The 71,569-nt window shown below is 47.2% G+C and overlaps 1 protein-coding gene across 3 annotated transcripts; it reads right to left on the reverse strand.

Annotated features, from left to right (window-relative positions):
• Positions 1–30,234: 30,234 nt before the first annotated feature.
• On the reverse strand, positions 30,235–60,394 carry XPNPEP1 (X-prolyl aminopeptidase 1). 3 transcript variants are annotated; one of them, XM_083844431.1, is made up of 20 exons: positions 60,240–60,394; positions 57,139–57,269; positions 51,637–51,700; positions 50,072–50,176; positions 49,663–49,755; positions 48,952–49,095; positions 48,478–48,573; positions 46,152–46,233; positions 44,988–45,198; positions 41,321–41,410; positions 40,140–40,190; positions 38,972–39,030; positions 38,229–38,306; positions 37,629–37,700; positions 35,763–35,823; positions 34,853–34,922; positions 33,526–33,699; positions 32,608–32,684; positions 31,819–31,917; positions 30,235–30,796 (listed from the first exon to the last, which is right to left on the reverse strand). In XM_083844431.1, the coding sequence occupies exons 2-20, from the start codon at positions 57,253–57,255 to the stop codon at positions 30,668–30,670; spliced, it is 1,872 nt and encodes a 623-aa protein (XP_083700557.1). In that variant the 5' UTR covers positions 57,256–57,269; positions 60,240–60,394; the 3' UTR covers positions 30,235–30,667. The 3 variants fall into 3 exon arrangements, with proteins under 3 accessions (XP_083700557.1, XP_083700559.1, XP_083700558.1); XM_083844433.1 differs by lacking the exon at positions 60,240–60,394 and adding an exon at positions 59,937–60,206; XM_083844432.1 differs by lacking the exons at positions 57,139–57,269; positions 60,240–60,394 and adding an exon at positions 54,964–55,031.
• Between the last annotated feature and the right edge of the window lie 11,175 nt (positions 60,395–71,569).

Raw genomic sequence — 71,569 nt, forward strand, 5'->3', positions numbered from 1 at the left:
TAACAAGAGTATGCGGCAATCAACTAAATGGACCGAGTGAGAGCCAGGAGGAAGATAGTGTGGGAGAATTTTAAGTGAATTGGTATGTTCGTAAAAAATGACATATTAATGGTCCAAAAGACTCAAGGTCCCTGTTCATTCAAGAAAAACATAGAAGCAGAGGAGCAGTTTAAGCTCCAGGAGGAGCTTAAGGTGTCCCAGGACTGCAGAGCTTGTGCAGTCACCAAGGCACAAACCCCACTCATCCTCCCGTTCTCCGCAGGTGCTGGGCTAAGCACAGACATTTCTCAAGACTGGAAGCTGTGGCCTGCTTCTCCCTCCTCACAGAAGTCTCCAAGGGAAGAAGATGCACCAGTAGACATTTAGACAGTATTCTAAATAGTAGGGGTAATGGGTAGATATTTCCCAGGCCAGCAGGACTAACTTCACAGCAGTGGTGCTGCCATGGGAGCCCCAGTCCTTTCCCTTCACGCAGCAGCACAGGGCTCCTTCTGGCGACGGAAGGAGTAGTGGGTGGTTCTGCACCCCTACCTCTTCCTCAGGCCCCAGATACTGTCAAGGTGAACCTTGGAAACACAGGATTCAACACCTGTTGAGAGGGCAGCTCATTCCCAGTAGTCCCTCAATAGCCCAGCATTAGTATAGGAATAACGGAGCCGTCCTTTGTCCTTTTTTATCCCCTTTCACGTCTGTCCAGTTCTGTTTTTACCATTTCAGATGGAATTTAGTTTTGTCTTTCATGCCTCAGACATCTGTGCCCAGGGAAAGGCAGGAATTGGCCAGCTTGCATCACTACTGCTCAGCCAGAGCCTGGTCTGAGCCAGTCCCTGCCCACTTCGCCTCCTTGTCCTTTGTGGACCAGCTGCAAACCCAAATCCAGCATGCAGATGGGGTGGATAACAGAGGAGTCTGAATCTGAGTATGCCCAAAGCCCAGCCTGTGACGGTGTAGGCACAGGCACTCACAAGCCTGAAGCCAGGGACTTCCAAGACTGCAGAACACATCCCCGGGGGAGAGAGGTTGCTTGGAAAACCCATTTTCTTGCTGCTCAGCCCTGCTCTGCCCTTCTTGTAGGGCAACACGTTCCTGCTCCAACAGCAGAGGGAGAGAGCCACCAGAGCAGCATGCGTCTACAGCTTGCACAGGAGACTAGCAGATAGCTGCAACCACAGTCCCCAGCACTTCTCACACACCACCGGGAGCTCTGACATTAAAAAAAAAGCTCTTGTTTTGTGGAAATGTAGCTGCCTAGAGGGGAAAGATGCCACTGAAGCATTGTGAGGGGCAGACGGTCAATAAAGCACCGTATCCTAGCAAGAGTGTAGGATGTGTTCGTACATTGATAAGCTCGATATTACCACTGTGCAGAGGCGCTGGACTGGGCAGGTTCTTATTGTTATTTTTTTCCTCTGACTGCTTTTCAGGCTCACTGGGATAAATGACGAAGGCCACCACTTAGATCTGTTTAGAAACACGTGTACCTACAAGAAGTGAAGCCAGTCTCTGCAAGAAGGTCACGCTGTCAGACAGCAGCCAACAGCCGTACCCGCAGAACAGCCATCCAGCTCTCTGCAGGCAGCAGAGCGGTGGCAGCAAAGCGAGGTCACTACGGCTTGCTCCTTAACCCACAGCAAAAACAGCCAGCGACCGAGGCAAGAAGACCGGAGGAGGCAGAAAGGGAAACGTTTCATTTCCCCATCCCCACCCCCATGTAATCCCATGGAGCTTAGAATCAATTTGCCCCGACTTCCACAAGCGTGGAAGGAGAATCGGAAATCCTATATCTATTTATTACAGTCCTGAAAGGGAAGAAATCAAGCAGATGGTAAAGCAGCAGCATTTTTTTCTTCCTTTCACTAGCCCTAGAGTTACTGGGACATGCATACAAGGAAGCCCCCAGAGACCACCCCCAGTCCTGCAGTTGACTTCCCCACTGAGCAGATTGCTTAGCTGCATTTACACTGCCTGACCCAGTTTTCATCTCCCTGTTGAAGAGGCAACAAAACCAAGAGCAGCCCAGATGCACTCAGAAAGTCTTTGGACTGTGAACCACGTTAAAAGGAAACTCGCAGAAAAGAGACTTCACTTTGCCCAGCGTACAAAAGGGGCTGGTATCGTATTGACCACCAGTGACTTAATCTCGCCCTGCCTTCCTCCCTACGCCACATTTTACCCTCACTAACAAGACTACAACCACACGTGCCTGTTCTAGAGCTACTGTAACTTCGTGCTTGGTGTAGGTCAAGGCAAGCTCTGTGTGAGGGAACATGGTTTGCACTTCTAGTTGGGAAGTATGCTGAACCTGGAGATGTTCACCTGCAAGAACCACAGAGCTGTCTGCCAAAAGGTGGAGTCACCCAAAAGATAAGATTTCAGTATTGGAAACCTGGAAATACCACCTCTTCGCACACATCACAACCTTCGCTGTGACCAAAGATCCAGCCCCCAGGCCCTCGGCTCACAGCCGCTTTCCCACCTATTTGTAAAAGCCCTACCAACCTACACAAACCTAAACCAAATGCACTCCAGAGCCCTTCCCCACATCAAACTTTGTTTCTGGTCTGATCATGGGAGGGACTGCTCCCAGAGTTCTGCCTAATGAATGTCATAATACAGCCTTACGATTAATTTTTCATCCAAATGAGAATTAATGGACTTGGGCTTCAAATGAGAAACAGTTTCCAGTTCTCTCAGGAGGAGAGCTCCGCTTCCCATGTGTGTGTGTACACGTGTGCACATGTGCTAGCACGGGCATGTGACAGATCGCATTTTGCCTATTTGCAGCTGAAGCATATACACAGCTGGCAGTTTCCCACTCTAATAAATTCTTTCCCTCTATCTGGTGTGTGTTAACAAAACATGGCATAGTGTCTTATTTTCCCTTGAATTTTTTAAAAGTGAGAGCTGTAGAGTTATTTAATGTCCCTATTTACCACATTTTTATTGAATACAGAAATCAATAACAAACTACTGGTCAATAAAGAGCTGTTTATTGAAGACAAAATCTTCTTGCAGGTGCTATAAAGGAAAAAATAGAGGAATAATTAATAAGTGTTTGACAGTGGCCACCGGGCTGTAACTAATAAGGGGAATGTATCATCTGTTAGGAGAAAGTTTTCATTTCACAGCTGCCTGGAAGACCTGGGGACATTTTTCTGGCTGCATGCAAGAGCAGGGCATAGGTGGTTACCTCCTCAGATGGATGTTTTAGCCAAGCAAAGAACACTTCTTTGCATATCTTAGAAACTGGTTATTGCTTGTGCAGAATTGCTGTCTCCAGTGAGTCAAAAAGTCAGTTTTGTATTCCTACAGAGAAAGATTGAGATCCTAATGCCTTCGTCATCGTGTGGCTGCACCCATTGCTTCATCAGTGTTTAGATCTGCCTCACTGGCATAGATCTTCTAGTCTTTACTGTGCAGCTAGAAAGCAGATGCTAACTGCAGCCCATGCTTCAGTGGTGTTAGTACCACCCAGCAGAGCAGGCTGACATACGCCCAGCCCAATTTATTACAGGAGTGATTTTATTCTGCCCACACTGAGCTGGAGAAGACATTGGTCACCCCCAATAAGTTGGCTTCAGCACATGGGAATAAAGCAAAAGGGAGAGGAAGAAAAATATCACAACAGATACACGGCAAAATATTGCAGAGCTATATTTTTCAGGTGCCCCTCAGGTGCCTCAGCTGTTAGATTTTACTGCTCCATCAGTGAAGACAAGGATATCTATATTATCTATACATCCATCCTCATGAACTACTAAGCACTACAAAAGCACTTTGAGGGAGAAGGCATTTGAAATGCCCAAGAAATGAAATTTAGAGTAGAAAAAAAGACAAAGCCACAAAGAAATGAGGTGGTTGCCTGTATAGGGTACATGTCTGCAGAATACCTGCCTTTGAGTTGCTGCTTGCTGCTGCTGCTGTTTTTACAGAAGTGAGTGTGAACAAAGAACTGAGCTGTTTAGGTACAAGAAATAATTAAGCCTGTAATCAGTTATACGTCTCCAGATGGAGGCTCATTAGTTTTCCAGGCAACATGCATTAAAATTCTGACAAGTTCATGGCAAAGTCCAAACAATTCACACACCTCCCTAGCATGTCTCTGGCCTGTAAGGTTCTCTTTTAACCCTCACAGTTGTAACGTGTTAGTTAAAGGTAATGAGGAGAATGCTCCAGCATTGAACCCAATCCATACACGGTGGTGATGTCAAGGCATCAGGATGTAAACCGGCTGGCGTTTGGTATATTTAGGGTTTAATCTATATGTAAATTTCCTGAACATACTTAAGTAAAAAATAATTCACAAAAATTTACGTTTACAAAGTTGGGTGTGATTCTTTATGTCTTTAACTAATGTTCTCACATCTGTACTGTGGTATTTCAGAGCACAGAGCTGATAGATTGTTTGAACAGGACCAGGAGTGAACATTTCCTTTTCTAAGAACAACAGACACCTGAGAGATTTTGGTACATGAGCAACAGGCAGCAGTAAGACACAGAAGACGTCTACTGAGTAAGACTCTTGTTAGTTAGGCATCTCCTGAACTGATGCAGGAAAAATACAAGGACAGCACTGACATATAGCTTAACTTTTAAATGATGTGGCCTGCTGAACCTTTTCAGTGTGCCTGCCCCATCCCCAGCTGGTGATTAATACTAGGTGGACAGTCCACTGCATCCCATATGTTACATGTGAAGGCTGGGTCACTTGGTAGTAATTATTCTGGATGCTGGGACTGACTCCCAAGATGCTGTTGAGCTATAAATTAAAACCACTAGGCATTTCCCAGCTGCTGCTAAACATCATGTGGACTGCACATATTAGAGTTGGAATTTTACTATCACATGACACAGGTGAAATGAGCCATGACCTGCAGAGACCTTAAATCTTTTTCCATATGTTCAACGGTGAAATGTGAGCAGTCAGAAACAACTTCCCATATGGCTGTGAGAAACAACACTACAATTCAGACCACAGTTGGTCTCCTTACTCCCTCAGTTTCAAGTCTCTACCAGAGGCCAGCAGCAGATGCTTAAGGAAAGAGTAAGAATTGGGCATACCAGCGATTGTTCCTGAGACTGGACGCTCATTTCTTTTAAGCAGTGGCTGAGTAAATTCTCCTTGAGTTGGCACAAAATTGTTTGGGTTTTGTTGGACTGGTTCTTCCCTCTCTAAGTGTGAGTGCTTCAAGTAAATGAGGTTGAAGTCTCTAGGCCAACCCAAGCCATGAGATGGTTCAACTCGTTTGATGCACACCTTTGCAGACAGGCAAGGGACCAGCTGGCTGTGCAGTAAACACCTTCCAGCCTCCGAGGGGTCGCCCAGCACCCAGCTAACTGGTGAGGTTTTTCACCCTGCCCTAGTGGAAGGAGTTGGGCAGTAGATCCTAATTCCCATATGTATGCTTCCCACCTACATGCGGTAGGCCTTTCCCCAAAGTCTGACTTTGCTTCCATATTCAGATGTTTCCCTATGTGGGGAAAGGACATACCTGTGCAGCATGTGCTGTGTGCAACATCCCAAACCCGGGATCCACTCCACACACGCATGCATGAGTTGAGACCTCCAGAAGATTTGGCGAGGCTGGGTATAAACAAAAGCTATTTGTATCATAGACATCATTTTAAGGCCAGAAAGGGGCTTTAAACAAGGACATAGGTCACTACCTCCCCTAGTTCCTCCCGCATAGAGAACAATAACTCTCTAAAACAGTTGGCTCTGACTGAAAGACTTCAAGCAATGGAGATTCATCATTCCATTAACTCTCACAATTTCTCATTTCCATGACAGCAAAACAGTAGTTTTCATGCAAGCTGAGAAACAGGCATGTCGAAAAGAAATGCTCATACATATAGAAGGAATGAATCACGAACGCTTGCACTTAGTACCCATTTAAATTTCTCACACTAATGTGCAGGTTATAAACAAGAGACCTAACAATTTTGAGACTTTTACCTAGATGCACAAATCTTCTCTTTAATATTAAAACCTCTATAACACATGAAATTCAAAAACATATATTTTTGCATATAACCAAGCCATTTGTATTCGGATAGTTTAATTGTCTAGTTCAGTAGGAGCCACATTTGTTAGCTGTATGTAATTTTCAGACTATTTTATTCTTATTATGTTTGTATAAAGACTGAAAGAAATGGATTAAATGCACTTTGATGGCTTTATCTTAAAAAGTAGGAATATTTACATGCAATATCTGATAAAAAATTTACCAGTTAGTAACACTGAATTGGGAAATTTTAAACATAATTTCAAGATAAAATACACAAAGAGTATATGTAGTTAAGACCAAACCTGTTGCAAGCACAATCAATAAAAATATTCATTAAAAACCTTGGCTGTTCAGAGTTAATCGTTCTCTTAGAAGGCTCTCAAACACCTTAAGGGGAAGACAATACACAATGAAGACATTTAATTAACCTTAACTCTGACCCCCACAGCAAGAGCTTACACGTATCTTGCAATCATTATTTCTTTCGTACCTGCTATGTACCTGTGGGAGCACACTTTCTCATCACAATGATCTTTCTGTGCTTTTCTAAATTTCTCTAAATCAAGCATAAGGGACACTTAATGAAATCACATAAGGAAGCAGAGGGAATGGGATAAGTTTAAAGATAAACATAGATGGAGATCATCTCCTCTGCCGGGGTGGGAAAATCTTCAAGATATGAGAAGATAATCTGTAGCAATGCAAATATAGCTGTTCCTCTCCCCTGGATGTACTGCAACAGGAGATCAATGGACAGAGGGGAAGAGTTACGGGCAGAGAAAACCTTCATTTCACACACAAGAAATTACATGATTCTGGGAATGAGTAAGGCTGCCAGGCCACACTCCTGCCTTGATTCCCTCTTTGTAATAAATAATAATCAGGGCTTTCCCATGGACACCCAAAAAGCAAGCTCTACTGAGGTAAGATGAAGGAAGGAAGAGACTAGGTCAAGCTCCTTCTTGGAAAACTTCCCAGATTTATGTTAAAACTCTTTGTAATCTCTCCCCTACTGACACCGTATCTGTGATGAGAACCTCAGACTGAGGGTTGTTAGAGATTTATTCACTAAAAGCTTTTCAACTCACTTTCTAAATGCACAGCAAATTCACACGAGTGTCAAGAACTCCTGAAAAAATACAACTTGGAAGAAAGCAAAGGCTGAAGATTTTAAAAGGTGAATGAGAAATGGCTCATTTACGCTCAGAATATCTCAATGTTCATGGGAGTCTATGAGAACACATAGGTTTAAAGGAAAGAGAGAGGAACCCCACACTTCAGAAAAATTCCTGCTATGGGGGATGTAGCGAAAATGTCATTCCCTTGTCCTCACAAAGGAATACTCACAAAGGAAGACAGAGTGCTCTTAAAAAGGCAAATCTGCTGAAGACATGGGCTGACATGCAATAAGACTTCAGCTGTACCGAAGGAGAAAAAAAAAAAAACTGTTGAAAGGTGTATTTGGAAGCTTTTTGGAGAAGAGGAGTACTATCTCTTCTGTGCCATAACAAAATAGCCTTCCTAAGACACCACAGTTATGGGAAATAGTGACATAAAAGGAATGCAGATCATTTAGGAGAGTAAAATTTGGTGTAATATGGATTATTTTCCCTTGACTTGCAAAAGCAGCATACATTTACTGTACTAGACAGTAACTGAGAAACTGGCCCAACCCTCAAGTCAATGAAGAGGCTGCCACTGACTTCATTTGACTATAAATCCAGTCCCAAGGAAGATAAGTGAAACGTATGTACTTTCTACTACCAATGAATGATGGAACTGAGGAGAGCTATTTTTCAGCCATGTCCACATTGTTTGAATTCAGCCAAAACTGCAATTCGTGGCTGAAGGCGATCGCCTCTGCAGCACAGCCTCTGCAGAGGCAAGACATGGATCTTTTAAACAGCACAGTACAACAGCACAATCCGCTTCAGAGATGAGAGCAGCTCGAGAGCTCACTCATTGGCAAAGAGCATGTACCATTATCTCTTTGACACACACACACCCCAGCCCATGACAGCCCAAAAATGTATGGATATATTTTAACATCTAGAAATCTCAGAACAAACATGAGTGCTTGGATAACCTCTGCCAGGCTGCCGAGGACCTGGAATTCAGCCTCAGCAGAGATTATGTGGTTCCTTCAATCACAAGCCCCACTGCCCTGGAAGATGCTAAGACGAAGTCAGCTCAACCCTGTTTCATTTATGAGAGCTGATGTGATAATAGGCCAAGGCCTTACAACCTGAGGGCAGTTGTCCTTTGCATCCATATATGAAGCAAAACAGCTGAACTCATTACTTGCTGGAGCGGACAGCATCTGTTATATCATGTCATCGTGCAGACTGTCGAAATAAATGACTTGGAAAGATCAATACTGGTAAAAAATACCAGGGGAAAGGCAGACAGATGGCTTAGACAGGAAAAGTTGAACACTTCATCCAGGCTCTGGTTTGTGCTCATAGTAGTTTGGTTGTTTCCTTAGACCTGACTTTTCAAAGACCTGCAGACCTGCCTGCATAGAGAGTGGAGGTGAGCTTAGAAATCATGAAGAACTAGCCCAGACCTTGTCTGTGAGAGCTCTAATATTGCTTCTATTGTTTCATCGGCAGAAACTGAACCCTACATTTAGCTCCATTACCCAGTCTTTGACTGTGCTTGCTAAGAGTAAGTCTGTCAGCACATCACAGCAGTAAGTTTGGTTCCTTTCTTTGAACCACAGACAGGAGGGCCAGGCAACAACCTTGGCCTGATTCACCTCCTCTTGAACAGCCATCCAGGTATCCTGGCTGTGAGACCCAACGCAGTGACTCCAAAGACTTTTTAATTGAACTGCAGGAGCATCTATCTGTCAGCAGGTACGAATGACTTTCTGATAAACACTCTCCCCCCACCCTTTGAAATCCATACACTGCTGAAAGGCTCGTCACTGAGCTCACTCCTCTATTGAATATTATTGGAAAAGAGTAGGAGACATTTTGCTCTCGCAGCTTTTGCATTGAGCTCAACTGCTAGTTCAATGCTACCATGAACTTTCACCTTCTTGCATCCAATTTTTGCCATCCAAAGCAGGAAAAGCATGAGAGAAAAAAAAATGTCATCATACAAGAAAATTAGCATCCAGCAGCCCAATAACCCCTTCACTGCAGCCCATGCAGGGTGTTATAATTAAAGCCATAAAATATTCAGAATTGATTTTTGCATTTGGAAGATGCTTACAACCTAACTAACGATGGCTGCTGCTGTGAACCTGGGAGAAGAATTCTCCCCCAAAAAGCTGGTCTTGCTAGAAAACCTGCAGGCCTCATCCTGCCTCTGCCAGAGGGGAGGAAGGCCAGATAACCCAGGCAGCAAATACATCCTGTTCCTACCCAGCCCCAGTCCATGTCCCAGGCAGTCACAGCTCAACTCTTTGAGACTGGAGCCAGGCTGTTCTCCTGCAGAAACCTCCTTGAGTGCATTTGTGCAGACACCCAGACGTGCACCCAAGCCTGGTGCCATGTCCTGGAGCTGTGCTGTGATGGTGCACAGCAGGAACCAGCCCCTGCTGACCTGCCCTGCCATGACCGAGCCCACCAGCAAAGCAAGGGGCACCCAGACACCTGCAGTTCAGTGAACAGTGCCCAAAGACTCATGGTTCTCACGGAATCGGTCCTGGCTCCCAGGAGGCTGATGATTTACCCATGCACCTTGTGGAACCATGAAGTTTGCTATCTCCTCCCCCCAGTCAACATCAGCGGCACTTTGAACCAACTGCCTGTGATTTCTTGGAGACAGAAAGACTGCCCTGACCTGGGATTTTGCTTTGGTGGTCTTGTTTCTGTTTGATAAGTGTGAAAGCCTTCTCCAGTCTGTCACGTTCTGTTTAAAAGCAGCAAAATTTCCTAATTTAGAAAGTTTAATAAGCATGAGAAGTCAAGATGAAAAACCTTTTAAGCAGAGTTAATTTGCAATAATATTTTAAGCTCTACAATAAGCAGAAAGCATCCCGTCTTCCTCAAGAAGAGATAGCTACACTTTTATTGCATTCTTTCTCCTCCGTGTTCCCCCCCTGCTCCAGCCACCGCAGTGGGAGTTGTGCAAGTTGTCACCACCATGCTGCAGGGCAGAGGGATGAAGCCAGTGTTTTCCTTGCAAAGCCACAGCAGGTACTTACTCGTGTGCACTGGCCTGCTTATGCAGAGAAGGGTGGGAGCTGCTGCAGCCGGCGGTGCTCCAGTCACAAAGAAAATGCAATCTCTTTTGAAACGTTTTGGTGGGAGATCTCCGGGCTGATGCCTCCTGCCAAGTCTCCATCCGCCTCAGCACAAGAAGGATGGCAAGAAGCCCTACAGCCAGGACCAGCTCTGCTTCCCTAAGCCTGCTGCAGAGCAGCAAGTATCCGAGCCTATTTCACGGAACAAAACCCATTACCAAAACCCTGGACATAAGTGTCAGCAGCTGCAAGAGTTTACTTTAAAAACCAGCAGTTCCTCCTGATACATTTCATGGTGAGAAGCAGGAATTCTTTTCCATGTGTAGCAAAGAGGGCAAATACAGCCTGAGGCCCACCCTGCAGCCAGCTGTGAGTTAGAACAAAGCTGTTACCATAATTCAGCTAACATTTGCTACTTGTCCTTTCCAAAAAAATCACCGTCTTGTAGAGAACTTCGGATGAGTCCCCTTGATTTACAGCTAAAGTCATTAGGAGCTGTAAGAAATAATAATGACCTAGGAGATGTCTTGCTTCTGAGCGCCAAAAACAATCTGAATAAAAAATTCATTGATCAATATTCTCCCATCATTTCTCACCAATTAAGCCTGTAAGTTAGTGTACCTGAAAAGATACGCCACAGCAAAGACTTTATGGGCTTAGCCTTGGCCGTTCACCTGTGAAAAATAAAATCTGTGTAATTTTTATGTGATAATAATTATGTAACTTATTTTTGGAAGTAAATAATTCTGCAAGGATGAGATGCACTACACAGAAGAGTGGGCTGTGCCCGTGTTTTGCCTGCTGATAAGGGCCTATTCTGCTGTCCCTTTGAATGCCTGCAGCACCAGCATTAACCTCTGCAAACATCTTGATAGGGAAATGAAAAGAGACCTCCCAGCAAAGCTAAATTCTTCTGCCAGCTGACATTTGTTTCCTTTTATCTATACATTTGTCTAATTAAGAAGATATAGTGCTGTTTTAATTTTCATATAAACTCTTAGCTTCAATGGGTATGCATTCTGCAAACCAAACAAGGATTTATTAAGATAATAAGGCAAGCACTTCATAAAAATTTAAATGCCTGCTACGAGCGTCTTTTTTGTGGAATTAAGAGGCCAAGAAAATCTCTTAAACTGGGGGAGGCATCTGCGGTAGTCAAACAGCCTTGACAAGCCCATGCCCAAGCACAGGCATGCAGTCCCTGCGTTCAGGGGTGGCTTCCTATATCTGAGGCCAGCCACTGCCCACGACACTGAGACTTCAGCAGGATTGTAGCTGTGTGCCAGCCTTGCACCTTTTCAAGCTCAGGGGTGCACTGGTTCAAATTAATTGATTCATTTACAAGGACCTCGGCGCGGGGGGAAGCATATTAGTTTCCTTTGCTTGTGCTGCATCGTCTGTTTATAACAACGTAGTTAATCAAAGAAAGAGGAGATGAAGATCTTTTTTCGCCAGTGTGGCAGGAAAGACTGTGAAGCTTTAATTGACCCCTCGAGAGACAAAGCGAAAAGCTTGTGGAATGAGCTGAATTTTTAACACAAGGGCACATTTGCTTTTCAGTTCTGCTCTGGAGACTAAAAGAAAGGGTCATGCTCCCTGGTCCCAGCTGTCCTGGGTGCAGCTGCTGCGCCACCTCCTTACCTGAACCATTTCAGAAGCAGTGCAGGTATTAATACCTCAGAGTATTAATATTAAAAGAGCTCACAATAATCCCTTAAACCCCGTAATTGAAAAAAATGGTCACTGCTGACTAATGATTTTAGAGGCTGGGGTTTAATGAATTGAGTTCTGCTAAGATGCCTGGGGATTTTTAAGTGATTGGTAGCTCTGCCTGACTTGTCTGGGCCATATACAAAGGTGTTCCCGAAATATATGTGACCTGGGGCAGCCAGACAAAACCTAGCCAGGTCCTGTAAGACCAAGACTGCAAGGGACCAGGGATGCTGTCCCAGATGCCCCATCCTACCTCCACTCCCAATACACGCAGCCAGCGAAGTGGATTTAGCAGGCATCGCAATGCAGAAAGCTCACAGCTGGGTGGATGAGGAAGGACATCATCCCTTGTGATTGAAGGAAAATGTTCAGTCTGGCTTTCTGTTGAAAGAGGGTTCATCTGTTGAGGGAGATTTCATAAAATTACTCCCAAGCCCCTGCATTAGTCATGAGATACCAGCATCCATATACAGCCTTTAGGAAGGTGAAGAAGGGGGAAAATATTCCCAGACTTACTCAAGTGTGACCAAATACTCGCCTAGTGGCGAGGTTTGCTCAGGTTCACTAGGATTTGTTTCTAATACTGCAGTGTGGGCTGTGTCCCCTTTCTCTCCTCCCTCCCTGTAAACCTGAAGCACAGCAGCAGCAGTTTCCTTAGTGGACCTGGCAGGCAGAAGGTTGCTGCAGTTCCCAGCCAACAACCAGTGCCTTAGCATGTGGTGTTTCCTGGAGCAGAGAAGCCTACTGCTCGTGAACACTCTGATGATTAATTCCTCTATCCAAAACAAAGCATATGATCAGCTTGCAACCTGTGGGCACTCCCCAGATGTGGACATGTGTGTGGTAGCAATGAAGAAAAGCTTTCTAGGTAGAGGCAATAGTTTTTGTTACAGAAACTAAAAGCTATTACTTCTCCCAACAAAACTCATTTTGCCCTTGTTATACCGCTGCAGCTCCAACAATGGTATCATAAATAACGAACACACCCAACCATGTGGCAAGAAAATCTAAGCAACACTTTATCTGCTACTCATTTATCTTAAAATATTCTAGTCAGATTTCCTCTCTAGTGCAGCAAACATGTTTTCCTTCTACTTCTCAAACAACTATGACATTCCCGACCACAATGCAAGAAAGTTCTCTACAAGCTCCCAGCATTATGCAGCCCCATCAGTAGCTTTGATTATTTATTTGGCACTTCTCCAGCTTGCCTGCGTGGCTCTAAGACTGTCAGTCCTGCGCACTGATTCATATTCCTACTGGTTAATACAGTTCAAGTGCCAAAGGCAAGCCAAAGGGCGAAGCCAAAAATAGGTGGTAGCATCAGCTGGGAAAAGTAACTGATTCACGTAATGTCAGAGACCCCGTGATGACCTTTTGAGCCAGTGTTTAATAGAAGGCATTGAAAATGAAGACTTCATGCCTAAGGCCATATTGATAGCATCATGGAAACTACCATAAGCCAGCACTGTTCTTTTGCGAGTTGTTTTTTTAATGATTGCTAATCTTGTTTAAGACAAGAAAAATTGCAGTTTAGTTGACTGTTCTGGGTCTACAGGGAGGTTTCATTTCATTCTCCCTTTCCTTCCTCTGAAGCACCAGATGCCAGACAAGATTAGACAGCAGTTTGAACTAGAATGAAGAAAAAAAAATAAAAAACTTAAAAAACATTTGCATGACCTCAAAAATGCTCCTGGAACCAGACATCCAGATCCCGGTCCTCATCTGAACCAGCTTTATATTCCATCACTGTAGCAATGCAGAGGAAGTTAACAGAAAGTTGTCAAAGATAACTTTTATGCCTTACATAGAAAGTTCTTGGGACAAATAACCAATGGACCATGGACCGCCTGCAGTTGTTAGTGAGCAAGGCAGAAACATATTTTCATTCTCTTCTGAAAACGCCTGGTTTCGTCTTCCTTATCTTATATGGAGAGGGGGGGGGAGCCATCCCTGTTCTCTACTCCTTTTGTGGGAATCAGTTTCTTTGGAAGTCTTTCCTCTGATTTTCCAAATCAAATTGTCATCTAGAAATTCTTCACCATCATACCAAAATGCAAAAATGAGTATTATTGCTGAAGGAAGCAATAGCTGAATAAGAAAGGTACTTATCCCTTATAAGGCATAACAACCCCACAGGAGTTATCCCTATCACCACTGGATGAATAGAGATTTTTACTGGTCTACAAAGCCCAGATCATACATATTCATGCCAAACATGTAGAGCTCTTGTCAAAAAGGCTTTAACCAAACACAAGGCAGGATGTAGGTTGCTCTTGAATCAATAGCTCCTGGTACGGTGATCTACAAAATGCCATAGCAACCAGTCCTGCAATGGGCTGAACTTCCTCTGAGGTAACATTCTGAGGGGAAGTTATGCCAACAACTCAAACCACATCTTGGGATGCAGCCCAGAGCGAGGAACCAGCCCCAGGAACTGCTGGCACCCTCCTCTTCAAGCTGCCAACTTCCTGGGTTGAGCTATATGAAGAAAAAAAGACATGAAGTGAAAAACCAGGAGGAAATTGGACTGAAAATGTTCTTTCCACTGGAGTTAAGCAGTATGTGAAAGTTGAAGCATTATGTTCAGGAGCCAGCCATTGAGAAGGCAGGTTCTCTGCTCCCTGTGGGTTGCTGAGAGGGGATTAGCCCCAGAAATGACCTTCTTCCCAGCTTTCGGTCTTGCCAGCACCTTTAAAGAAAAACTGCCTGTGCTGCGACCTTCACAGCATACCAGCTTGTGATACGAGACACATCTAGCCTAAACTGTGTTCTCCCAGCCCACCAAGTCTCATGAGGGACCAGCACTAGAGGCACAGGGAGAACGACTGGGTGAGGAAGTTGAATGAATTTCTGGTACATTTTTAACCAGTAGGGTTGAGTACAAAACCTGAACCTCCATTTTTCCAGTTATGAAGATGTCTGGAGATACCTGCGTCCTGTGTTCTTAGAGACACTTGTATCCAAAAGATCTGCACGCTGGAGGATCATGGCCTGAATTGGAAATGCTTGTGCTGCTTGTGCTTGTGCTCTAACTCACACAGTACACAGTGGCAATGGTGTAGCCTCAGACAGGGAAGCCCAGATGTTCTCCAGCCACAGAGCATCGCACCACAAGGCACAATGTTGTGACTCCCACCATGACTTCGAGGAGTGCCCTGGCACTGCCCTGCCCTACAGCAGGCAGCACCAACAGCCAGCAGATCAGCTTTTCTCAAACTGTTGCAACCTGTGTTTTCTCCCTCATAAAGTCTACCCTTCATACTGTAATCAGCGTCCAGACAGCCCTCCTCTCCTTGAGACTCACATTGCCACCTCTTCACCCACACATCCACATGCTTCTTGTGCTCTACTGGGGACGAGGAGAAAGGGCAGGGTATCATATGCCCCTTCAAGAAAGGCTGATTAGATCATTTCAACCTGCTCCCTTTGAAATGAATAGTTATGGACCAACAAATAGCACACCCAGAGGTGACATTCCCCACATAAATGATTACTTAAGGATTAGTCACGCAGCTGTACCCAAAGCATATGGTTGGCTTTACAGGAAGGATTGTTGTAACATAGATGAATACAGATGACCAAAGCTGCCAGGACAGGGGCCTATCCTTCCGCTTCAGCTGGCTAAAAAGTTTTTTTCAGGAGCTCTGTAGGCCTGTATTTGGTGCCTCCTAGAAGCTCCTGCAGCACTGCAGCTGGCAGTCATGAAAGGCAGGAAATCCTTTACAAAAACAAAGGAGTGAAGAACACAAAAAGGTGTCTGATTTCCTGATAAATCTTGATCACTGCAATAAAAGGTCCTCCCACTCCAGCTGGCAGTTTCTGAAGGACAGTAGAAAGACAAGAACTTTCCGCAGCATTTTTGATTGCAAAATTCATACGGGAACCCCAGGAGCTTTTTGTGCAGCCTGAGCACACAGCCATGGTGCAAACTCCCCTGCATAGGGCCCGTCCTTTCCAAGGAGCTGAGCCTGGACAGTTTGTGTTCTTCTTCAAACCCAGGAGCAGCACTTGCTTTGGGAAGACTGCTCTGTGCAAGGCCCTAATCCAAAGTTTAGCCCTGGTAAGGGTGGAAAACGTGCCACAGGTGACTTCACCATGATTTCGTATCAGCCCAGTTGTCTGTTACATTAATAATTGTGGCTTTCAGCAGAGTGGAGCCCAGCAGTTTCCTAGGATGTAAGAGACGCCCTTTGGTTGCTCTACTTTCTTCCAATTACTAGTGTATCACCCTCATGACTCTGAAGAAAAATCCATGAGGAATATATTTTTGGGGGGTGGGGAGTGTGGCTGGATGTGTCACACTCACCCCCTAATGCTGAGCTACCAGCACATGTACAGGCACATGAGGTCCCCCATGAAACAAGACCAGCCTCCTGCTCTCCCCAGAAAACACACATCATCACTCCCTATCCATGTTTTCACGCCTGCAAAATCATGAACAAGACAATTACAGAGCAAACCTTGTAGCAGCAAGCCTTAATTATCAAGGCACCTCTACCTTCATAATTTCAAATACTTGTCAGCAGAAAAAAAAAAAATGGAAAAAAAAAAAAAAGAAGTAAAATGTCAGGCAAACCACAGATGCACAGAGAGACATGATTATTACATGATTATTATCTTACCACCACCACCACCTTTTCCTCCTTTAGCCATGGCTCTTCTCCAGGCTAACTGGAAGCCAGCCTGCTTGCTCCCTCCTCGCCAAGCCTGTGGCTCTCTGTGTGTCCCGTGGCTGCTCTCCCTGCTCTCCATCTTGGCCAGCACCCCGAGGCTGCTTTGAGGGGTCCCTTTGGTGGCAGGACGCAGCCATGGCCAGGTTCAGGCCCCAGCTGCCCGCAGCCCTCCCAGGGCGCAGCAAAATGGCGGAGTCGGGCCCAAGGCAGAAATTCCAAATGAAAGTAGTCCGAGGCTCAGCCAGAAATGCTCGCTCCAGGGAGGAAAATCCACAGCATGGAGAGGAGCAGAGGGGGGAATAGGGTTAAGGAAAAATCCTGGTGCAGCTCTGCTCGCCGGGAGCTGCTGTTGACGCCAAGCGGGGTGTCCCAGGAGGGGCTGGAGGTGCTGCTGCCCCATGGCCTAGGCCCTCTCCTGCTCCTTGGGGCAGGGATCAGCGGGGCACGGCCCAAAGGCCAAGCGAGGCACTGGCTGCACTCCGGTTTTTAAGGCTGGTATATGGTCTTGCGTCAGCAGAGCCAGAGCTTTTATGAACAGGAAATGTTATTTCTTCCCAGGCTTCAGGAAATGAACCAAGAATCCTTTCCTGGGCACGGAGAGCAGGGATAGAGCCACTAACCCGGCTCCCACACAGTTATAGGGAGAAGATGCAGAACAGGGAAAGGATGGATCATCTCAGAGCTGTGGACAGAGGACGGACCAAAAGCTGTTTTCTGATGACTGCAGTTCAGCAGCTAGCACCCAACAAAATGAATTCAAATTCCTTTCTCACAAATCACCTACAGCTTGCTCCCACTCTGTGGATGGAAATAATGAAATGTCCTTGAGAAATTGAAATCCAGCCACTGTGTACATTTCAAGTGCCCCAAACCGCTGGATTGAAGATGTGGCTGATTCACCATCTCTAATGACCTCCCAAACCTAGGGAAAGGAGGACAGATCTGGGGAGGCTTTTTCTAGGCTCCCCTGGACTCAGGGGAGACCGTAGCATCTCTGCTAAATGAAAAATAATATAATGCAGGTCCCAGTCCTCCATTCACGCTCATTTAGCCAGGTGTGATGCTGTCAATAGCAGTGGCTATGCATTACTTTTAACACAGGTGTAATCTAGCAAAGGGTCATGTCTGCTTTTTTCCCTAAAGAGCCCTTACAAAAAGCAATCTGTCAGACCTTCCTATTCAGATCATTCCCAAGTTATGTTCTGCAATACAGTCATAGAGAAAAATGTAGAGTGCTTTCACTTTAAAGTGAGATGATAAAAGAATCCATGATACCAGCAAGAAATTTCAAGGGGTGAGAGCAGTCCTTCCAACTCCACTGGGCTCTGACATTACAACTCCTCAGGCGAGTAAGCTAATAACTTACTTCATTCATTCCTTTTAGTGGGAAGCAAAAGTAAGTGCAAACCCAAGTCCTAACTGTTGCAGGTCTCATGCCTGGCTTGGGGTCTCAGTTTTTCCAGCTCTAATGACTAGGTGTTTATCATCTGAGAAGCTCATCTTTAGTGGAAGAGCAGAAGTCCACCTCTTAGTCCTCCAGCTGGCAGAAATCAGATGGTTGCAGTCCCACCCGTCCAGAGGGCAGTGTGCCAGCTTCCTGCCGGGGTTAGGAGGCAGCACCACGGTGGTGCTTTATAACCCAAGGGGGGATGGTGGCTCTGCAAAACGTTGTTGAAGCATCTCTTACACAGACTGCATGAACGGACCTGCTTGTGTTTTAGCACTGGCACACTCTAGAAAGGTTCTATCTGGAAATCCTGGACGCTGCCAATGACCCTTCTTTCCTACTGACACCTGGATAACCTCCAGGAGCTCAGTCTTGCCACCTCCTGTGTGCGTGGATACTTTTGTTCCATTATAACTATTTTTTGTATGTTAATAGCTAATCGGCATAGCTGGCCTTCTGACCAGGTGTCTCAGTCTGCTGCAGAATGCAGACATCTGTGTACAAGCAGGTTTCTTCGCAGGGACACCCTCTCACAGCTTTTGGTGCTGCCAGGAAACTTTCAGAGACCTTAACATGCTTTTCAGGTTCTGCACAACACAATGTGTTGCACAAAGCCACGAGCTCTTTTCTGCACCCTACTCTGAGACAAGCAAACCATTTGATCCATACCCTTTCAGAGCCACCAGAAGGCTCCCATTAGCTTGGCTGAGTTCAAGTTAGGCCTAGAGGCAAATTCCTGAAGAATCAGCTATTTTTTGCCAGGGCCTAGCACATAAGGAGGTGAGGTGATCATTTCTGCTATAGGACTAGAGATGTGAAAAGGGTAGAGGGGTGTTCATACCACTTACTTCCAGGCATCTTTGAGGAATTTCTTTCTCTCTCCCCACTGGAAGTGAAGGCAGACAAAGACTCCCACCTGTCCAGCACAGACAGATGAATTAGTGCCCAGGTTTGTGCTGCAGGTGACGTTCATGCACAGTTTGACAGCTTTGGGACTGAGAAGCATAAAACTCAGCCCTGCCCGGTTTTTGGCAGAGTGGCCGGGGGACACTCACCCTGTCCAGAAAAACAAATAGAGCTGTGAGCACATCAGAACATTCCAGGCTATGCACAACTCATGGCAGGCAAAATTAGTGGGTGGTGCACAATATTAATTCTGCTCCTTATCCATGTGCACCAGGATGCTGTCTTTAATTAAATTAACATAAGCTCTCTCTTTGACATTCTGATTTAATATTATAGGCTTGGGGGTTTATCCCATTAAATGTGCAAAATGTGAATGCATCTCAGAGTCATTTTTTCATTTGTTTCTCTGTACCCACACAGTTTCAATTGTCTTAATGATCTAGTTTGTCTTTGCCAGCTGGGACGTATGCAGTGTTTGGTTCTTAAAAGGGGAGAACAAATCACTACAGTGGCTTCTCTACTGCAGGGCTGTGGGGAGCGCCCCACTGAGATGGAGAGCATGATGGCTGTCCTCTTCCCAAAAGTCACCCTGAGCCCGGGGGACCATGCTAACTGAAGAACAATTTGTGCTAGGCTCCAATTCAATCCCTGCCCCATTCACCAGGGCAGAGCTTGTGTAGGTCCTTTGACCATTCTCGGGCAGATGAGGAGGGCTCTCTGGAAAGGCTGTTCTCCCTGGGCTGTTTTCTCTCTTTTAAAAGCACTTTTCACGTTGTCAAGTGGTGTGAAAATATCATGGAGAGCTGAGAGTTTTATTCAATACACAATGTACAGAGCAGGGATGGGTCATGCTGTCTCACTCATAGAGGGAGATTCCCTTGCACACGAAGTCTCCAGGTGACGCTGACCCGTTTTGTTAGGACTTCATGTCCAACTCCCTGCCCACCACCACCAGTCTCCTTCCTGGCCAGCTTTCTGCCACCACGTAGCTGAGTCCCAGCCCCAAACCCATCCTGGACCCTTCATCAGTACCAGCACTTTCAGTGCAAACGGTGCTCACTCTCTGCACACACAAAAGGCTTGTTGCAAGGTGGTGAATACAAGGATTTTCCCCACTTGTTCTTTCTTCCTCCTGCTTGTCAGAAGCCAAGGAACCAGACTACAGTTTTGCAACACGTGGTCTGTGTGCTTCCATCCAGCCTTCGCATTTGCATGTTCCTGCCTGAATTAATCACTTAAATTAATGCTTGCTGATTTTCTCACGTCAATAAATGCACTGAATGCAAAACAATATCATCCTTACAGTGCCTATTTCTAGCTCTACAGCTACAGATTAAAACAAAATTTGCTGACGTTTCAAAACCAGTAAAATCAGGCATCTGCAGTACAACTTCTGATGCTAAGTAGACTGTTACTAATGATGGGATGGCTTGTATTAAAAATTACATGGTTATTACTTTTAAATGCTTGACCACAGCAGCATAAAGCTCACTTGCTTTGCTCTTTAAAGGTAATGGGAACCTGCTGTACTGCAGGGTCATTATCAGGTTGGTTGTGGTGCTGGTGCTTTTCTGATGCCATCGAGTGTCTTCTCTTGATTCAGCATCTGGATCTTTTCTGGATTTTTACAATTCTTCCACCTTAATCTGGGAACCCATCTTCTTCTCCTGCTGTAGGTCTAACTGTGCCCAGATACTTCAGCCTACAAAGAGAGAGGACAGTAGAGGCAGGAAACAGCAGGCCAGGTTGATGAGAGCAGGGGTGCTCCTGCACAAAGCCGTTCCCTGGGGACAGCCCCACTCTGACAGTGCCACATCCCCTGCTGGAGCGTTGGCTTGGCCTGGTCTCCGTCACTCTGTCCACACCATGGTCAGTGAGCTGGCCGGCACTGTGCAGCCCTCCCCGAGCCAGAAGCAGAGTGCGTTGTGCTGACAGTGACTAAAATGAAACCCATGTGATTTTACAGCTTGGCCTGGTAGGGTTCAAGGTTTATTTTTACTGAGAGCTGACAGTTAAAGCAGCGTCAGCTCCCAGTCACATCGGCTGCCAGGCACAAGCCCTGTCGCCGACACTCAGCTCAGGGCCCCGGCGTGTGTGGTCACTCACCGAACCCAAACCTGGTTAAGAGAAGATAACCAGTGCTCTGGGAGCAAGAGGCAGCACACAAAACATTGTCCCTGTTGATATTTAGCCATTAAAAACTGAGTCCTGCAAAGCTGCCTTATAGCTACGCTGAGGCTTTAACATAAAGTGGGTTTGCAGCTTTTGGCGGAAAGACCCTGCGAGGAGGGGCGAGGGAGGGGGGTATCTCTCTGTCAGGCTGCTCCCTTTAGCACAACCAACACGACTTTCAGGGGAGCATTTTGCAGGAGAGGTTATGTTTCAGCCTGGGCTTCACAGGAAGTGGCTATCCCAAAACAAGGGCAGTTCGGCCTTCTGCTTCCTGCCCAGGGCTGGGGCTACCATTTCTCTCCACCGACCTCAAATCAGACACCAGGGACCAGAAGAACACACACCTCGTGCGTCTCCTGTGCTGCTCATGTTTCTCAGAAGCACAATCACAGCACCAGGAATTTTTTAGCAAAATGTTTGACGTCAGTTTTGGTTTAGGGTTTCAGCCAGGTTTCATCAGGTTTATGCCCAAAAATATTCTAATGCCCTTTCAAAAATTGTCAGAATGCCTTCTTCAACCATTTCTAAACGGAAAGTTTGCAAATTGTTTTTCTTAAGAAGTTAATCCAATTGGCTATGTTTAATTAGAGTTGTCAGTATTTACACGTCTTCTGAAAATGAAATGTTTGATGGATGTCATTTTTTCAGCCCAATAATTTTTCCAGGCTTTTTGTTAGCAAAACTTTTCCTGGCTTTATCATCTCATCCCAGAGAAGAATTACACTACAAAATATTTTCAAAAAGCAGAAAAAATAATATTCCCTGTTTTTCCCTTGTTTTGACCAACTCTGAAATTGCAGCGATCGCAGCAGCGCTGTGCTCGCATGCCTCTCACGGGAGCTCAGTCTCCTGAAGGAGAAAGGGAATGCTAATTCCAGGGTTGACTTACTTAATTAAACTGAAGGAATATTTTGGAAAATGACAAGGATTCTTCCCAGACCCCACCCTGACCAAGCTGTGCGTCGAAACACGCAATTTGATGATCCTTATTTTAGCAAAATGACTGCCAGGCTTTGTGACCCAGCAGGAAGACAGGCTATTAACGAGTCAGATATTTATAGTGCGGATGTCAATAATTCGGACTATTTAATCACCGCTTGCTTCGATTTGTCCACAGCTCAAGCAAAGGAGCAGGCTGTGCCAAGGGCAATGGAAGTGCACGGAGCTGGTCTCGGGTCTGGGATCTGGCTGTGGGTCATTGGAGCAAGCATCCATGTCAAATTTCCTATATGCATATGTGTCCCAGCCTCCGTGTTAGGAAATTGAGTCATGTACTTAATAAGCCTTATAATTAGCTAATTACCTAACAGTGAGCTTCTGATGATCCATCCCAGCATAGACGCTGGTCTAAAAGGTGCTCAGAGGCGGATCTCTCCAGCACACCTCCCAGCACAGCTGTTCAATGACAAAATGCCCCCCAGATGTTTTTGCAGGGCCCAGCTGCCTTCCAGCTGTGCCCTGCTGCTGTAACGGGAGGAGACAATGTGCTCAGGCTCCCACAGCATGCAGCACAGCCCTGCACCCCTAAGGTCCTTCTGGGGTCTTCTCCCCACCTGCAGCACCCAAAGGACTCCTGGGTTACAAAAGCAGGACAGAAATAGTGATATTTTGCCAGACTCCTCTTCTAGCCTTCAGCAATCTGCAGTTTAACAGTCTGGAGGGATTTTTTTTTTCCTGGATTTGCCCTTCAGCTATTTTATGAATCTCTTTAAGCAGCCAGCACCCACAACCACAGCAGAGGTCAGCTCTGCCTTGTGGAAAGCCCTTTAGACCTTCCCCTCTTTTGAACATCCACCTGGAAAACATCATTAAGCATCTCCAATTTCTTGCATAAGAAGCACATAATGGTCCCAACGTCTAATCAAGCCATGCTGGATTATCCATCCTCCAGCCACGGCTGGATCCTGTACATCTGCTAATGCTCAGCAATGTGTGGTCTTAAAGGAGCTGTGGGTGGGGATGGGAAATACTTGCTTTTTTTGACTAATGGCACGGCATATATTTTGCTTGCAAAAGGCCTCTCAGATATGAAGTTTCACAAGTCTTATGGAAAGGTCTTTTCTGAGTGCCCAGAGATGGTACACAGGCTAATCCTGTAGCACTGAGATGATACAAGCACACCCTGAAGAAATGAATAATTGAGAGCCAGCGCTAAATATTAATAGCATACAAGGGGGAGAAGACACTTTCCTTAACTTTGCACTTACCAAGCTGCCTGTTTGGATTTGAGCGGAGATATTCTCACAACCGCTCCAAGCTCCTTAAAGCCCCTCCTAGAAGTCTTTGGAGCTCCAAACTAACGCTACCTTCGCCTGAAATCCCCCAGCTCATTTTCTATTCAAACCTCAAGAGGAACACAGCGGTGTTTATCAGAAGACGTGATCCAAATGCAAATGGACACAGAGGACTCTCGCTGAGTCCCCTGTCACACACACAGCAGCATCTGCATGGGAGAGAGGATGCACAGAGCCGAGAGAGAGGGACTGGGCGCAGCGAGCTGGGACGCCTGGCCAGGGCTGCTTGACACGATGCTGGGGTGGCAGAGGAGATACTGAAGGCCCCGGTTGACCCTCTCCAGCTGGCTAATGTTCATTTTGGGAGTTGTTTACAACATGCTGCCCCAGCAGGGACCATATCCCAGCCTGATTTTTAAGCAGGAGCAGACCAGGGCAGCTCTGAGAGTTGCAGAGGCAGGGGCAGGCTTCGTGCTACCCCCATACACTGCCCCAGCAATGCTGCAAGAAAGGGCGCATAGCTGAGTGCCCACACGGGAGCACGCCCGCCTTCTGCCTCCGCAGGCAAAGATTCCTGTGATGCCAGAGCCGGAGCAAGCCACTGGCAGGTACCTGACAAATGACGAAGGATGCGATTGGATTTTTTTTTTTCTTCAAACTAATCTGAGAGTGGAAGTGGGGCTCTGCAGACAGTGCATTGCGGGTGCGAGGCAACAAAACTCCCCTGCAGCATTCACCAACCCCGGGCCAGTACAAAAATAAGCAATGTATTAATTTAACAGAGAGAGAGAGAAAAAAATATCTCTATTCTTTCATATGACTTAGGCTGCTCTCTGCTGGCTCTGTGTGCTCTGCACATGTTTGGGGTCAGAATCACCAGCAGCGTTACCAGCACTAACATTCACCCCCAGATCAAGCCCTGGGAGACACAGGGCCCCGTCCTCATCTGCCACTGGCTTCGTAGAGGAATTTAGACCTCTATCTTTACAGTATTCTGACCTAGTTTCTGTACCCTGCTATCACCTCTCGTTCCATGTTTTACACCTTGCTGACCCAAACGGCCTGGTGTGAAGTTCTGACTAATTTCTAGGTTATCCCAATAAAACCTGGAAAGGGCCTTCATGAGACAACACTCCAAATGTTAGGGGGCTAAAATACCCAAATAAAAGAACTTTCTACTACACTTATTTACGTTAAAGCATCTCTGTGAGGCTCCGTGACTTCTAGACCTGACTTCTTTGCTGGCAGCAGTAGCGGCGTGGCAGCACCCCTGCTGAGGAAGCACGGGGTGGAGGCAAAGCGCATTTAACAGCAGGCCGCATTTGGCTTGGTCAGCCTTGGGAAGCAGAGAAACGATCATTTGCAGCCAACACTGTTTTTGAGGATGGTTTTGAACTTTTTAGCGATGGCAGTGTGCCAGGTGCTGAGGAGCACTGCCCCAAGGGAGCCCCGTGGGAGCTGCAGCCAGCCCAGCCCCAGCCAGGTGCACCAAATTTCAATGATCTGAGCCTAAACGTGCTCCCCCTTTGCCTAATGTTTTGCAGGTGTTTGACCATTTACATCAGATCTTCAGCTTTGGAGGGCTCAGTGGGGGTTTGCTCAGCCACCACCTCCCTGTGTCAGCCCCAGGGGGAGGATTTAAGTCCCTGTTCTCAGACCCCTCCGGCAGCCTCCTGTCCCCCAGCCAAGCCTACTGCAAAGGGCTGTGGCTGGAAAGCTGTCACCTCCCCAGCTGACGTGCCAGGGACTTGTCCTCACAGAGGCCCCACCACCCTCACTGAGGGCCAAGGCCACCCCACCTGCCTTTCCCCTCCTCCTGGCCTAGCCCCTGAGCCCTTCCCTTGTAGCCTGCCTCCAGCAAACACAGTGGAGGGGACCAGCCCGTCTGATGTTTGGGCAAGCGGAGGCCAATGGCTCCTGGTCTCCCTGAGCCCTGCTCCCACCAGACCGTGAGGATTCACCTACCTTTTCTGCTCAGTCTTTTCTTTCTAGGGCACTGGGGGTGAACCTGGCTTGCTTGAATTCAAGATACATTACTTGTGACCAAAAACATAACGTGGTGTGACAACCCTGGGGTTAAACAACTTCTCCCAGACAGCCAGTGCAACATGATGGTTAAAGCCCACCTCTAAGCGTGGTTTTGCTGATGGCTCATCTCACAAGTTCCTCCTGAAGGAAGGACAAGACGGAGCTTGTGGGCAGCGATCGAGGTACAGCTGCTCTCCAGCAGCTCATTTGGAAGCCCAGCCAAGGAGAAAGAGCAATTTGAGTAAATGAACAAATAGGTCTAAAATGGCCTCAAATAGCTTTTGGCTGTAACTTAGAAGACACCTAACAGTGATGTTCTTGAGTCACTTTGCACAAGGCACAAGCTGAGGAGGGAGCCCCCCATGCCTGCTGTTTACAACAGAGCCAGGTGGGCTCATAAAGGAGCTGCCCCAAAGCCCTTCCTCCTTACGGAGCAATGCAGAGAAACCATACGAAACAACTTTTTTATGGGGTCAGGCAGCATTATGTTCCTGTTTTTTTCCTATGCTAATCCTTATCAGACAGCTGACGCTTCACTGCCTTGCAGAAGCAACTGTGTCCATGGGCATCCGCCACATCCCAAATTTAGAACACTTTTTAACAAGCTAGGAGAAGCAAAATAAACAGCACTTGATCTGCGAAGCTTCCCATTCTTGACAGCGTCCCCAGAGGTGGTGGAAAGCTGAGGAGATAGCTCCTTGCTTTAATTGGTACATTAAAATTCTTCCAAGCCGCTACACAACTGTTAATAGGCAACTTAATTAAGTACTAACCAAGTTCATATTTCCACCCTCCAGAGGCTCTTGTTTCTTTTTTTTTCTTTTTTTTTCTTATTACAGCCAAAGCCATAGGGAGTTTTGTCCTTATCATGTAAAACAAGCTGAGGGCACTGACACCAGACAATTTATTTAACTCCTGATCTCAAGACACCTCCACCAGATGCCCAGGCCAGCACTTTCTTCCACAAAAAGAAGACTTGGAGAAATGATCTGTCTCCTTTTGCCACTCTACAGCAAGGGGTCCTGCTGTCCCCGTTTGAGCAGAAAACCTTCAAAGCAGATTAATTACTTCCCACAAGGCAGAAAAAAAGGGAGCAGATCCAGGACTCTGGGAACAAGGTGCGAATTGCTACAAGTCAGCAAAAATAAACGGCGAAAATCCTCAGCAGCAGCAGCAGTCGATTCACCCCTGCTGGGTGCCAAAAGGAGCCGCTGCCAGGCAGTGACAGCTCCTCTCCAGACATCGGGTGTGAGCACACAGGCGTGTTTTAGGCAGTCGCATGACTGAGGAGCCTCCTTCAGCCTCTCAAGAGCACCTCTCAAACTCAGGCTTGCTCCACGTGCTGCCCAGAGACCCCCCCAAGGCACCACATGACAGAGAAGTGGCAAAGGAAAGAAGGTGCCATCGCCTGGTCCTGAGAGCTTCAATACCTGGCTGCTCCAACCACCTGGCTCTCTGTTGCTATCTGCTGAAGGGATCAGAGGAATAAGCCCCAACATCATCATTGTAGGGTAACTAATTCCCTGCGTGCAGCTTAAATGTCAGGCTGGTTTGATGGGGCCGCCAAGGAGGTCCTCAGCAATGGTGTTCTCAGTTTTCCTTTTCTTTCTAAGGCCAGGCTGAGGTAAATCAAAACCTGCTTCAACAGCTGCCATGTAAAGTGATGGGTTTAATAGTCATGTGAACAAATAGTGGGGTTTCCATTATAGGTGAGTTATGAGCCATTAAAGAAAAAAAAAAAAAAAAAAGAAGAAGAAAATGGGATTTCACTGCTGCCAGGCACACTTATGGTAATACCCACAGACAGAGGAAGGAGATGTGACTGCAGAGAAGCCAACCAGTCTGCCAGGTTAGGGAGTGAAGGAGCATTTGTTGCTCGAGATGAATGAATATGAATCCGTCTGCTCAAGGAGAAATGGTCTGTGTGTCTCAGAAGCCTTGTACACCAACAGGCACATTGCCAATGCATACGTCATGATTCGTGATTGAATGGTGAAGCTGATGGGGATTTTCCTCCCTGGAAAATAGGGTCTGTCTCCTCCTGTACCATTTTTATTCCAAGGGAAACAAAGGATTTGATAGCCCCTAAACACAGTTATAGCATAGCTGGAGATTTCCAGCACTAATGTTACCAAACAGCTGGGCGGGGGACAGTGAGGGAAGTGCTCTGGCAACACAAGTCAGGGCGGCCATATAGACATCAAGTATGGTTTGGATTTGCTGAAGTACTGTCCCATGGGTAGAGACAGAAGCAGGAGGTGGTGGTGACAAACTGCCCCCTTAGACCCTGGGTTGAATGAAAGGATTAAACCAGACAGGCTTGCCCCAGCAAGCACCCCTTTGAAAGGGACTGTACGAGGAGCAGAAATGTGCCTCGTAGCATCATCCAAAACTGGGAGACACCCGATGGGTTAAAAAACTGCAAAACCACATGGGTTAAAAACAGACCACTAAGTGTATTGTTGAAAATTCCCATTCCTCCCCACACTGAAAAGAAAAAAAAGCCTCTATGGAAAGAAAATAATAACAAAATGAAATAAAATGCTGATTTTCATGAGAAGCATAATCTTACAGTCACTTCTGTGGATGGCACATACAAAAAGAAAACCTAAACCCAACAGAAACTTGCTTTTCTTTCTTTTTTTTTTTTTTTCCTTTTTCCAGCAGAAATGAAGAGAGAGACCACCCAGGAAAAGCAGATACTGAAGAAATAAATCAAAACCTGGAAGAAAAAAAAAAAAAAGCCAAGTTTAATTTTCTGAGAAAGAAGTAAAGATCTCCTAATTGGGACCAAGGCAGTGCAGCAAACTCCCTGCAACAAAAGTCCATGGGGTCAAAGTGGCATGGGGGATCAGCTGTGGGAGCTATGGACAGGAGACATCTGCTGGGGCTCCCCGGGCTGGTGCCTAGAGGAGCTAAATCCGGATTACCCCATCTCTGTCCCTGAGCACTGGATGGACTTTGGCATGGGAGAGGGCCAGGAATTTCTGGGATGTGGATGGGAACCACCCTACTTGGTGTATGACTGTAAAGAGGGAATCCAGGTGGGGAAAAGGTCAAATAGGGCATTGTTGGGTTTGAACGGCCCAAAGTGCTGTTGGTGCCACATCTCGCCTCCCCACTGAGGTGCCTGAGCCAAACAGTGTCTGCGGGTTTGAGACTGAGGACAAAAGCTTCCTCGGCTGCTCTGCTTCACCCTTTGGTAGAAGTCATCCTCTTCTGCATTCCCTTGGGAAACATTTGCCCTGAAGGCTGAGCGAGGAGAAACCTACCCTTAGTCTTCGGTCTTTGCCAGGACAGCTAGGATGGTGTTGTTTGGATCATACAGAGCCTGCAGTTTGGACCCCTCGCGGGTTTACACTGACCACCAAAGCTACACCTGCATGAACTTCCACCACCACCCTGGAAAGTGGCTGCCTGCCCGCGGCAGACATTGGCTCACACAGCCTCACTGCACGCACAGTGATTTTGCAGAGAAATTCCCCTTTTGTCGCAGTACAACCCGCTCTGATCTGCTGCTCGTTCTTTGATCCTGTAGCACAGTCAGCGCCAACAGAGGTAATTTGGGGAAAAACATTTCTTCCACAGGTGCAATCTGTTTTAGTTGATAGCACATACTCCTGAGACACTGGGGACTGCTTGATGCATGAGCAGGGTTTCCCACAGACCCAGCTGAAATGACAGCTAATACTTGCGTACTTGCAGGTGGTGGTGGGAAACCATGTGGATATTTAAATACATACACGTAGGTGCAGAGGCTGTAGTGTCAAAACAAACTTTTAAGCTACTTACTGCACTTTTATTTTTACACTTCCTTGGATAGCATAGCTAGCAGACCAGGAAACGTTATAATATAATTTCCAGGAATGTTTCTCTTCCAAGTTTTGTTTGGCTACACAGTACTGCTTCCAATTTCTACATCTCTTGAGGGATATACCAATTTCATGCTGTTTAACAGAGATTAATATTTCCCTCTTGGAATTATGAAAATTATTTTTTTAAAAGAATTATCTATATGAACATTTCCATTTGCACAGACCATTTCCTTAAAATGCCAGGAATGTGAGTTACTATTACCCAACTGTCCCTTTTATATCTAGTACCGAGTTTTGAGTTTTAGTTTGATTGAAACACTGTGGGTAAATGTTAAGAATGTTTCCTTTAGTAGGTATATTCTTACACCACCATTTGACACTATGGACAGTGCTCTGATGGGGCTGCACACAGTGACTTTCCAGAAGACAACTGAGAAGACTGCAAGCAGAGCATTCTCCCTCCCGGCTGAAGGCTGGGAAGAGCCCAAACCTGCCTTTGCCTTGCAGTAGTTCACTTAACCACTAGATGGCTTTGTGCACTGCCTAGCACAATCCAGAGCACTGCTCCTGGTGTCCAGGGCCTGGCTGATTTTGTAGCGAAGTTGCAAAGAGGCCTTCCTTTGTCCATTGCATGCTTTTTTTTTTTTATTTTTAACTTAGTAATTGCCTTGTGTCCAGGAAGAGCTGTAATTCCATGATACTGCCCACACATCCTGCACTGCCCCGGGTTATAGAAGTACTCCATGAATAGACAGAAGTAGTGGCCTGGGTGCTCCACAGGCACAACCCTCTGCCAAGTGTCACTGCATCCCTTCCACTATCTGTCACAAAGCATAGACAGAAGTGATGGCTCCCGACAGGCCTTTTCATAACATCTGCCCAGCTCCTAGCACAAGGCAGCTCTGTACACATATATGCAGCTCTCTCTCTTCACTGTCCGAGCAGGGTGCACACAAACGTGGAATTATCTGGTCTTTGCCCTCCTTCAAACTGTCCAACCCAACACATCATTGACTGCAAGGGAAGCCAGACAGAGCAAATAACGTGTTGGAAACTTTTATTCAGTAATCAGTCCTGCTGTGTGGGTAGCATCCCAGCAACTGGAACCCAAGTATGTAAAAATACTGAGTTTTCATAGTGAAAAACCACACCATATAAAATATTCCAGTATTGTCTCTTAAAACCATTATTTCAAGAAGACCCCTGTTTCAAAGGCAACATGCTTATTTATTTTGTTTGCTTTCTATTCTCAACCTCCCCCCGCTCAAAAAATGTTGAGACAGTAACCCTCCTTACCCCCACATGCTACCCGCAAATTCTGGGGAGGAGGAAGACACTAAATTGAAATCCCCCTTCTGATTTCCAAAGGTTTATTGACAAAATTTCTCCCAGTAGTGTCACGGGCCAAGATGACGTAGATTACAGTGACACCAAGCAGTCCTGATGTTCCCTGTATCGAAGGTAACCATGGTGCTACTGAACTCTGATCAGAGGCTCTGTCTCCCGGATGAGCCATTGAAGAGCTTCAAGCCGACCTTGCCTCTCCAGCTCTGCTCCAATTACTTCCCGGCACTTCTGATGATAGTCATTCACCCAGTTCAACTAGAGAAAGGGAGAGATGATATTCAGCATGAATGCAGAATAGCTGGTGCCTTTATAAGTTGTGTATAGCCAAAGACATTAGTAGGCCACTTTGAGATGGGCTGTTAGGCCAGGATGGGATCCTGTCCCAGAGACAGACCTCTAATACGTGGAAGTGACTTGTAAATTTGATGAGGGTAGGAACTGAAGCAATTAGTCCTGGCTTTTCAGAGGACCTAAGGTTCAGTTTAACTGACAAGTATTTAAAGTCTCTGCAAATCACTGCCTCCAACAAGTCAGAATAGCTACCTTGGCACAGTCTAGTAAATAGCTTTGCAAATTTGTAACTCTGAACAACGCAGTGATGAGATAGGAGTTAGCCTATTGATCTCAGCAGGTAACCTTAAGGCAGATGGATCTTGGTACTGTTCAGTCCTCTTCAGAAAAAGGAAATGCAAACTGGATTATCATTCAGAAACTGAGGATAGACTGAAGTAAAGTGGACAACATGGTAGAAAACCAGGATGAAATGTGCTATTGGTAGTGGGAAACCTAAACAGAAAGCTACAGTGTAAAGCTCTTCAGGAAATAAATACTGCTGAGCAAGTAGAATGTCTGCTCAGAGTCCATATGCACTGATAAATGTGGCATGGCTAAATGGGACTGACCATGAGTAGACACAGACGGCAACATGGGACAGTCATTAGTATAAGCTTCTGGGGAGACAGCATGGTAGTCTGACAGAAGCAAACGAAGGCAAGAGTAGGAAAGAAGACTACGTGTACCAGCAAATACCATATCAAAGGAACTACCAAAACAACATCACTAGTGTCCTTGCTGCCCTTATCAGAGTGATTTAGAAGGGAAGGACCTCTAGAGAAGTCATCGTCTACTCTCCCACTCAAAATTGGATCATTTAAAATTAAGTCTCATTCCTCAGGGCCGCTCTCTGAGTCTACCAGGTAGAGCAGAGGCGAGTGGCTCTTGTAAACAGAAATGTTTCTAGCATAAAGGCGGCACTGGAAACTTACTGTTTCACTTACCTCTTTTTGTGTCAGCAAACTAACATCAATCATTTTTGTCTGGATTGGAACCAGGGTTAAGGGTTCAAAAGTCAGGCTCCCTCTGTTTTTGAAATTGTACTGCAACAGAAACACAAATGGGGTTGCAAATTCTTAGAAACAGGTCTAGCAAGACCATACTCTTACGTCAACACCAGACAAAAAAAAAAGCCTTGTAGCATTCAGATGAGAAGGTAGCAACTTAACAGTATTTTTTTTCCCTCATATCAAGCAGAGAATCTCAATATAAACCACTGTCATTTCTTTCAGCGGTCACTTCATAAAGGCTATGTCCCAGGTCACAATTGCACGGAACTAGCCATATGGTCATTTCCAGTTCAGCATTTCTAAAAGCATAACCCAGACAGACCTGCAATTATAATGTCAAAATCTGTCTGTAGTTTTGGTTCTACGGCCAAGGGGGACTTTCTATCAGAGATAAAAACCCTGACTTGAGAAGATCAACCAGCAATGATTCCAAGGGGCTGCATTAAAGATGATTCTTGTCTTTGACACCCAGACAGAAAACATTTTAAAACAACTCTCACATACACGTTTCAACCTATGGAAACTGCACAAGCAGAACCGTCTTCTGTGTCCCCATTAACAGAGGAGACAGAGAATCAGCCTTCACCAAGGCAGGGTTTTGGAGAGCAGCAGACTTGAGTAGGATTCAACTATCTGCAGCATGATCCCACCTCCAGTTCCAGTACTCTAAGTTTTACAACCACTGACTCATGAAGAAAGGGGCATCTTCAGTAGGTCACTCACCTTGGTTTCAGCAGGGATCACAAGGACAACATTTTCTATTCGGATCCCAAAGGACCCATCTTCATAATACCCAGGCTCTGCAGAAACAGACAATAATTAACTAAGACACACAGAAACACTGTGCAAATACTTATTCCCTATGGCCAAACTTCCCCTTCATTGCTTTAGTTTGCTGAGGTCGCTAAACAATCTTGACATCAGGCACCCAGAGAAGCAAACAGATTTCTGCCTACTTAATCTGCACAGAAGCCCCGAGCAAGGTGACAGCAGAAGTTCTCAAAGAGAGGAGAAACCAGACAGCCCTCGAGCTCAGAGAGTCTCCTTCCGAGTCAAGAGAGGGCACCAAGTACATGTTCCAAGTACCAGAAACTCAGAAAATCTTCATCTCTTTATGAGAGGCAGGTAGGAAACCTCTCCCCTGAAGTTATCTTAAGAGGGTGTTCCCTGACTCCCTGAAAGAACTTAACAGCCCTGAAGGAATGCAAGTGTCTCAGCAGGCTGTTGATTTACTACTGGGAAAGTAAGGCATGTAACAATATAAAGAGCTGGCTCAAATAGCCCATAGCAAAGACAGAATTATCTCCTGGTGTCCATCTAGTTGAGTAGCCAGCTCTTCCACTGCAGGTAAAGGCAGCCTGACAGAGCTAGGATGGTCAGCAGCACAGCTCTGCTGAGGTTTGCACTGTACAGAAAAGGAAGCAGGCCTGCAGAACCCAACTGCAAAGATGCTTTACTGTGACAGCTAAAATCAGAGGGTCTTTACCCAGAAAGCTTAAACAATTAAAATAAACCAAGAAGGCAGAGTCAGAGCTTGTGATCCCATCCTCCCTTTCCACCACTGCCAGATTTATCCCCTCTGCATCTTAAGAGCTTGGTCCCTCCCCTTAAAAGCCAGACAGAATCATCAATGTTAAATACCATCAGAGACGATCATGCCAGCCTCCAAAGGTTCATCTGCAAAGGTTTTGTAGCTAATGCCACAAGGACCCTCATGTACGTTTAGGAAAGAACCAACTCCATGTCCTGTTCCATGCAGGTAATCCAAACCACAGTCCCACAAGGCAGAGCGAGCAAAGGAATCTAGAAGGTGACCTGCAAGCAAAGGGGAACAGACAAACATAGAAAGAAAACTTTATCGAGTCAGGCTTCCTCAGAGACTGATAGTCACGCTGAGGGCTCAAAACTAGAAAATGTGCAAAGAAAAATAAGAAAATTTAAAAGGAACAAAGAAAACAAATCATTGGCTTGTTGGAAGTTACAGGGCACACTTAGACTGCCATTCAAGTCCATTCTTATTCTAAGAAGCCCCTCTCCTTCCCAGGTTGCACAGCCTTTCTGTTTTGCTGCTTGCTCCACTGGGGTTTCCAGCAAAGAATCTGGTGTTTAAGTAGCGTATAGTGAATTCAGTATCTTTCTTAAAAAGTAGCTGTGCTAAGATAACTCAAAGTGGAAGATGTGATAATTGCATTTAGTGAACAAACCAGGTAGCCTTCTTGCCTGGATGCCCAGTCCCAGTCATTTCAGGCTGTTTCAGTCAGTGTAGAGGATTTCCATTGCCTGCATACAAACACCAAGTCCACATGTGCAAGTTCTGACACCCTCCAATTTCAGTTGGAGTTTCTCATGCCACTAGCCAGCTGCTTTTCCTTCACACACTCAAGAATGCAAACTGGACGTAATACTACAAAAAGGCATCTCAATATCAGGTTTAGGAGCTGGGAGAAAACAGCTTGCAACATGCACCAGCAGTGAATGCATATTACAGCTTCTCCTGCACAAAATCAAAACAGTCCCTCTGTGTGTCATTTTCCCATGCTGCTCACTGATAAGAGATTCCGCATTAATTGGAAGACAATTAGCCAGTTCTTTTGAAGCTGGAAAGTGACCTATCCCTTTGATAAGGCTGTGAGTAAAGCATAACGAACACAACCTCAGAGCACAAACAGGCCACGGGTGTATTACAGTGCCAGTGACTGATTAAAGTCACCATCACCCTAGAGCCATAGCACTCTGAACACCCTTCAGACTTCCCCCTCAAATTGTTTGGCGCTGGTTGCTGCTGAAAAAGAGAGAAAAATCAATAATCCAGAATCCAAAATGTTGTGTTGGAAACAGACACAGACAGTTACTCCAACATCTGCCTAACACATCTGGATCTGTCACTCATAATGCTGCTCTTAGACCACTTAATGGCTCTTCAGAGGTCACCACCGCCATGGTCAAGCACTCCAACTCACTGACCTACCTTTGGTTCCATTCGGGAAGATGGCTGCACTCACAGCTATGTGTCCCTTCAGGACATAGGTGAAGCATTCCTGCCAAAGAAACGTGTGCCATAAATAAGCAGGGAGAGACAAAACATTGTCCTTCCCAGGAACAGAAAGAAAGACTGCATCTTGTAGCAAATTGCAGAGGATCTGCAAAGACCTACTCATGCTCTCCTGTGACTGGCAATGCCAAAGCAAAGCATGAGCAGAAAGTTTAAATTGCTCTGAAGATCTTTTTCAGCTAATATGCAGAATGTGTCACAATCTCAGGCTGCAGGCTTAGCAGCAGGATTCATCTGACCTACACGATTCATTTTCTTTGTGGCTATAGCTTTACTTCCTGAGCATAGCCTACAGCGTATTTTCATTACTGAGCAAACTATAATGATGAAATGAGTGTTAATTAAAGAAACATTTTAAAATAAACAAAATTACATCGCTGAATTTCCAACACAGACCTTCTCAGAGCAGTCAGACTGGATTTTAACACATTACACTAGACACTAACCACTACTGCCGCCCTGCATTGGATACTGAGCTTTATGCTAAATGAAACTCCTATAACTCCCATGTTGGGCAACCAGTAATGGGTATCCACAGCCCACTGATTTTATTATCTCTTAGAGAAGACATGTCATTTAGTAGATGAGAGGTGTGCATTTTATGATATGAAAGCGTCATTCTCTAAATTGCTGGTGTTTTGAAAATCTGAAGTCTGACAGTCTCCTTTTCAATCTGCAAAATGCTGTCACTTTTATTAGTACAGAAATGATACCTGACAGATCCCTGTGACTATATATCAGTAAGGCACGTCACTAAATTTAGGCCATCATGGATTAAGCATCTCTAGTAAGGGTCAGATTGCAAAATACTGAGATACCAACTTACCTTTTCATAGGCTGATGGTGTGCCAAAATGCATTGTCCTGGTCACATCTGTTGTACCATCTCTTCCAGAAGCAAAGAAAGATGCAGGAAGCCAAGGAATGGGGGGTGGGAAAGAAAGATCAAAGTGAAAATGCACAGAAAACCCCATCAGACTGCAGAAAAACAGACTAATCATTGGGTAAGGTTATCCACTCTGTGCTACACAAAACTGATGCTATAAAAGTTCCCAATCTCAAAAATTCCTGAACACACACACGCATCCCTGATGTAACAATAATGATTTACAATTCAAAATGTTATCTTTCATCCATAAGGATCCCAAAGCTCTTTTCAAATTATAATCTAGACTGCTCATAAACATCAAGTTAATTTGAGGTTTAGCAGCTGGTACCTGCCCATTGAGAACAGGACAGAAAAGGCCAAATTTATTCTATCTGTACGAAAGGTGACTCATTAGCAGCTTAAAAATATATATTTATGCACAAATTACAGCCACCAGCTGAGAATGAAGTGTAAGTAGTTTTTGTGTCCTTTTCATCCTCAGGATGCTTTGTGCTACAAATTATCTATCATTTGGATACGGGTTAGTCTGAGACATTAGAAAACGGCTCGAAGTTCCTTATGCAAATATTATTTTGAGCCTGTTGTGAAAAACACAAAGGGTCTTGAAATAATGGGTTTCCTCTGAAGCACTCACTGCTGTGCCATCACTCCTCCCCAGCAAGCACTGGCCATGATCACAAAAGAACTCACGGTTTAACTTCCCAGCAGTGACAAGCTTAGCATCCCTGTGACAATGCTACCATAAGTGCCCTTGATGTCCAGCTTGCATTTTATTCAAATGGCTGCTTTTCATAGTGGCACTAAGGAAATCGTTAATTAGGCCATCAGGGGGGAAGGAGGGGAGAGGGATCTCATTGTAAAAGTCTTATCAAAGGATGTCTACATGGTTCATTTTCAAGGCTCTTCCTGACTGACAAAGCAAAAAGGCATAGCTCTAAAGACAAAGCTCATCTCAAAGGAGCAGCCAGGTCCATCTCGCATCTCTCTGAACAAACTACTTCTCATCTATTTACACTGGTTAAAAACACCCCTTCTTTCATTTTCCAAGGGGTCAGAGCTACACAATAAACATCTGCAGAGACTGAGGCTGCTGCCAAAAAAAAAAAGCACAGCAGAGAGTGAGTCAGACATGATGCCTTCCCAAAAACACAACTGAGACCGAGTAGCCACTGGGATAAGAAAACCTGCTCGAGTCTCTCTCTGGAAAGGCAGAGAATCCCACAAGGCAGTGCCGTCCTGCTCCTTTGCTCTGTCTTATCCTGACCTCAGCATCAGCCAGATCATTACCTTCTGCCCACATCCTTACTCAGCTTCGTAGGCAGCCTATGGCTAAACCTGGGAAGCCAGGCCTGCTCCCTACTCCCTGCAACTCTAACATGAATGTGCCAGTGAGCAGAGCTGCAACAGACGGAAACACGTGCCACCAGCTGAAGCATATCTACCATCACGCTGTCAATGGGATTCTGGGGAACGGCACTTTTGGATCTCACCTCCTACCCCAGGCAAGGCTAGTCAGCAGCCCTAGTCTGCTGCCCCAAGCCTAGCTCAGCACCTTCTGGCAGGGATCAGTCACCCAGTGACTGCGGGGTTATGAGGATAGCATCACACTATCATCACGCATACGTTAGCATCACACATACATCAATCTCCTTCCACAGGGATACAACAAGCAGGCTTTCTGTGAAATGGCACTGTAGTCAAAACCACACTTTGCCATGTTTGCCAGAGGAACTGCGAGCTGACCCTGCAGGGAGGTCACTAGGAGCAGAAGATGTAGCTGTTCAGCCCCATCCATCCCACTCACTTGTACTGCGCTCCCGAGTCCAGGAGGTAGATCTCGTTCACAGACAGTGTTCTGTTGGTCTCAGGAACTGGCCTGTTCAGTTAAAGACAAATGTTTTTGTTCCACCACCTTAAGGTCTCCAGCCCACATCTGCAGTCCAGAAGCCGTATTAAGTGCAAGCTTGGATGAGTCAGCTCTGATTTTTTGTGGCAGTGATAGAAATCCAACACATGCTCAAGCAGGGTTCATACTGAGGAATGTATTTTCTACAGTGCATAGCGCTAAAGTACAAAGAATAGCTTTGTTGCTTCCAGGAAAACCCTCAGCATCTGTTCCTGGACACACTGCAGAACAACTTGCACTTCATATTTGTCGGTCCAAGACTTCTACCCCCAAATAGCCCTTCTCTATGGCCCCTGGGCAGTTCAGCACCATAATACGTGCATGCTGCCAGCAGGAAGAGATCTTTGTTTAATGTGTGGAATAAAGTAAGATGGCAATCAACAGCGACTACATCTCCCTGGAGTGAGATCATATTCTGTTGTGATGCCACAAAAAGCTTGACAACTCATCCCAACTATGCTTGCTGAAGGATAAAAGAAGCAGCCACGTTTCTCTTACTTGTAGTGAATGATGGCTCCATTTGGACCTGTGCTTGATATAGTAGCAAAACTCAATTCAACGAAGTCTTTCTGTTGGCTGAAAGAAAAGATTGTGGTCAGTACAGCACGAGCAAGAAGAGCACACCAGGCACCTGCAGTGCCCCATCCTCAATTTCACTTCATCTTAGCCTTCCCTTAGCCTTGAAAGCCACCTGGGCAAGAAACACTTGAACAGAAGAATTGTACAGATCCAAATCCTGTTGACCCAACCGCATGGGAGCCTGCTTTCCACCTCCACCCTTTTCTTACTAGTAAGAAGTTCACCACCCAGACCACCCGGGGAAGAGATGTCCTGAACTATTTCTTTGTTACTTATTTACTTATAGACTTTTCTAGAGGTCCTGTTATATACAGACTGGACTATCTCCCAATACAAATGCTGCTCATTCTCCACCAGAAGAAGAAATCTAACTCTTCCATGAACTCTTGTGTGGTAAGAAAGCAGCCATCTCATATTTAAGTGTCCTAACCTGCAACATTCCTCTTTGCTGTCTTAGGAGGAAAGTGGGACCCAGTGGGCTGGGACTTGTACCTCCCAAGAGACCCAATTCTTCCCCAGCTCTTTCAAATGTTCAAAGAAATGCTGGAGTTATGGTTTATCCTCAGGTAAAATATATCTGTGAGTGAGCAGGATTTCTACAGAATAAGAAAGGATAAAAACGCCACCAAGAAAACACCCTCACAGGGGGATTTACATTTTACCTGCGAAACTCCTCTGCTTTGTCTGCAGCAATTATTTCTGTCACTGTTCCCTTTGGAACCTAGTGGACAAAGATGCAGGTTGAATTAGTACACTAACTAGCAAAGAAAATGCTATATGCCACAACACTAGCCCCCCCCCCCCCGAGTATTATGAAACCCAATCTTGAAGTGGCCTGTTTCCAGGTTTTCTGTCCTCATTCCTCAGTAATGAGGAACACAAACCCAGCCGTATTGCGCAGGGCGTGCGAGAAGCAGGAAGCAGAACTGGTCAGAGCAGGACTGCTGAACCTCGCCTAGGGAACAGCTGCTGCAGTATCTACTTCACTGAGATATGCACAGAGTAACATCTCAGAATGCAACATCTCCTCACATACACATCACAGTAAGTGTAAACAGTTCGCTCCATTTCAACAGCCCATGCTATTAGCAGAAATTCTATGCCTTTAATCTAGAGATGGAAGCAGTCGAAGGAAAAACAAAGCATGGATGTCAAATTTTAGGCATTTACTAAATCAAAACCTGCAACCCAGAGGGACTGAATCAACTTGCCCTGGACTGGACAGGAAAAGAGATAGGTCTCATAACCCCTCAGGCAGGTTTCTTGAGTTACTCAGACATGTAAAAAGGTACCTTCTGGAAGTCAAAACATTTCCATAGGTGAGTTCAATGGACTTAGATACGCAGTAGCACACAAGCAGCACAGCTCAGTGACTGCAACACCTGACATTCTGCACCTTCACTGTGTACTTCTAAACCAGAACAAACACGAGTAATTTCACTTTATCCCAGTTTTACTGCACATGGGCATGACCAAACCTCTCCATTCATAAACACCAAATCTGTTAATTCTGCCAGAAGATATTTCATTTTACTTTATGATTTGCACTAACAAACCAGCACAAGAGAGTATTAACACTACATTAAGTCTGTTCGCATCATTCCTCACCTGCTCTGGCTTTGGCCTGTGCAAAATAAGTGGGAGTGTTTTCAAAAAAAAAAAAAGTCTTAGGCCTTGGATGGAAGTATGATTGAACACACACACACCCCAGAAGAAAACCCATGTATTTCCCCATTTATATCAAAGGGGCTATAAAGAATATAAAAAAGTTCATGCTAATGACAAATTTTACTTAATAAGATTTCCAGCTTAAAAAAAGTAATACAATACCTCCTTTTCCAGCCAGTTAAAGAGCTCACACAGGGCAACAGCGTCTTTAACCTATGTTAAAATAGGCACAAGAAAAAGGAATTTTGAAGAAAAAAACTAAGTTTCAGTACAAACACTGTTTTTGATGCAAAGCAATTCAACCTGCAAGTTTCAGAAATACAAACTAAGAGGTAATCTGGTGTTTTCAGCTTTTGCATCCTGCAATTACTGCAAGCATTGGAAATGTACCAGGACAATTAAATAAGCGTTAATACAGGTTTTCTGCTGCGATGTATCTTACTCTGAAGAATTACCAAGTATTCAGCAAACACTAGCTTTATCCCACACATAATTTTCAGGTCTCTTTTACACACAAGATCTTGCATTTCAGCTCATGGGAGGTAACCGCGCAACACAGTTGGCCATGAACAGGGGAACAAGATCTCTGCACAGTACAAATATTTTTACTTCCCTTTAACTGACAGGGTAATAAAGCATTGAAGTAGGAAGTAGCAGATCCCAAGAAAATGGCAGCAAATAAGGGACAAGCCCAGAACTGCCAATGCTGCTTCAACTAGCACATTTGTCCTGTTGTGAAACCTGCTGCTTGGAATTTAACAGGAAATAAACAAAATCAAATTTCAGCCCTACCATGAACCTGTTTCACAGGCAACTTCTTTGCTTGAAAATGTGAAACATCCTGGGAAATCAGACTCATTTCCAAAGTGTCGTGATGAAGACACGAAAACGGAGTGCTTTGAGGACACAAGCTGCTTTTGAATATCTTGGCCTGTGTTTTGCACCATGTGTTGAAGAATTTCTCTATGTTCTTCAAGCCATGTTTATTCAAGTGATAATAATTTTAAGATTGCAGTGAGACCAGCAACAGAACTCGCAAAGGGGAGAGAAGATCCCTTTGAGGGTTCATATTCTAAATAACACTTCTCAAGCCTATGTGGTCTTCCAACAGAGCAAGCTTGGACCCTTATGTGATTAGAATGTTGTTCTTCACTCCAAGGGAACACTAAACAAGCAAAAAGCTGCTTCATCAGCAACAGTCATCCAACATTTTTAACCTGACGTCCAAATAAATATATTTTTTAATCCAAAATGCTAAAGCTAAAGGGAAAATTCAATTTATTACCCCGAACATAAAGCAAACCTCTTGCCACATGCAAGGAGGCTCTCAAGGCTTCACTTACATGTGCTCGTCTCATGCCTTCCGTTTCCGACGTGTTCTTCACAGCTTTTGCAATGCAGATGGGGGTATATGGGGTGAGGTATTGGTAAGCCTGCAGCAGAAGGACAGGGATTACTTGTGGATTAGTCAGACTACGTAATCCTACAGGTTTAATAACTCAGCCTGGCCACAATTCATACTTTGGCAGTCTCCCTCAACCTTCAGCGCTGTGAGATACTGGTTGCCAGTAGTCAGCTAAGTGTACCGGGGAATAAAGAGGAGAAACAGTCCCTGACTGAAGGAAAAACTGCCATCAGGGAAATCCAGGGAACTGAGGGGTCAACAGCATGTCACGAAGCAGGGTCAAGACTGGGTATCCTAAATATCGTATCAATATCTGAGCTAGGGGACTCCTGTTGGTTCTGTTCACTAAAGGCCCAGAGACAGCCAATGAGAACACCAATTCCAGGGACTCAGGCAGAACTCAAGCTGTGCAAACAGACCTAAAAAGTCACCTTGACTCGTTACCTGACTGTTAATCTCAGGCAGCAGCGAGCAAAGGGTATCCAGCCCAGATACCAAGCACTGGAATTGAACCTGGAGGACCCCTTAAGGGTCTGGCTCCTCCAGCACCGAGCACCACCACCTCTAATGATCAGCTCTGATAAATACTTCAACAGCCCAAGAAACATGAAAAGAAACAGTTTTACATGCTGTCCTCTTCTGAAAGCAGCTTACATCAGCAGTTTGAGACAAAGCTTTCCCACGCATTAAGAACTGGAAAGGAATCAGTTACTACCGTGCTTTCCCTAAACATCAGCTGTCCTTAAGCTAGCAGGAACTCTTGGCTGGTTCTCAGCACATCCTCAGAGATTCTCTGAGGTGACCCGTCCAAGCCATATCACAGTATGGAAGGAACAAGAGCAAAACCTTTTGCCCCCCAGGTCTCTGCTCTACCCATTATACACTGGGAGATGAGATGAGCACCTACGTAAGTAGGTAGAAGCACGCTGTCTTCCTGCTCTCAACACACCAGCATACAAATAAGCACCACTCAAACTTGTGGGAAAGGACTGCTGGACCCTCAGCAAAGACAGATTTCACACAAATCCTACAGGCTTATGGTTTCCAAATTCTTAACAACAGCAAGAGAGTTTCTTTACTTTATGCAGAAACTAAAGCACAGAAGAAGCCGCAGGAAAGTTCTCTCAGAGCCAGGACAAAACTTTTTAACAGTCAGACTCTGTATTAGATCGGCTTGTCTTTTACAGACACTGTCCGGTTCTATTACTCTCCTGTGAAAAGCATATTTACATGCAGTTGTAGGCAAACCTACAAAGGGTTTGCAGATCTGTGTTTAATAACGAACTGGAGTTTTACCAGTGTCAATATTTGTCTTTGATGTAGACAGGCAGTAGATGGACTTCCAGGACCAGGGTGCTTCAAACACCCCAGGCCAGTTGCTCAGCTGATGTGAGGGTGGTACAGAGATATTGAAAAACACCCAGCATGAAAACTGGGAAACCTCTGGCTCTGCCATTGATTTTCTAAATGGTCTTTAATCAAGATATTTCAGTCCTTCCCCTTCTGCCTTCTACTGCACAGAGCTCCTTGAGGCAGGGACTCTCCCTGTGCATACAGAGGGCAAGTAGCACTGTAATGACTTAGTATTAGACAAAACTTCCAGTGCTAAAGGGGTAAATAACATCACTACAACTCATTAAATTCCTTAATCTAGGCCAGACCTGCTATACTTGTCCATACGGACATTTATTTGCCCTGCACAAAGCAGCTACAGCAACTTGCCCAAACCAGGGTCAGTCCACTGACTCCAACTACAAAACCACACGGGGTTTTCTGCTCTGAAGGCAGAAGAGCAACAACTTACCCTGTACGCTCCACTGACTCTCTGCCTTCTGTCATACTGAACAAGAGGCAGTGGGCAGAATGACAGCATTTTGCATTCAGGTGCCATTTGCACCTAGAAATGGATTGATGGCGTCACAACATTTAACCCTACGCAGAAGCAAAAAGAGTGCCTGTCCTGCTCATGCACATGCCTTGTGTTTTTTTTTTTTTGTTGTTTTAATTTTTACTTTTTTTTTTTTTTACTAAATTAAAAAGAAAGACAAACTACATGCTTCCCTCAAGTCAGTGCAAAAGCACCGAGAGCCACATCCCATTTTAAAGGGTTGTGCTGGTTGCAACAGAACTTGCCAGACTGTTTTGGTTTTATCATCTGTCCTGACATACTAAGCACAATGAAGCTACCAAATTATATAACCAAGTGTCGCAACTGGAGAAAAATAATGGATGGCTCCTGCTATGCATTAGAGAGTTGGAGAGTTTAAAGAGTTTAGAGAAGTTTACCCAGAGATTTGTGCTGGCTGTTTGGATTCCTGTTCTGGGAATTTTGTCTTCTGGGAGACACAAAGCCGAGTCCACTCTTAAAATTCCTGCATACAGAAAAGGCCTTCAGGCCCCATGAGTTAGCTGTTGCCACATGCACAGCCATATCATACACGCACCTGCAGCACATCCATGCAGTACATGAAACAAGAAGAAAACTGGCTGCCTGATGGAGGCAGAAAGCTGGTGGTGGATGAATAACAGACTTGCAGCCAAAAATTTTGTACAATTTAGTTCTTCCTTCAGTGACCCCTTAACCTGAGCCCTGTGATTCTGAAGTAGCAAGCCTGGACTGTTAAATAACTCAGCACAAACGCAGACTGTGTTCAGTGTCTGGTCTTCAAAAGCAACATCTGGAAAATATCCACTGGAAAGCATCCTGGTTCCCTGCCACATTGCTGTGCAGTGTGTTCACACTCAGCATCTTTTGGGTACTAGCTGTCTCTGTAAACTGGATGATGTTCCAGAGAGAATGTGATCTGTACTAAACAAGAGATGTACACAAGATACATGGAAGCTGGCTTATCTGTCTGTAGTTGCTGCTGTGTCCTTCCCTGAGTATCTCCTTTCATGGCTACCAGAGTATCAGGTGCAAAGCAGGGCTCCAAACAGCCATGTTCAAGTACAAGGGTAAGATATAGCACGTAGAGCTCCACAAAAATCACTCTGATGCTACAACTGTCCCTTGGCAGATGCAATCACTGCATGGACAACCAGTGCCTGCAAGTTACTTGTCTCCTTACAAGGTTCCCTGCTGCAACAACTCTATCTCCCTGCTCCTTTTGTCTTCTATATGAGACATCACATATTGCCTCATAACCTCAAGCTACTGCAATAAATAAGGAGAACCATCTTCAGACACTCAGACCAAGCCCAGTGCTCCCTCCTGAAAGTCCAGCCCAACTTTTCTGCTGCAATTTCTGTATTTCCAGCTCTAACTGCTGGTCTGTGCAAGGCCGATGCTCCAGCCGTGGGCACGGTGACCCGAGTTCACCCTGCTCCCTCTCTCCCTCCCCTCTCTCACTATACTTGTCTTATCTTAAGCTGGCAATTCTTTGGGTAAATCAGCTTAGTGAGTTGGAAGGGCAGCTCCATCGAGAGCAACCCCAGGATTAAACAACGCCTCGATACCTCAGTACGGCTGGATCCCTTCCGCTCCAGCTCCAGCCTGTGGCACGCTTTGTGAAAGGGAAGCTGAGGCCAGCTGCCCTCATTACCACCATTCCTGACCATGCTCAACAAAGAGAAGAAAAGCCTTTTTCCTTGCCAAAGCCACAAACCTTGGGAACGGCCTCAGTCAGAGCGTAACTGGCTTTGTCACTGAGCCATACTTTCTCCTTGGGTGAGAGGCTTGCACCAACAGCCTGCAGCTCCGTCAGGATAGATCCGTAGGGCATCACTTGGATCTTAAACTCTGGCTCCAGGTTGGAGTCAAGCTGTAAGTGCTCCCTCACAGCTGGGTCCGTCATCCGGTCACCATCAATAAAGAGCCTGAGAAAGAAATACAACAGAGCAGTTTGGATGGGACCCCGTCCGACAGTAGTTGGAGTAAGGTACGGAAGGAGAAACCACGCTGTTCTGGTGTTCAGGGAGAAAGGAGTTTGTCAATTATGCTTCATACTTTGTTCTATACTGTTTTATCCACCAGCCTTCATACAGCTTAAATCCCGCTTTGAAATTATGATGTACCATCCTGCTGAGAAGAAAGGAGTTGATAGCGTTTTTGTTTGCACGACACGTTTGCAATGGCTGCATCCCATCACTGTGCTTCAAGCAAGAGAGTAACAGAAGCACACAATGGCCATTCCCTCATTTTTAAGAGTAACATCTCATAGTGGAAAATCTACTGTTAAGTACCACACTGTCCTCTCTTGCACTGACTGAGAAAGTTCAGCTCACCCTTCATATGCAACATGTACTCTCTCAGCCAGGTTTTACCCCAGACGCGTCTAACCAGCAGCTTGGAGATGCCCCTAAGACTCTTGTGCTTGCTGAAGCTCATTTTATGCAGCAGTAGCAGGAAAGTAGCCTTCTGTCCTAAATCAGCCCTGAAGCTTTACTGCATGGTCCCTGAAGTTCTGAGGTGACTCAATGACTCAGAGAGAGGTTTTCCAATGCCCAGGTCAGCGCTGGCTCTTACCCACGTTTCACCCCAGGCTCCAACAGCCCTCCACGTTATCTTAGGGTGACACCCATAGGGGTCAGTCGTCCTGCCCAGTGCAACCCAGCAAGTCAGCCGAGGTGCTGAGGGGCACAGCAGAGCTCTTGGCGGCCTCTCTAGCTCTGATCAGTGGAGGAAAGTAATTAATATCAAAGGCAAATGAGCTCAGAAGGGACATTAAAGCATCCGAGCGTGAAGTGTTTTTAAAAGACAAATGCTTTGCTGGAACGGATCTCCCACAGAAGAATGCATCTTGGGGGACAGAAGAGGGGAATATAAGCACCTGATTGTGTTCATTCCTATGACGGCGTACGCAAAAAACACGGGATTGTACTCAACATCAGAGCCTCGGAGGTTGAAAAGCCCTGGAAAATAAGAACGCCAAGAATCACAGTCCTGGTTCATCTTTTGCAACATTAAAGAAAGCCAAAAATAATCTCAGCAAAACACAGTCAAGCAATGAGTCGTCATGGGTGCAGGCCACGGGTCCAGCTCCCACCCAGCTGTTCCACATCCTGCTGCCTTTCTGGCAATCCTAATTTTTGCCAGGAGATGGCACCAGAACCGCAGTTTAAACACTGCCATCGAGCAAGGAAATTAGGGTTTAACTTCTAAAGGACAGCTGGCTTGGTAGAAAGCAGGTACAGGCAAAAAAAGATACGGACATGATAAAAAATGTATTATTTGCTCTTTCTAGTCTGTGCAGTACGATCAAAGCTCACTTCTCAACAACCAGAAGAGTTCAAAGTTACAAGAGGATATATCATTTAAATCCAAACTTTTTTTTTTGATAATTGAGGGAGAAGGGAAACAATAGGCAAGACCAAAATGCTCCTTTTTTGGCCTCTCATTTGGGTGCCTCCAACACCTCAGATTCAGGCTGCACAGTCTTAATTCCACCCCCCCCCCCCCCCCAAAGATTTAATTCCTCACAACTCCAGGCAAAATCAAGAGGGGAAGCAGATGTTCAGCATCTCCAAACTCATGATTTTAGGGTCAAATAAAAACCCCAGGGTATCCAATTAGCTGAAATGAGTTACTCAAGGCAATAACGCCAGCCAGCAGGACAGCTGGAAAAAGAACCAGCATGTCCTAAATCACAACCAAGACTGTATTCATCGAACTGTGCAAATTCTGCCACGAAAGTCAAACTAGAGTTTGATTCTCCCCAGGGGAGGAGTAGGTCACTTGAAAGCAGGAAAGAGCCACAAAGAACTCTTTACTGCATGAGTACAAATTTCCTCGCTTAGACTATTCCCAATGCAGTAAGGAGGTCTCCTTTGTGGCCCTCTCTTTCTGTCCCCAGAAACTTGTCTGAAGTTTAATACAGGAAATTGAATTAAATAGAATTAAAGAGACCTTCCCATTCCTCCCCCAGTTTAGGATAGGAAATCAGCCAGGTACCTGGCAATAAGCTTCTCTCATGACCTCCTCTGGTCTGTCTTAAAACCCTTGATTCATAACCTAGCTTGGCTTTGTTGAAGACATTTAATTTGAAACCACCTCAGGGCACCAATTTATCATTAATTTAATTGGAGATGCGCCTGAAAAGGTGAGACAATCTCTGCTCACACAGGCCTCCCCAGGGAGGAGTCATATTCACCACTCCCTGAAGTATTGCTTTCATGAAACAAACTCTGTGCTTAGTGCCCCAGATCCAGGAGAGCCCACAGGCCTCCGCAAGCTGGCTTCTCCCGGTGCCAGAGACTCTGTGCTTGCAGTGCTGGAGCTAGGAGAATGCCATTTTCATTTCTGCTTTGTCAGATCAGACATGAGGTACATGCATTAAGCAGCACACACCCTGCCAGTGCTACGTTCCCACTGCGCCGCTCTGTGCGCTGGGATGCACAAAGGATACACAAAACTAGCAGGAGTCCCAGAGGAACCACTGCTGTTTCTGGCTGTGCTCCCTCTTTACACACTGGGCTGGTAGCCAGGGCGTGCAGACCTAGTTACCCCAGGGCCCCAAACACAGGGAAGACCCTCTAACAGGACCCTTGGACCCTGGGTTGAAAAGATATGAAAACAACAGCTGAGCCCTGACATATTTGTTTTAATCAAAGCACTTGCCAAACAGCAGAGAGGTAAAGACTGACATAAAACCGTGTGACAATTCAGAGGATGACTGAATGCCATGTACCCCACCCTTGCCTTATGTACACAAAGCCACATGTTGCACTGCTTTGTTTGTGGCCCATCCTCCACAGCAGATAACAGCCTCCATCTTCCCATAGGGTGAAGCAGCTTCAGGGTACTTTAGAACCAGAAGACCTCACAGTCATTTTTACCCCTCTGGAAACTGCCTCAAGCTTCATGTAGAACTTTCCTTTACCTTTGCCTGTGCTGTTTTAAAAAGGTGGTTATTTGCTGCCTTTCCTAGGCCAGAAGCGTATCCAGGAGCTGTGCTGGTGTAAAAAGACAATGTGCAGAAATGCAGGCTCGCTGTTTCTGACCTGGTTCCTCAACTGCAGTTGATACAAGTTAATCGACATCTAACAAACATGTTGGCTGTCATGAGTGTCTCTCACCCTGGCAGCGTTCTTCCTTTCGAAAGCAGAGAGGACGCTTATTTTGTAGGAAGAACTGAGAAGGGCAATGCAAAGACTTACATGCTACTTCATCCAAGGCTGTTACCACAAACCACAGGACTTTCCTCTCAGCCATTTTTGAACGGAGGGCTACGATTTTGTCTCTCCAGCTAACCCCTGCAAAACACAATACAAAAGGCTACAGTCACCAACTTCACTGGGGATGATGGTGGAAACACGAACTGGATTTTGGAGGTACTCAAAGCACACTGTTTGTGCTCCTCAGTCCTGCCTAGTAACTGACACAAACCATCTCAAACAAGCTGCCCTCTCCAGATATCCATGAATTTGTTTCTAAATTATCCAGCCTCTAGAAAAGTTACATCAAGTTTCAAGAACAAAGAGGTCATTAGCTGAGGTCTGACCAACTTCAACCTAATCACAGCAGACCGTATTGGGCTCCAGTAGTGTTTTTCTCACTATCTTATAAGACAAAAGTAAAGGGAGGTAAGGCAGTATAAACGGTCCCCGTATTCTGGGAGTAAGACTTCTCACCTGTGTAACTCAGGTCCAGTGTGATAAGAGGCTTGCAGGGGCGCTGAGGACAGTCTGTCCAGATTGTATCTATCAGGTTTTCTTTGATAGGTACAAGATCGTGGCCAGCACTTCTCAAGACTTTGGACATCCTCTTCCATTGGTCTGACACAGGGAAGAGTCAAGAGTGAGTTTCAAAGAACACATACTGATTGAACAACAGCCCCATTCACTGGGGGGAAAATGGGAATCTGAGTCTCCTCCTTTCTGTACAGCCTCTCCTTCCCATAAGAAACAAAAAAAACAAAAGCTATTGCAACTTGAGTTCCACAGCCACAACAGGGCAGCAGCAGATCCAGAACCTTGTGGCCCAGCAGCCTCATGCTTCTGCTGAAACACTGCTCCAGTTGGGAGAGAGGAGTCACTAGAAGAAGCCACCCCAGAGACTGCCATAATGATGACGCTGTTTTTCACATAAGGTCACTGCAAGTCCAGCAAGTAGTTGCCACCTCTTGCATTTTGGAGTCAATGAGCTGCTGAGAAGCTCTCATGACACATGCCTGAAATCAAAATCTGACCTGTTTTGTATAATGGTTTAACTCCCCACCACTCCATCTGGACCAAAATACAGCAACATTTAGCTGCACATCACCACACAACAGCTTAGCCAGGGAAGCAAAGAAGCGAAAACTAGCTGCCCAACCCAGAGTTATAAAATAAAGTCAAACCAACCAGCTGGAATGATGAAAGGGTCCACTCCCACCTTCGAGCCTTCTGGGAGGACACTCACCAGCCAATCCTCCTGAGTCGGTGTATCTTTCAGACCTTCACAGATTAAAAAGTAAATAAAATATAGTAAGAAAAGGTTCGTAGAAGCAGTCATACCAAAACATTACTACACTACCCAAAATGCCAAGTCCAAGCTGATGCATCAGACATCATCTACCAATGCATGTCTAGACCCATGGACAAGAAGAACCACAGGACCCCTGGGCCCTAAAGCAGGAGAAGCAGCGTATCCAATATGTCCCTAAACTCCTGCATGATGGGGTATCCCTACTGCCCAAGCTGTACCATGGGCGAAGCAGCTTGTGCTTGTTGTTTGTTTTTCAGCGGAGCAGTACCCCAGCCTCCTGCGCACCCATTTTCATGAGAGTCCAGTTGTTATCCATTTGGTTTGCTGCTTGCAGGAAGTAGCGCCCATCTGTCCACATGGCTGCGTGCTGTTCCGTCACAATGGCAGTACCTAGGCAGGAAGGCAGAAAGATGTGGTTATTTAGAGGTTACTCAGAGTCGGTCTCTACCTGATTGTTGTCACACTAACACATACCGTGCATCCCCAGACCCCATCCCATCTTCTTACCGGGAGGAAGCCGGAGCTCATGCCACCCACAAGAAGCAGGTGTTACTAGGCTGGCCTAAGTGGGGATCACCCCCAGCTGCACCCCCTTTCCCAAATGTTACAGCTGCAGCAGAGATGGCTGAACAGGATCTATGAACATAAACCTCTGCTGATTGCAGGACCTGTCCTATTCCACTGACCCCAGACAGAGGGATGTAAACTGACCGTTGAGGCAGTGACATCTCAGCAGGGTACCCTCACTGCCTTGCCCATACAAAAAAAACAATAACAAAAAAAAAAACCACAAGTCTTGAGTCTCTGCATCTTGACTATACTCTCCCTTCACCTACATTCATGAACTGAAGCCCAGATTAGCAGAGCAGAGTTTCCAAAAGTGAATTGTTTTCTACTAAACTCCCACACACCCCATTTTAAGCTGCTTCAACCTGAAAAGATGTAAAGCAAAAGTGTCTTCCATCAGGAAACACAAGGTGAGTGAACCCTGAGTGAAACTTCACTGATTAACCAAATGCTAGGCTGGGAACGCAGACCTTCCAGGCACATAATGAGGGTCCAAAATAGACAGGAAGATTAAGAGGCGGCAATGTGGAAGGCATGACATTAATACAGGATCCAAATTATCTATTAGCATCAGCCCACAGCCCTCAGTTTATCACCTTCCACATGGGGGTCCCAGAGCAGTTCATAGGAACTGATGAACGGACCCTCCAAACACATAGGTAGCAGTATTTATTAAACCAATTTACAACTGGGGGAAAAAAAAGACCTAACTTTAGTCTAAGTAGACTAAAGTGACTTTCCAACAATCACACAGCAGAGATACATTATTTAGGGTACAGCTAGCATAAAAAATAGGTCTCTTGACACAGACCTATCCTACAGCCAAGAAAACATCCTGTCTCAGCAAGATAAGCAAACTTTTCCACAGAGTTCAGTTTCCAAATGCAGTGATTCTGGCCCTGGCTCTCTCTAAACAGAAGGGCTAGCTGAAGTCCATCTCTACTATTTACCCAACCCAAACAGGCCTTGTAAAATTCTATTCACACTGGCTCCACATCAAAAGAAACGAACGTAGGTTACAAGAACCGCATTAAACAGTTAACAGGATTTTACTTTATGGGCGGTTCATTCACGGGTCAAACATGTTCTGAAAACTTGTTATTGCGCTGATATTACATAATTCCAGTGGGCAGCCAAGACATAATTCTGCAGAGGCTGAGATGGGAAGAGAACAGTCCAAACAAGCTGGACAGTTTTCCATCCTGCCTCTATGCCATGAATGAGACCATTTCTTTATGGGGGAATTCTGGACGTTAGCAAGAACCCAAGTTCTGGAAAAGTACCTGCAGAGCCATCAAATCCAGAGATGAACGCCCGTCTGCAGTCACAGGGTGCAATGTACTCGCTCTGGAAAACAAAAGAGGCAGCAATTATTTATAGCAGCGGGGGAAAAAAAAAATCAGCTGACGACAAATACTTTGATAAGCTTCTTCTCCTAAAGGATGCCACGGAGAGAGAGAAATGAGTTAAAAAAGCCTCGGCTCTCCTTCCCCAGAACATTTAATCATCTGTGATTATACTGCATTTACGTCCAACTGGTTTGGGGGTTTTTGTATTTTTTTTTCCAAGCTGCAGCACTTTTCTCCCACAACTGTCTGTAAACACTGGAGTGCTTCAGAGTTTGCAGATGTTTATTTCACACTCAGCCTCCCCTTTAGGCAACAAACAAATGCCGCCTTTGAAGCTGCGATGTGAAAGGAAGAGAAATCAGAAGTGCCCCATGATCTTGTAGACCAGAGTAATCAGTGTATAAAACCTGCAAATTTCACTGTCTCCAATGAAGTCCCCTCACTGGGATTTATGAGGATTCCTTTAAGACTTTGTCTTCCACAATGACATTGAAGAAAAGTATTGAGATGGTAAAACTGTAAAGTCTTTAAGCCTTTACAAACTTTCACAAGGTGCTGACCCTCTCACTTCTTCCTTGCCTACTCAAAACCCAACTTCAGCAGAAACTATGGTTTTGCCAGTGAGTGAGAATCAAAAACTCCTCGTCCGTCCTCGTCCCAAACCCATCACAACCTGTTAGTGGGCGCTTCTGTCAGCAACATTACAGAAGAGCCTGAGAAGGCACAGATACCTGACAGTCATGGGGGCTGCCAAAATTAAAAGAATAGCCATACCTTGAAATGGCCCACACGTCATTTTTTAACGGGATCCCATTCTGGCAAGTTCGAAGCTTGGAACTGCTGAGCAGGTCTGTTCATTAACTAGCACAACTCAGCAGAACAGCACAATCCAGGCTGACAGCAGTGATGCTCAAATGGCAACCCCCCGAGATCTGTACCTTAGCAATGGTCTGAAACCAAAGAGGGTTCCTGTGCCCATAAAGCTTCTCTCCTCCCAGCTGTGCTGTGGACAGAGAAACACTTTGGGAAATGAGCTGAGAAACCACAGCCTGACTCTCAGGTGGCTTTGGTTCCTGCTGTGATAGGTACTGCATTTCCCTCTCTCTGACCACATCTATTTTCAAATCACCTGCTCATCAGAAAATCCTCCCTTCAAATCTACTCTTCTTCACTGTTCTCCTAAAGAAGGGACAGGGTTCAGAAGCACAGAAACGAGCAAGAAGCACAAACTGCAGCAGCTCCCGGTTACCCAGGACCAACACAGTTTATTTCTGCTTCCAACCACTCCACGGTCAAAAACCCTCCAGGGCAGCCACGTCTCTCCCCTCCCCGGAGAGGTCCTGGGCAGCAGCTACCGACCATTTCCCACTGACCTGATGAAACCGAGCCTTGGAATGACAAAACCCACAGTCCAAAGGAGGATCTGGCTGAATAGGTTTTTGATCTCTATTGCCAGGGAAGATCCCTGGGATTGCTCCCAAGAACTCCTCTACATTATCTAACCACTAATCGGCAGAAACAGTGCCACTAGCCCCCTGCAAAAGAACAACGGAGGCATCAGCGGGCAGAGAGGACAAAGCCCTTCTGGGAAGGGAATCGAGCATCCATTTCCCACAGGTGCCTACCTCACAGCAGCGGGATGGAGCAGGAAGACAGAGCGGCACTGGGCTGGAGAAGGATTCTTCACTTCAAGATTTCCCAACAGCTATCCACCACGATGCCCACTACAGCTCCCCCTCCCTTATGTTTCCCAACTCACAGCTGGGGCACCACATCCAAGGGTCCAAAGCCTGAAGGAGATGCTGGAAATTTCCCACTGTGGATCCCATCACTGACTGCGATAACACAGCAGAGAAACATTACAGGCTGGTTTGCTTGTGCAGGCAATTTCACATTCATGGGAACGAGTCAAGGCTGAGCTAGCTGCATTAACAGCCCAGGACATCACTAACAGCCCAGGACAGTGAAATGGATCGGTGTAATTAAAAAAAAAAAAGATTAATCTACAAGGTAAAAAAAAAGTTCATCCGTTTTAGATCTGGTAAAAGCTGACCTAAGCTAACAAAGACCTCGACTGAATGGGAAATACCTCATGCTGTCCCATTCACAGACAAATCCAAAGAATGATTTTAGTGCTCACAATGAGGCAGATGGGCTTTAAAAGGGCCTGTGAGGGACCTGGAGGGGAAGAGGGTTCATTCATCTGTCAGCCTGAATTCCTGCACTCCCACCTGTTCCGTTCTGTGCAGCAACCCCCACTGTGCAAAGACGAGCCCATACTTTGCACAAGCTAAAATTACAAGGGGAACACCTGCGTACGCCACACAAAGCGCAGGCCACAGCACAGTCGGAGCAAGGTATTCCCCTGGGGCCTGTCTTGCAGCTCCGATGCCCTTCAACCTACCCCTTTCTCAGGCTCTTCGGGGCTGCTCTCCACACCTGTCAGTCCACGGTGTGCAGATAAAATTGAGAGCTGCATCACAGAAACCCTCAGCCGAGCCAGGAAGAACCCAAAGAAATCAGTGGTGCTTATCATTAGTGATTCAGCCATGCAGCTACTATCTTAAAACTTATTTTACCCAGGGCATTCAAATGTCAACCGAGAGCAGCAAGGAGAAGTGCAGCTCGCTGCCCGCTGAGCTACCACGCTGATGCCGCCGAAGAACAAACACTGCTGTGTGCTTGGAGGGAGGTCAGCATTCGCTGCCAAAAACCTAACCACAGAGTAAGATCCGGAACAGGTCGGTGCAACCTGTGCACAAGCCATCTCCTCTCCTGCTTTATAGCTCTGCTGATTCCTTGGCTCACAACGTGTGTGTCAGAGGAGGCAGCCCCAAGCAGAAGATGGCATCTCTGCCAACCCAAACATGGGGCCCTGAGCTGGGCAGGTCCTGCCTTCGCGTGGAAGATCGGCCAGATCTGACCAAATTTGTTTGCACTGAGCCAAGACCTGAGGTGGAAGCCAGCCCCAGTGATTCTGTGACTCAAACCCGAGCTCCAATACAAATATCACTCCCTTCCACTAAGGGGAAAGCGCCTCCAGTCTCTGGATAACCCCACGTGGGCAGACTCCACATTCAGCGTGAACTGGACGACAACATAAAAATGGATCTTGCGTTCACCACTGCAACACCCCCAAAAGCTTAGACAAGCATTTGTAATGGAGACAAAGGGATTGGGTGCCTCAGTCCCAAAAGCATGGCATTTCATCCTTTCACGTTCCTTTGATAACTCCAGCCACGAGACATGCCCAGTACTCACAAACGGCAGCGGGGCTCCTTGTATGGACTTCAGCCCACTTCTGGCTGGGACTGCTCTCCTTTCTCACTGCCCTTTGGACCACCCAGGTCCCCAGGGGAAGAGTTAATTTATTCTGACTTCTAATCGCCAGCATCAAAACATTCAAAAATCAAAGCAGCTGACATTCAGGGCTGGCTACAAACACCACAGATGCAAGGTATTAAAAGCCTTGATAAGCCAGAGTCAGAGCCAGCTGCGTGAGAGCAGCTCTTCAAGTCTTTCACCTCCTTACACAACGAAGCATGGAAAGCAGAGGACAGAACTGGTAGGCTTATAACCGAAGCCTTTTGGCCTTGGCAGGGAAACCAATTTTAAAAGCACCACAAAGCCCAGAGCTCAAATCTTCCCAGCGATGTTACCAAGAAAAGTTAGGCAGCAGTTGCGGCATCAGGGCCTGAGAGCACCAGTCTGACTCAGGGGTTTCTTTGCAACCAAAAAGGCCATGTTTCACCCAGTCTAATACCATGGTCAACACTACAGGAGGGAAAACCCTCCTTGTTGATCAGTTCTCTGGCGCGGATCCCTGGACAGCCTCAGCAACTGCTGAGAGAAGCGAGAACAGGAATAAGTAGCTTGGGCTACAGAGAGGAAACGGCTCCAGCCACTAAAACCTTGGGCATCACTGACCACAGTCTTCTGAGTCACAGAGGGAGCCGCCTGAGAGCAAACTGACTGCAGGCCTGTAAAGTTCCCATTTGCATTCAGGAAACAAAGCCTCGCTTGGAATGAAGGGAAGCTGCAAATCTCAGCTCATCACAAGTCACCTGGATCAGCGAGGCTGTTCTGGGATCAACAGGTTTCCGCCTATGCCTAAAATTGCAGCAATTCCCAAACCTCACAGACAAAACCCTGCGCTAGCTAGTCAGGAAGCACCAAAATCAGCAGCTTTTGGTAATCGTTTCCATTTAGATAGATTCTCTCCGCGAAGAAACCTGACCAACTTGCCCGGCAGGAAATAGCAACATGGGGTTCTCTGCTTAACTGCACTCTGTCAAGGAAAAGAGAGCAACAGAAAAACCCAGAAGTCCTGAGGGTCACATTCTTCAACTCACATGACAGCATTTAACATCTAGTGAAATGAAACCAGAGTTATATATGGACGGAGGCAGCTTGAGGCAGGAATGCAGCAGACAATGGCAGCTGCAGAAAAAGCCTTCCCCCTACCTGCCCAAGTTTGGATCTCCTAAAGAGGAAACACGATGCTGCACATTGCTCCCAGGGCACAGACAAGCCTGGACCCAACGCGCCCCAGTGCCAAGCCGAGGGCAAAGGTTCCGATTCAGTTGCATTTTGCTCTCTTGCACCCTGGGGTAAAAGAGAGCTTTGGGCGTGAGCCAGGAAAGCTTCAGGTCTTTTGTTTCCTGAAAATGGCTGAGGAGGGAAAAAGCCTTAGCAGTTCTTAGGTCTCCCAACAGAGCAGGCAGAAGAGCGAAACTAGCAAACGAATAGACTGGGGAGGCAGAAGGCAGTTCAGACATTTAAAATTAACGTCATGGCCTACAAAAATCTTAGCCACAGAAGCAGCACACAACAGAGCTGCCGCCACGAGTTACCCCACTCAGCCCAGCCGCTCCTGTCTTTAGTGCCCAGGACTGGCTGGTGCAGAGCAGCCTCCGAAGGGAAGGGTCGCTGTGGCATCCTCCTTCCCTGCCTCTCCAAAGCCCCCTCTGCATGGGATCTAAGAGCTTTAGCACAAGGCAGCAAATTCCAGCAAGAACTGGATCTAGCAAAGGGAGAGCTCTGCAGCAACCAGGCTTAAGAGCACATTTCGGTTGGGAGGTGCTAATGGAGAAACTAAAGCCCATATAATGCCTTTTCCTCCCCCCGTAAATCCGTCCTTTCCAACAGCCAGGATGGGGACAGCAAGTGCTCTGGCAAGCTCCCTTTTCTCCCTGGAAACAGTCTGATGAGAAGTTGCTGGTGGAACATCCACGCTGATTTGTTGCAAGAACATAAAACCTTAGTCTCCTGAACAGGCTCCAGAAACTTTTTCCAGCATGATGTTTCTCAGGTTACTCACGCTTTTATGCTAGAATCATTAAAGTGAGGGAATGAAGGATGACTCTAGTTATCCCTGGCTTATAGTTTTTATTGGGAAGGAAAGTATAATTGTTCCCATAATCCATCTATCCATACCTGGTGGGCATCTCCAGAGGGCACTATGTAGGCTTGGACAGGCTCCTGGACATACTTGGGACTCTTCATCACCTGCCGCAGTTGTTTCAGCAGCTCTGTTGTAATTTTTGGACTCATCTTCCCACCTGCAGCTAGAACAAAGCACAAAAACTTCAGAGGTTCTCCAGCCATCCCTGGCCTCTCACACACAGCTGGAGGCTGCCACCGCAGGAAACTCCCTTTGAGGACAATTGTACCAGTGTCACCTTCTGCCGTGTTGTCATTTCACTCGAGAACATGAAAAAGGGCCACAGAACCAAACCTGCTCTGTGCTGTTCAGGCCCTTTACCACCCGGTGAAGGACTGGCCCGCCAAGTGGGGACACACACCAGGTGAACACACACGCCATCCCTGCTTGGCACCTGGAAGCCGAGCAGCTCAGACATGCCCAACAGCTTGAGGAGCCCCATGACAGCCAACAAAGGTCTTGGCACGTCACGTTGAAGGCTCCAAGTCCCCACAGGTCAGTCACGCACACAGGCAAAAACTCTTTTTTTTCACTTTGGGGGCAGAAATGTTGTGGCTCATTCTCCGCAGGAGCACACAGTGCAGGGAGGGTGAGCCGTGCATTTTGGGGACTCGGAACCAGAGCAGGTAAAGCAATTTTTAGAAGTTTCACTCTAGCACAGGATTTTGTACTGAATTGGGGACCGGATTAACCCAGACAAAAGAAATCTGCTCCCAAGGACATACACAAGGATTTTATTGGGTGTATTCATATTGGGTGCATGTCAGCTCACGCAGCGAGAGCCCAGCTGTAACAGGAGGAACAGCCCACTGAGCTCTCACAGGTGAGTGCCAGGGGACAAGGGTGGCTTAAAGGAACCTTCCCTAAAGACCTTTGGCAAACGCTCTGCTGATCTCAGCTGGGATAAAGGAGGCAGGAGTGGGGCACAGCGTGGATGGAAAGGAAAACAAGGGCACAGACCAAGCACACTCCCTCGCCCTGATTCTGCAATGGGTGCACCTTTAGTATTGCAATGCACGGCAGCCTCCCAATCTGCTTCCCAAAAAACATCAGCAGCTGGAGCCCTGTGCAGGGACACAAAAGGCCACACTGCTGGGAAGCCAGAGCGAAGGCTGAGGTGCCTCGCTCCGCAGCGAGCTGCAGAGGTTGTGTAAGCTGTGGGGGAGGCCTGGCCTGAAAGCCTATGAAAATCAAGTGATGCCTTCAGAGATTCTCTCTGCCTTTTCCTCACTTACCTCTCCATACTGTGCCCAAAAAATCCCCTTCCCAGTCCTCTGCCCACCCCTTTCACACATACAGGTGCAGACCGGGATGCTGTAACCTCAATGCCATCACTCCCAGCGCAGGGTGGGCAGGCTCTGTGCTGCCTGAACACCACACTGCGCAGCATTTTATTCTGACCAGTTCATTCCACAGCTCATTCCGCAGCTATGTCCACAAACACCGAACAGATGGCAGAAGCAAACAGCAGGCAAGTCTCAAACATTTTTTGCTTATACACACTCTTATTCTACTTACACCTCAGTAACTACCAGAAGCCCCCAGAAACATTACTGTCTTGGGCCAAAAGACAGCAAAGCACAGTCCTGTGATGCTTGCCATCTAAACAGGGAGGCAGAAGACATGCCACAGTTTCACAGAGCCATAGGAACGCAGCGTGATCTGACAAAGGCCACGCAGCAACACTGTGACTGAGCCAAGAACTGCACTAAAACCTGCTGCTTTCAGGTGTGGGAGTCTCTACCCGAAACCATCACTCGTACTCCTCGTCACAAGAAGCTCAGAGCACACCAGACTCACGTGTGACAAGCTGGCTGCCTGCTGGCACACCGTGCTTTAAAACCCAGTTCACAAGGAGCAAAGGAGGCTCAAAAGCGTCACACACTGCACCATCAAAATGATAACCTGACCCCAGTGCCTTCGCTGGGATTAGATTACATTTCAGATTTATTCTCAGAACAAATTTCATATTTTTTCCACAGCGTGTGCAAACTACGCCGCACTTTATTATACTGTGATTGTTTCTGTCCGTCCTTTATAACAAGCTCCTGTAGGATTTTATAACACCGCTGCTGATTTATTTAGAGAGAAAAAACATAGAAGAGGGAGAGCAACAACATTATGACCAGCCAGGAGATTTACTTTTTTATTTTAAATAAACTCATGAGGACACAGCTTCCTTTCTCAACCCGTGGTTTGTCTCCAGGAGCTTGAAGGTCTCATTTGAACGGGCAAGAACGACAAGGCTTTGCCTTTTAATTAAGCCCCTTGCTGACAAGGCCCGGTTTTCTTAGCAAGCAAGAGGTTCTCTCGAGAAGAGAAAAAAATAGATCGAAAAAGTGCTCACTATTGAAAGATTTGCTATTAAAAACAGAACGCAGCTTGATTAGCAGTGAAAAGCATATCAGGGAGGACTTTGATTTTAGATAGCCCGTAGAGCGTAAGAAAAAAAATTAAAAAGTCAGCATGAAAAAAAAAAAATCCACGAACTTTCCAGTAACGTTGTCTTTACCTCGCAGAGAAGGACGAGCTATTTTCTGCCAGGCCTTCGCTAGCCCTTTGCTGCGGCCCCTCTGTAACTACGAGCCCCCGTGAAGCTACCGCGGCCTCCTCCCTGCCAGCCGTTACTGACCCCAGGGCTCGCAGCCCCGCAGAGCCGGAGCTCAGGCAGCGGGCGCCGCACGGCCCCGACCAGCAGCACGGCCCCGTCCCTGCCCCGGCGCTTCCCGAGGCACCAGGCCCCGGTTACCTGCCCCGCCGCCGCCCCCCGGCTCCCCGTGCCGCCGCTCACCGAGCTCCATCCCGCGAGCCGCCGGGCCTCGGCGACCCGCGCCCGGGGAGCCAAAGGGCGAGCCCGCACGGCACGGCGACCTCTGCCCGCACCGCACCGCAGCGCACCGCCCGGCCCAGCCCGGCCCGGCCCCGCGGGGCCCTACAGGCAGGGCCGCGGTGTTGCGGCGGCCGGCGGGGGGACGGACGGGGCCGGGCCGGGCCGGGCCGGGCCGGGCCGGGCCGGGCCGCCGGGAGCCGCCGCCGCCGCCTCCCCCGGCCCCCGTGACCCGGCCCCGGCCGCGCAGCCCCCGCCCGCCCTCACCTGCCGCCCAGGCCCGCCGCTGATGACGTCGCGGGCGACGTCACGGGAGCGCGGGGCGGAGTGTTCGCGTCACGGCGCGTGACGTCACGGCGCGTGATGTCAGCGGGCCGCCTCGCTCGCCGCCTTCAGCGTCCCTCCCTCGGTCTCCTCAGCGCGGTCCCTGCGCGGGGCCGGGCGCTGAGTGGGTACCGGCGGCCCTCTGGAGGTTAAAATGAAAGAAATGAGGAAATTCAAACGGAAATGTTAAAATAAATGAAGTCATTGCTCCGATGGCGCTGTGCTTGGTGTGGTGACCAAAACGCCACCCGCCTTCCTCTCCTCTCTTCTTTCTCTTCCCAGTTAGGGGCTCGGCTTGATGAGGCGCACGAGGAGGCTGCGCGCACACTGCCCAAAGCACTGGGAGCCAAGTGCGGCTCCGAGAGCTGCAGTTATTAAGCCCCTGGTGTCACAGGGCCGTGTTGTGACAGCTTCTGTACCCACCCGTGGCTTCTAATAATACTTGACTGGCTGAATGTTAAAATTCAGACAATTTCCTTCCCTTCCTGGCACCATGAATAATTTCAAGCTGATCAGGCCCAGCACTGCCAGCCGGCTGAGGGAAGGGACTGTCCTGCTCTGATCTGTGCTGGGGCGGCCTCGCCACCAGCACTGCCGTGTGCAGTCCTGGGCACCCAACATGAGGGCATAAAACTACCAGAGAGTGTCCAAGGGAGGGCTACAGAAATGATGAGGGCAAGGTGTGTGAGGAGCAGCCGAGTTCCCTTGGTTTGTCCAGCCCAGAGCAGAGCAGGCCGAGGGGAGGCCTCATGGCGGCCTGCAGCTCCCTCACGAGGGGAGCGGAGGGGCAGGCGCTGAGCTCTGCTCTCTGGGGACAGCGACAGGACCCGAGGGAACGGCATGGAGCTGGGACAGGGGAGGGTCAGGCTGGGGGTTAGGGAAAGGTTCTGCACCCAGAGGTGGTCAGGCACTGGGACAGGCTCCCTGGGGCAGTGGCTGTGGCCCTGAGCCCATCAGAGTTCAAGAAGTATTTGGACAACGCTCTCAGACACAGGGTCTGATTTTTGGGTGGTTCTGTGTGAAGCCAGGGGTTGGACTTGGTGATCCTTGTGGGTCCCTCCCAACTCAGATATCCTGTGATTCTGTGATTCTGTGATGGGTATTCTCGTAGGAACCTTATTCCAGAAGATGAGCATCTTGTAAGAACAGATGTATAGGGGCCAGGAAGCATTTCACAGACATCTCATTACGCTGCAGCAGGCAGCACCAAGGCTGTTCGATAGGTGGAGGACCCAAAAAAAAAAAAGACTTTTTTTTTCTGTCAAAAAAAAAAAAAAAAACAGAAATGAGACCTAAACCCTTGAGTTCCCCGTTCCTTTATTTCACCCAGCAGACCTGGAGGGCCTCCAGGCACCATGGTTTGTGCCCCTGCTTTCCCCATCCTGGAGGAGAAGAGGTCCAGAGATCTCTTTGCCTGTGCAAGTAGGGATAACCCGTGGACATTCAGCATCCCAGTGCCACCAGTGGCCTGACCCCACAGGACCAGTGTCCGGCCTGTGGATGAGCACTGGGGGGCTCCAGGGTGCACTGGGGACTGGTGCTGAGACACAGCCCCAGGGAAGGTGGGTGGATCCCCAGGCTGAAGGAGCCAGCAGAGGACTGCTGCTAAAGGCTTTGCCCAGATGTGCACGGGAGGCAGCACTATTTATTTCATTTGAATAATACATGGCCTGTCAGTTAAATAAGAGAAAGTGGAATGAGCTTTCCAGTTAAGCCCAAATGTTTGATGCTTATTTCCTGGGCATTTGGGGTCTCTGGGAAGCTTCTAATGAATGTGCCAATGTAGGTAATGTAAAATATTTTAATAATTCATTTATCAGGCAGTGCTGTGTATGATATGTAATCTGAAATGACTAAAGAGATGAAACTGTCCTTTCTAAGCAGCTGTTTGATCTCAGCTAAAATGGTGCAAGTTCTGTTGCAAAGGTGTTTTATGAAAGTGGTTCAAAATACCTTGCTTTTTATTAAATTGTCCTAAATGGGCTATCTTTTATGTTCTTACAACGCTATATTCCATCAGATTACAAAAGAGAGGGGAGATGGAGGACGGCCTAGCAAGTAGCAACCAAAATTGCCTGAGACCAACCTCGCCATATGACAGAGCCATTAACTCTGTTGTAATCTTGATCCATATCAAGAGATCACGGCTGGGAAATAAGCCATAAAAGAACTCCCATTATCTTATCAGCCCTCCCATACCCATGATACCTTTATTATAGCTGCAGCTTTCATTTTGTTCACCTTCTCCTGTTGGGCACAGATGAAGTTATGACTCCTGTTTTGCAATCTAATCTTTTGAGATGACCCTTGGCCCCGAGGGAGCCCAGAGCTCTTTAACGGCACCGTTGGCTGTTGGTGTACCTTGGTGGGACCGGAGAGGTGGAGGTGGCCCCAGGTAGCTCTCTGCAGACCGCTGGTCCCACGCAGGGTGCTGTGGAGAGGCAGCAATAGGAAAGGGGGATTTGTGGCATGGGGCTGAACACCTGCGCTGGCTTTCAGAGGGCAACATCCCACTGGTGGCCTGGGACATCTCCCGGGCTGAAACACGAGGGTGCACTCATGCCACGACCGCCCAGCAGCCCCTTTTCTCTTGGCAGTGCTGCAGCATCCCGTCCCGGGCAATAACCGAGCCGCCGGACTCGTGCTGCTGCCCTGTGCCCGCCGTGCATGCTGCCCTGCTCGCAGCGCCGCAGCAGCTTCATGGTCCAGCCTCTGCCTGGCTCAGCCAGGGCACGTCCTCACAGCCTGCAGGCGTGCCCAGGAGAGAGCACATGTTTTGAGAATGGTTTTCTTCCTATTTCCACCCTATAAAATTACCCAGCAATTAACACCTGCATTTTGGTAGTGTGTAACAGCAGCATGTAGCGTGCCGAGGCACATTGAGTCCTGAGAATGGTTCAGCACAAAAGTGATGGTATTTTAAGCTCTCAGCTCTGAGTTAAACAGAGACTCCAAACACGTGTCATGAGTCTCTTCTGGATCACATTTAAAATAATTTTTGTATGTTTGGAAACAGTGAAACTAGAGACTGCAACAACAAATGGTGTGTTTGGGGGAAAAGATAGCAGGGAGGGATGGAACAAGCCTATCTAGAGATCCTGTCTCAGCCTTCCTTACGAGGATGCCTCATCCAGCCAGCACTGGAAGTTCATCGGGTTTGGCTGGTTCCCAGCGGCTGCTTTTGTGCATTTGGGAAGGAAAGGGAGGCAGCAGCAGGCCAGGTAGATGTCCCAGGGCTCTTTTCAGTTGAGTACCAGACGGTAGGACTCTACTTATAAGCCTTTAATGCCAAGGATGAAAATAAAATGTTTGCTGAGCTCTCCCCCCGGATCTGTTTCCACACTGAGCAGCACACATCCCTGCTCGCCTGCACTCGGCTGCTTGCAAGGGAAGCGTGAGCCTTGTAGTGACTTCCAAGACCTTTTCTTTTCCCCTTGTCTGCTATAGCAGGAAAAAAAAAAAAAAGATGGAAAAAGCTAGATCTAATGCCTGCAAAAGAGAGCATGGCGGACACTGCTGCCCTGTCAAGTGCTTTAGGAGATGGTTTGTTCCGCTTGCATAAAACAGTGCTGCTTAGTAGGTGTATCCTTGATGGACTGGACATATTGTCTATATTTAAATACAGAAAAAAAAAAAAAAGAAAGAAAGAAAAAAAGGTGCTTATTGTGCAACAGAGACTTTTCCTCAGCTAACATGATGCCACTCTTCCCCGAGGTCTTCATCAGCACAAACGTTACCGGGGCTCAGTGCCCAGCATGCCTGTGTTTTGGCCTGACGCCTGGGAGCACCATTATCACGCAAGCTTCCCGTGTCTCCCTGGGGAATGATACCAGCGATGCCGTGTGCCTGCAACCCACGGCCTGGCCCTGCTGGCTCTGCCCCGAAGTGGCCAGGGCTGGGGACAGCACCCATCTCCTCCGGCAGCACTGACCTGGGGCTCTCCGCACTCCCCGTCCTGCCGTCAGGCTTTCTGGGAGGTGTGTGAGGGGCCCCAAACCTCTGTGAGGTGGTGATGGACGGGCGGATGGACAGAGCGCACAGCCTGTGCAGCCTCATTTCCTTAGGAAACTGGTTACCCACCAGGCACGCATTGTCAGGACTCCAAGATGCATCTGGCATTGACAGAGAAGGACCAGATGTGGATTTTGTTTGCAATTAGCATTCACCATGCAGCAGAGATTCATTCGTAAATATACATAAGGACCCCATTTTACAAGCCCCAGCTCCCACCCAAAGTCACAACCTCTGCGAGCGAGACCTGTTCACCTGTGGAAAAATCCCTGGGGCCTGAGCACATTGGAAATAATTTGGCATACCGAGCTGTGCAATATATTAAATGAATCGCAGCACAAGAAACAGATGTTTATTCCAGTGGGTGCAGGAGTCCAGACACGAAGTATTGGGTTACTGTCTGTCTCAGATAACAGGACAAAGTGGAAAAGCTGAGAGTGGAAAGTGCTGAGTGTGCCCCATGTAGGGGCGAGATCCCCAACCGCGTAGCCTGGGTCCTGTGGTGGGTATTTCGCCCACGGACCTGCCCACTACAACGAGCGAATGGGCTATTCGGGGTTTAGTTTGGTGCCTGGCCACTTAGTTTAACTCAAGACAGGACGAATCATAGCCCATGTCCATGGGCAGTTTGGGATCATGGGCCCCCAGCCATGATACTTCAGGTCCTTGGGGGCTGCGACCCTGAGGCCTACTCTCAGAACTGAGCCCTGACCGGGTTTTCCTTAAAACAAAGGCTCACTATGTTTGATTAGTTGTTTTTATCCATGAAAACAAAACTCTACATTAGGAGTTAGGAAAAACTCAGATTTATTTTTTTTTCCCAAGTGAAACATGAAATCTGAGGAGCTCTGGCACAGTTTGGGGGCTGGGGTGTCCCCGCCAGGCCAGCTGCTCAGCCCTCCATGGGCTGGGCAATGTTTGCTCAAAACTCTGTGCAAGAGGAAGCACGAGCCTGAAAACCAAACAAACCAATTACAAGGATCCCTTTAGGAAGATGGGAAAGAGGGAGCAGGGGCAGGCCTCAAACCCACAAGGGCCAGGGCAGGGCTCGAGCAGACATCACATCTGCCCCCCAAAAAAGCCTGTGAGGAGCACATGGTGACAGCAGGTGAGGAGGACAGGCAAAAACTTGTCTGAAAGCGACAGGGAGGTTTTAACTCCATGTGTAACGCTGGTTGGGACGGTCTGTCAGGTCTGGGTGCCTCTTCTGTCCCGCACAGGGTGCTTCTCTTTCTGCTTGGGTCTCCTTCACACCATGGCACCTTCAAACGATGGGCACGGAGCAGAGCCGCAGCGGCTGGGGAAGAGATTAGGCCATATCCTCCTGTGGTTACCTTTTAACAAGCCTTCCCATTGTTCGGGTCACAGCTTACGAATCCTACCCCTTTGAAAAAATATGGCCTGTGTTATGGAAAAGCACAGATGACATTCAGTCTGCACGAAGTGCTCCTTGCCATGACGGACAGGAAGAGGCCGAGTGCTTCATGACGTCCTCGGGAGTGGAGGTGCAGGAAGGAGGTGGGACAGGGCAGGGGGGAACTTCCACGCTGCCGCCTCGACTACACCCCCGCCGTGATTTCCATGGGTTAAAAACACTCCTCATTCATTCAAGGGCTCCTCTGGCTCGGAAAGCCTGGTCTCCACCAAGGTGTTTTTTGTTAAGACCTCATACCGGTGATTCAGGCCGAACTCGTGACATTGGGGTCGCGACAACCTGTGGGTGACACGGGGACGACCAGTCCCCTGCACGCCCGCTCCCAAATCACCCGGCCAGGATTCCCATAATATCGCCGCAGCCCTGCCAGGAAACGGACTGTAAAAGTTCCCGTTTTAAGCCGGGAGATGAGTTTTATTGTCGGCAGTCGTTATAGCAACGCGAGGTGCCGGCGAGCAGCACGGCGGCGCGTTGCAGCAGCCCCTGACAAGTTCAAGGCTGCTGCCTTGCTGCTGAAGCGTGTTGCCAAGGCAATGCAACAGAAGGCGAGAGCTGGAGAAGTGACTGCTGCCGGCAGCTCGTGCCAAAAGGCCCCGTCGGCTGCAAGGCGAACTTGGGAAAGTCGTGGTAGCGTCACAGCACAGCCCCACAGCAGGGGAAGGGGCACGGGGCCGGAGGGAAGGAGCCCGGGGAGAAGCAGGGGACAGCTTCGAGCACCGGGTATCGCGGAAAAGCAGCGCCAGGGTGACCAGGGTGTCCTAACCCGCAGTGCAAAAAAATGCACCACGTTTTGGGAGGGAGTAAAGATAATCACAACATCCTGATTTTTTACATTTGTTTAACTCGGGCAACACCGCTCCAACTTGAATGGGAACTTGGGCTTTTTCCCAATGGCACCGACAGCAAAAATTGTTTTCTCGATACATTTGTTCTGTGACATGGCTATTGTTGCTGCTGTGGGAAAAGGCATGAAGCAGCCTGGTTAACTTTCAATTTTATGCTCATTTCCAGCCTTTTTAAACATGCTTCATGACAAAACATTAGCAAAAAAAAAAAGAGATGGGGCTGCATGCTGATTATTCTCTCCTGGCTATGAGCGTATGCTAACGTTAATCTAATTGACAGCATTTGACATTTTTGACAGCATTGACAGCATGCTCTGAGTTGAAGGAGGACTACTATTTGACCCCAGAGTCAAATAGATGATCAATGCAGAAGAAATCAGGTACCTGAGATTAATTTAATTTCAGCTACCAGTACAATATTTTGACGTGTGGTGTGTGGTACTGGAGTAGTAAAACACAGGTACTGCTAGAGCGCCTCAAATAGTTACACAATGACCTCACATGAATTGTTGACTTGCCTATTGATCAGTAAAAGCTTAATATTTCCTAAACAATTACTGTAGCATTATTCTGATCCAATCCTACTTATATCCCATGCCTTTCACATTTGCATGGTCTGTCAATAGCTAAAAACGACCTCATCTTTTGCTACTCAAGGACTACTTCAGCAAGTGCAACTTGCGGTACAGCAGCAACGTGACCGTAGTATACCTGAGACCTCCAAATGTCCCACGGTGGAGTTTGTCCTCCTGGATCCTGCTATGGGCCATGGAAAAGTTGTCAGGTCTGCAAGCATTCTGTGCCATCTAGAAATGGGAAACTAAGACGTGGGAAGTGATTTGTCAAGTGTGCTAAAAGTTTTTGTGTGAGATCATAGGCAGAGCCATCTCTACTGACCTTCACAAAAGTAAGGCTTTTAATTAACTGTGAAGCATTTTTGTACTAATTTGCAGTTTTTAAGCCATGGGCCAAGAAGCAGAGAGTGACTGGTCACATGCTTGTAGCCATCACTCATTTTTCAGCAGCTAAATCATATTCAAGGAAGCTGACGATGTTTTACTTGCAACCTTACTGCTGCTACTGGTATTTTTCCACAGTCACTATAGCTAGCTGTGAGGTACTCTGTGATCAGAAAGGAGAGAAAACCTGGTTCAGTCAATTGCGAAGGGAATAAAACATTGCCCAAGAGGATGTTTTTGTTGTTTATTATTACGATTATTATCTTATTTTAAGACTGACTGTGGTATGAAGGAACACAAGAATCCTAAAACTGGGCATTAGCATTTTTTTGAATAAGAAAGCAAAAGGAAACTATTTTTAGTCCCAGTCGAATTTCTCTGCTGGTGATTCTGCACATGATGTTTACTTCTTAACATATCCAGGAGATAGTTTGGCAGCCCTCTGTATTAACCTTCCTTTTTCTGAAGAGATGCATAAACAGAAGCCTGGCTAGTAAAAAGGCAGAACCATATGGGCAGGACACTGAACTTGATCTGCAGGATTCCAGCCCGTTTCTAAGACCTGGCTCTCCTGACCACAGGTCCCATCTGCCCTTGATGCCCGTGACAGTAGGACCCTCCTGGAAGGTTTCTGGACCTGCTTCACCACCCTGAGCGTGCTGTGTGATGTCTCCTCCAGGACAGATGGGATGCAAAGGGGAAGTTCAGCCCCCCTGAAGAAACCAGGGCTGAATCGTGCTGCAGCTAAGTGCGCCTCAGCACACGCTCCACAACGTGGGGCACAGCCAAAGGGCATCCCCTCGGCTTGCTTCTGCCCGCTGCCCTGGCCCTGGCTGTGCCCCTGTTTCGTTGCTCAAGAGCCAGCCCCAGGAAGCAGGGACGCAGTGGGGAGCCAGGGCAGCACCATCAGGATAGCTACTGGTAACAGAAGAGACAGAGCCGTTTCCAGAATGATTAATACTATTAGCACATGCTGAAGCTTAAGGCTTAACATAAGCTTTAAAGGAATGGATTTTGATGTAAAAAGTGAATAAATGAGACAACTGTCAGAACAATGAGTGGCGAACCAAATAAAGATCCTTAGCGTAGGAGATACAAAGCCCTCCCTGCTGGCTGCTTTTCTCTGCTGCTGCTGGTAAAAGTCTCGTTGCTCTTCAGGCTGGAGAAAGAGCCTGGCAATGGCGTGTGGCACTGAGACTCCCAGACTAGCATGCAGCAAGGCAGCTCCCACGACTAAGAAGCCAGATGGCATTTTAGCACGGGCACAGCCACGGCAGGGCACTGGGAGCCAAGGGCTGCTCACTCCAGCCCCAGCCACGCTGCTGGAGCCTGCTGGGGGCATCTCTGGGCTGCCCCTCTCTGTGCACACCTTGGATGCTTGCGAGAGTACCAGTCGGAGGGCTCGTCCTCTGGCTGAATAAAAAGCATGTCTCCGAGGGCCGTCTTGACTGGATCATCTTCTCCTAATTCCCACCGCGGTGTTCTCAGTGACATAATTGAAAACCTGCGGCTCATCTTTTGAGAGCCAGGTTTAACCTCCCATAGGCAACTCCCAGGAGGACAGAGTTTTGCATAATCTGTCACATAGCAGGGATCAGGTTTAGCATTATTCTGTTTTGCTTCTCTTGACACTCTCGTTTCACTGTAGAGCAGGCAAACAAAATCTAGTAATAGTTGTACGACATCCTCTTCCCCGATTCCTTTTTTTTTTTAACCCCAGTCATGCAGGCTGTTTGTTTTGCTAAGAATATCGCGTTGCATGGGCAGCTTTTATGTCCTTTTCAAAAATATGTTCCTCTCCTCTTACATGAGACATTTGGAAAATAGATGCCTCTAATGGATCCTCCAAAACTTGGTGGTTTTTTTTTCCATTGGATGTGTCTGAGAGGAGGTCACACACTCAGTGTTTCTGCGTAGAAGCTCATTCAGCCTTAACCAAGCCCCGTGATCCTCCTTCCCGTCTCGCCTTATGGCCTCTGAGGAATGCTGCATTGGCTGCGAGGGAATTACGAGGTCTTGGCAAGACACGCTAATATCCTCGCAAAGACTTGTCAGGGACCAAGACTTCAGCCTCCAACTATTTCCTCTGATAAAGCAGAGCATTCACAGTAGTTCATCAGGCTCAAATCAACGGTTTGACTTTGTTTGAGAGAAATGCAAGGTCCACGCAGACCAGAGAGGCTCTGCGAGCACAGCTGGCTGGTGCTGCCGGCCTGGCAGCAGGCTCTGCGACAGAAATCCAGCGTCAGATCCCACTGGAGGCATCGGTGGCTCAGGACACTTGAATCTGGGCTTGGGAAAATGAAGGCCCAGGTGGAAGGCAGGCTGTGAGTTATGAAAACACCTGCTGCGTTTGGATTCGAAAGACAATTAAGTCTTTCGGTACATCCGAAAGCCTGGACTCTCACATGTGGGGATGCAAATTTCATGGAAATATTTCCCCCTGAAGACCTGCCCGTGTTTGTACACAAAGTTTATAGCAGAGGCAGAAATTCAATCCAACTTTATTACATCTGTCCTTTGCTTTTCGCACTCGGTGTTATTCCATTAGCGTTAGAAATTACACTGATAAGCCTTGAAAGTACGAGAGCGAGCATCGTAATGCGGCTAGATCTAGGAAGCCAGTTGCAGAGCATGGAAAGTATTTTTGCTATCTTGTTTTGAACCACAGATAGCAGCATCACCAGTGAAGGGACCGCATTGTTTGCTCGTGGGACAGGGATGGATGTCCCCAGCCCCAGCCCCTGTCCCAGCACTGCTCCCATGGCACGGAGGCGAGCTCTGAGCAGCACGTTGCATGGAGAGGAAGAGATTTCTGATGGCGTCAGAGATCTGATGCCGGTGACAGAAGGCGGATCACGAAACAGATTCAGCGCGTGAGAAGAAATGGCTTTTGAACAAGCAGTTTCTAAGACAAGTGGAGCAGCTGAAGCTGCCGGGAGCTCCCCTTGCAGTGACCCTGTGGGACATGGAGGGGTATCAGACTGCTGAAACACAGGGCACCTGCAGCAGAGCCTTGTCTCTCCTCTCCTCTTCAGCCTCCTGGCCCTCCCCGGCACCTCCCCTCTCCATACAGACCCCGTGCAAAGCCAGAGTTGTCCCCTCCAACCCGGTGGTGCCACCGAGCTGGGCTCCGGAGCGTGGCGCAGAGCAGCTGCTGCCAGCCCCGGCCCTGGCAGCCGGAGGGCTCCAGGCAGGCGAGGGCATCATCGGATGCTCAGAAGCTCCCAGCTGACTCAGGGCCCCTTCTCCTGGTGCCGTACCAGCCTCTGAACACCTCCGGTGGTGTAAAATGAGGTGAAACAGATGGTTCTTGCACGCACCTTCAACAGCTTTGAAAAGTCCCCAGCTTATAGAAAATGGAGCAGAGCTGCCAGCTCTGGAGCTGGTTTCCCACCCAGACATCAGGCAGGATGCTGGATCTGTGGCTGCTCCTGGTTTGAGAGAGGGCCAGCTCCTGCACCACCATCCTCATCTGCTTTAATGTCAGCTGAACATTTATGTACCATTTTCCTGTCCGGCACATCCAAGCCTATCCTGCAGGCTAAAGTCCCCCCAGCCTTCCGAGGAGCAACAGCACAAATTGCAGTCTTGCACGGTGCCATTTGGTGTCACCCAATTCGTCTCTTTTACACGGGGACTCAAACCAAGATGCCAGGCCAGCCGGTACACAAGGACCTGCCCCATGCCAGCGCAGCATCTCTTGGGCTGTGCACATCCTTAGCGAGGCACGTGTTTGAATAACTTCTTACAGCCACGCTGAAAGCGGAGGAAAAGTGTGACAGCAGAAAGACAGCGAGCCAGCTCCATCAGCCAGGCACAGCTGGATGTGTCCGAACCAGCTGACGGGTGATCCTGCGGGTACGCGCCGCAAATCCACGGCACGGCTCGCTGCCCTGCTTGGCAAAAGGCTGCTGTCGCCTCTTGGGAAACAAGCAGTCCCGATCAAAGACTACCCTCGCGCAGCAAATAATCAAACAAAACTAATGCGTGTGTGTATATATATAAATATACATCCAGCTC

Source organism: Anser anser (genome assembly GCF_964211835.1).
Source record: "Anser anser genome assembly, chromosome: 7".
Lineage (NCBI taxonomy): Eukaryota > Metazoa > Chordata > Aves > Anseriformes > Anatidae > Anser > Anser anser.

Bases quoted from the DNA above. Each gene is read 5' to 3' on its own strand.
- XPNPEP1 (XM_083844433.1), bottom strand. The intron at 39,031-40,139 runs GTATTGTATTAC...TTTGTCCACTAG, and splicing joins TTAACTGGCTGGAAAAGGAG to GTTCCAAAGGGAACAGTGAC. The intron at 33,700-34,852 runs GTAGGTCAGTGA...CTTTGCTTGCAG, and splicing joins CTTCCCGAATGGAACCAAAG to GTCACCTTCTAGATTCCTTT.